At 46.3% G+C, this 71,782-nt stretch overlaps 1 protein-coding gene across 2 annotated transcripts; it reads right to left on the minus strand.

The window, feature by feature from the left end:
- Positions 1 to 4,232: 4,232 nt before the first annotated feature.
- Positions 4,233 to 32,067, minus strand: TSC22D2 (TSC22 domain family member 2). Of its 2 annotated transcripts, XM_086468166.1 has the most exons (4): positions 30,038 to 32,067; positions 15,130 to 15,201; positions 6,578 to 6,629; positions 4,233 to 5,784 (listed from the first exon to the last, which is right to left on the minus strand). In XM_086468166.1, the coding sequence occupies exons 1-4, from the start codon at positions 32,029 to 32,031 to the stop codon at positions 5,524 to 5,526; spliced, it is 2,379 nt and encodes a 792-aa protein (XP_086324292.1). In that variant the 5' UTR covers positions 32,032 to 32,067; the 3' UTR covers positions 4,233 to 5,523. The 2 variants fall into 2 exon arrangements, with proteins under 2 accessions (XP_086324292.1, XP_086324293.1); XM_086468167.1 differs by lacking the exon at positions 15,130 to 15,201.
- Between the last annotated feature and the right edge of the window lie 39,715 nt (positions 32,068 to 71,782).

Below are 71,782 nucleotides of genomic sequence, written 5' to 3' on the forward strand. Positions count from 1 at the left end.
GCAGCTGGGCAGCGCCGCAAGGTTCCCTTCACCCCAACACGGCACAGACTAAAGAAAGATCGACCCATTGAAAAGCGTGCGGTGATAAAACTGATCTTGCGAGCCAACACTGACACTCTGTGCCTGGCTGGAGCGCCCAGAGCTCACCCGATGGCGCCGGGCGTCACCCGTCGCCTCACGACAGCCGTGCGGGCACCAGGTAACGACAGCCAGGGAAGCCAAAGGCTGCTCCTCGGGCAGTCCGAAACAACCGGGGAACAGGAGCGCAGGGGGCAGTTAGGAGCCGCGACGGCAGCCCCCACAGAGGAGGAGGGCCAGTGGAGGGGCTGCCCTGCCCTGCCCGCCGAGCCAGGCCCGATCCGAGCACCAGGGAACCGACCTCGGGGCAGGCGAGGCGGCTCGGCGACCTCGGAGACCTCCGGGGGCCGGGGCGGGCGCAGGCCCCGGCACCGAGGGGCCGCAGGACCAGCAGCTCCAGAGAGAAGCCCCCGGGGAACCGGCCCGCCCCCCCCAGGGCCTCGCCTCCGCAGGCCGCAGCCCGAGCGCCCGCCCCGCCCGCCGCGCCGCCCCGTGGCCGCCGGCCGCCACGGCCGGGCGGCTCCGCGCCACAGCGGGGCCCGGGGCCGAGCTCGGCGCCGCCCGACCGCCACGGGCCTGCCCGGTCCGGCGTCCGCGCCACCCCGCAGGGCCGCGGGCAGGGGGGCGGCCCGGGCGAGCCGCGGCGGGGGCCGGCCCGGCGGCGGGCAGACAGACGGACACGGCGGGCCGAGGGCAGCCCGCGGCCGGGCCGGGAGGCCGCTTCCGTCTCGCCGCCGCCGCCGAGGGGTCAGCGCCCCCGGCCCAGCCGCGGAGCAGCCGCCGGCTCCGCCGGTCCCGGCCCTCGCGGGCGTGCTGCCTCCTGGGTGAGCCCCCAGCGCCGCGGCAGCCGCACGCCGACTGCCCGGCCTCGCCGCCGCTGCTCACAGCGCCGCCTGGCGGGTTCGCCCCGCGCAGCAGAGGCCGGGGCCCGGCGCCAGCGGCTCCCGAGCGGCCCCCGCGGCCCCGCGCAGCCCGGTGAAGCGGAGCCGTTCAGCCCCGCCCCACCCCCGGTCCCCGGGTAGGGAAGAGCCGGCCTCGGTGCCGCCAAGGGCTCGGGCCTGCGGCAGTGTCACTTCTCCAGCGCTCTTCAGAAAGGACAGGGGAGCCCGCGGGCCTTTGACACAGGCCCAGGCTGCCCGCCGGGAGAAAAGCCCCTGCTAATCACCAGAGCAGCCCGCCACAAGCCCGTGCGTGCTCATGAAGGAAAGGAAAAAAAAAACCAACATGGAAAGACGGCTGTACGGGCTGCTGGAATGCAGAGCTGCCACGTCCCTTGCCTCGGTGATCGGTGATCAGGGACTCGCCCTGCTGGGGCACGGCCACAGAAACACAAGAAACCTGCTCAAACCAAAATTCAAGTGGGCTGATTTGCTAGGCTGTTGTTGCTCGACTGAAGTCTTACCATAGACCACAAAACGTGGTGAATTTGTTACTGAAGGGCTCTTTTTCAGAACAGACAGGCCCCAACTAGCCCAGCGCTTTGTCTTGGGCAGTGGCAGCAGCTGCTATGAAGGAGGACAGGGAAGTTTAGCCACCCTTTACAGGCTGCTCCTCTCCTCCCACCCAGAATTGCTGTGTCGAGGTGCTAAGAGAGCACCTCCCTTTTCGTCAACCTGCTGCCCAAGAATTTGCCTCACCCCTTTTAGAACATCCTACCTGCCTCCACAACATCCCGTGACAACCAGCTCCAAAGTTCACGCTCTGCTGCACGCAAAGATACGTAGGTGAGATCTGCTGAGCGACCGCGCTGTGCTCGCCTCGCCCGTCACCTTCTCTGGAGGCTCTCCGAGCTGCTTGGGTCAGCCCTCCGGCAGCCTACTCCCCTTCCAGCCACAGTCACAGCCTTCTCAGGCTCTCCTCAAGCATTTCCTCATTAAGCATTTCCTCCATTGCTTTTGTAGCCTTTCTCTGCATGTTCTGCCACATCCTCCTTGCGAGGCAGGGGCTAACGCACAGCCACCACAAAGCCAAGCATCATTGCTTCAAGACCTTTCTGCTCTAGCGTGCTTTCTGCCGCAGAGCCACCGCGAGGGCAGCCTCCCTCCCACCCGTGCCAAGCATGCATGCAGTCGTAGGGTCAACCCCATTTCGAAGCACAGCAAGTCCTGTAGCTGAATTACTTCTCTATTCATCATGCTGAAGCTACGGGATAATTTCAAAGACGCATATTACAGGAATACGCAACAGCGCTGCTTCCCGCAGAGGACAGCGTCACAACTGAAGAGGCCACTTTCACACCCAGCTCCCTGAACACCCTCATTTCCCTCCACGAGCACCCAAAAGCCGTCAGCCGAGCAGCCCCACTCGCGGCGCCAGCGGGACCCCTGAGTGCGGGGAGCGCAGATCTGTCACCCAGCCTCACGCGATGCGAACGCTGACAGGCGGTGGACTGACGTCACTGTTGCCGTCACACGTCAGGACAACAAAGAAAGGCTTCGCAGCAGCGGGAAGCCAGCGGACACGGTGCGCACAAAGCAGCGCAGCAGCCACTGCAGCCCGACAGTAACACGATCGCTTGTCAACAGGTCTTTCTTCCCCCTCTCCGAAATCAAACGTTCAGTAACATCAGGATGATCTTCTCACGTGGAGGAACTGACACTCCGCTGCACATGCAGCAGCCTCAGACCGCCTCTTGGGAAGGGACAGCAGCAGTTCCGAGACTCTTCTGCCATTTTAGTGTTCTTGCACAGCAAGCCGAGCTGCCGTTTAGAGCTGAACACAACTTACCACCAGGAGGAAACTAAAACCAACTGCCCAAAACAAACCTGACAGGAGCGCAGCGAAGCAAACAAAGGATTTCTAACAGGCTGTTTAATCTTTGTTCCATCCCCTATTTTCAGCAGATTTGCTGAATGCTTTTTTGTTTCAGAGAAAAATCCTCTCCAGAACGTCTGTGTGCAAGTGGCTCTGTTGCTGTGCGGCAGAGCTCGCACAAAGACAGCTCCACGCAACAGGGTCACACGCATTACACGAGAGGGAGAGGAGATGCACAGCACCAGCTCCTCGGGAAAGCAGAGGTGCTCAGGACTGTCTCCTCATCGGCTGGATTCTCTGCTTTGACCATCAGCAGGGCATTAACCACCACAGTCGTGTTCCAACCGTCTCCTTAAGAACGCATTGACGGTCACAATGTTCCCTCTACGAAGGTTTTAACCACCTACTCGTGGGAACAGAGGTCCTGCAGACAAGTCCCCCCATTTGTCCCTTTTTACTTACCAGCTACAGCCTCACTGTTCAGCTGGAATGAGCTCCTGACCCCGCCAGAAGGAAAACACACTTTGCGACGGAAATGTTTTGTTTTCTGATTTGCACGCGAAGCTCTTGTTTCACGGAGGGACTCACAGCAGCGCACGCGCGTGCTTACAGCGGGCAAGAGCACCGGCCTGCAACCGAAGAGAAGATCATTTTAGTGTATTCATCAGCACTTGTAAATATACACACACACACACGTGGCTTTTTTGAACTGTGCTGTGAACGGATGCTTACCAGGAAGGTGCGATGCTCCAGGTTTCTGGAACGCACCTTGAGATCGGAAGACACCAAAACTCGTGGTTTCCAGTGGGACACCACCACTTCATTGCTTGCTCTACATCAGCACAGATGCTTCTCCTGTTTTGTTTTTACCCAGCCCATGAAGCTAAGCCCAGAACTGGGCATGTACAAGGGTGGGGTGCTGAGGCAAACACTTGAGGCGCCCCGAGAGAACGGGTCCGCTCAGGAGGGAGCCGGGCTGCAGCGGGGGAAGGCGCGCTGCGCAGCCTGCTCTCATGGCCCCCTCTCAAAAGTGAGTTCTGGGTTTTGACACCCCAAGATACCAAAGCGTTCATTTCTATGGATCAGTGTAAAACCAAAATCAAGAGGGCCGCTGACAGCAGCGGAACGATGCTTTTCCTAGAACGAAAGAAAAGAAGTCTGTTCCAAGAGAAACAACTATAATTTTGGCATTATCCTGTTACTGGCTCACTGAAGTCACCTTCCTCCATTTTGTTAAGAAAAAAGTGCTACTGAATTTAGTTACACTGCCACAACATCTATAGCCAAAAAAAAAAAAAAAAATCAACAAAACCGCAGTTTAATTTCAGAAACTGTGTTAAAATATATATTTGTACATCAATTTGACACACTGCGTTAGTTTACACAAATGATGGTCTCTCTTGAAACTGTATTTATGAAATGTACATTTTTAATTTAAATACTCAGTATACACTGCACTTAATCTGCATGTTGCATTTATTAAATACATTAAAATCTGCAATGTAACAAAACGTTTTCTGCATACGAAATTCAAAACACCATTTTAAATGAACAAAAGATGGCTCACTTCATTTATTTTTTTTTTTAAACAACTAGTGCATAGCACACTAGCTCAGCTCCACCGACACCAGCTGTTCTTTCTTTTTTATTTGACATTGTTCACAGACTATTACATATTACAATAAGAGTGCTGGATAAAAACATGAGGTACGAAAGTGGTTCAAAGATTATAGGTCATGCAGATCATGCTAGACAGCAAAGAAAGTTGTGAATGAGAAAACACTAAATAAAAATACATAAAGAATGTGCATTATAAAATAAAAAAAACCCAACTCAATTACACAGCTTTGCTTCTTTGGTTACAAAGTAGGTTGAACAATTTCACAGCTTTTTATTCCCACCCAAAAAAAAGAAATTATACGAAATGTCAAAAAGCAGAGGAATCATGGCAATTTCTCTCCATTAGAAAGTAGAAACAGAAATGAGCAAAGTTTTCTTCATCAAAATAGCCCATCAATTATTTATTATATCACAATAACTGGTGACTACCTGTACAGATGCACTATGGTCTTCATACTTACACTCTATACAAAATTTACATTCAAGCTGGATCTTTACTACCGTAAATAAATACCAAAGGTAAATTGCCATTAGTGTTAGAAATATGCCAGGATTCTTTTGTTCAATTATTGCCTAAACATTTTATCTATTAAACGCAATCCCATCTATCATTTTACTGATACATACATTTATTAAAAAAAAAAATTAAAAAAGTTCTGTGACATTGTTCATGTACATTATGAAAATAGCAGCCCTGTAATAAATAAAACAAATAAATGAAACTAATGTAGGCAAATGTTACTTATATTGAAAGAACAGTGGCTCTTCAGATGAACTGTCGCTTCTCGCCAGACAGCAAGGCTCAAAGCGATCCACGGAAGTGGAAACCCGGGCGAGCCACCAAAGCTCCGACAGCCCTCACTCCTGCACACCGAGGGCGGCACGGAGACCGGCCGCGCTTCCTGCCGGACCGCGAGGGACAGCTCCCGCAGAATGATTGTCTAATACTGAAAAGGCCGAACACACAACAGAAGCATGGCTACTCGCTCTCAGATAAAGTGGAAAGAACATCAGTGGCACACAAGGACAGGCTGCTCTCGGGTTTTTGTTTCCGGAGGAGGCAAGAAAGCTTTACGCTGAGGAGACATTCGGCTGCTGTGGAGGTTGCGTTGGCTGCGGAGCCTGTGCTATCACTGTTTGCGCTTGTGAAGTGCTACTAGGATTGGCCTGTTGGGTTGAAAGTTGGGATAACTGATCATTGTTTGAAAGAGATTTTAACAGTGCGTTTTCTCGTTCAAGTAAAGAGTTTCTTTCAACTAATTCTTTTATTTGTTCCTTCAGGACTTCCACTTCTTCTCTCACTGCGTACATCAAATGGCTTTTCACTAGATCCTGTGAAGAACAAGTTAACAGTTACACCAAGTGAAAGGACAGTTTCGTTCCGCTCCAACCCCAGGATTTACTACGTTACTGCTCTCACTGAAGTAAGTGTAGGCCTGGAAAACTAAAGCGCTCGCCACTAAAAATACACGAGTAAGTTAGCCTTCAAGAGCAAATAACGCAGCGCTCCCGTCCTCCGCCAAGGGCCCTGACACCAAAAGCCTGTTTCCAGCATTCGCACTAAGCTCTAGTCTCCTCGGTTTCGCTGAAGACGAGGACTAGAATCACGTTCCAGCCACTCCAAATGAAATCATCAGCTCTGAAGCTTTGGCCTGGAGGCAGGAGTCTGCGTCACACTCCCAAGCACCAAGGCGTGCACGAACCAAGCAATAAGAAAGCCTCTAAATCAGCATAAGCGAAAATCAAACGGATGTAACTGAAGCTTAACAAAATGTCGTGGGTGGCATAACATAAGCGACAATTAAGAAAAACTAGTAATGAACTTTGCTCAAGTAAAAGACTTGAACATACTATTTGTTTTCAGCACCCCTTTAAAGTTCAATCAGCTTGTTCACAGAAATTTGTAGGAAAGTTAATTTAAGAACATGCCAGGCCAACAGTATAGGCAACCCTGGTTTGTCGTCACCCCATAGTTGATACAGACAATCCCCGTTTCAAACAGCGGTCTCGGGCTGACCCGACTGAAGGGATGCTGCAGGCTCACAGGAACGCAACACAGCTGGAAACTTACGCTCAGCGATGAACCGCTAATCCTAGTAGAAGTAACAACTTATTTTTTACTTACCATTGCCTGTTCTATTTTGTTGTCAATGGCAACAACACTTGCACCAGACGCACTGCAAATACAAGGAGAACACTCTGTGAGCATTACGGTACCGTTCAGTTAAAACCACGCACCCACCGCCACCCCCAGGACTCCCAGAACACCCATTCACCGAGAGGAGAAAGCTTCAGATTCAAGAATTCAGCACACAACCGTGGGGGTTGCTTCCCCCCACACACACTGTACTGCCCAGTACAGTTACAGCTCTTAAGAGATCCTGCTCCTTCAGTCCACGGCTCCTCAGACTACGCTTAAGACACCCATAACCAGAAACATGCATTACAGTAAATAGTAAGTTAACAGTAATTGCTCACTCCGGAGGGGGAATTTCGGGGGGCCGGGGGTGCCCCTGCTCTCTCGCAGACTGCGGTCGCTCCGTCTGGAGAGGAGCCGCAGCTCTGCCCCGGGGCTCAGGCAGGGCAGCCCGCGCTGTGACTCCGGCGGGGGAGCCCCCAGCAGCCACCGAACGCTCCATCCCCACGCACCCTGCCCGTCCCGTCCGCCCTCCCGCAGCAGCTCTCGCTGCTCCGATCTTACTCCACAGCTCCGTGTCTGACGTGCGACGGCAGTTCCTGGAGAAGCTACCAGCCCCGCCAGTGATGACGGCCGATAACGCCCCCCCAGCGATGGAAGGGGCTATCAGCAGCGTGCAGCTACTTTTAAAAAAAGTTACCGCCGGGGAGAAGCGGGAGGTTTGCAGCCATGCCTGGAAACTCGCCTCTCCGAAAACAGCTAACACTCGCTGAAACCCAAGCGCTAAGAAACAACCGCTTAGGGCGTTTCAAAGGGACTACTGGCAATATGCTCAGCAGTACCAGTCACACACGTGAAACAAAGCTCGGCTAGTCAAAGAACATGACACTAGCTAGAGAAACCCATTTTGACACGTCTCACAAGAGTTGTCAGTACCTAGCACCAAGCATTTACAAGCAGAGGGAATTAGCTTTTCGGATTGAGGGAAGAACAGCCTCTTATTTCTAAATTGAGCACATAAACCAAAAGTGCTAAACACCCATTTCACAAGAAAATTCTTCCAGTGTCTTACTGTCTTCTAAGGCTCTTTCAAGCCATAGTCATGGCAAACATCCTCAGAATAGTAAGTATCTATAATGCATGACAAGGTTAAGTATTCCTTCCCATTTTGGATTAACGTTTTTCAGACCTATCTGAAACTGCCAAAAACGTGTGTGTTCAAGAGACATTGAAATCCCCAAGACTGCTCCATGTCCCTGATACAGCCTTTCATGAACACACCTGAAGTCAGGTGAGGCAGCTCTGAAGAGATAAAGGCAAGAGGAGCAAAATTAAAGCAAACAGCACACTTTGTCATGGGATCTGCTCCTGCATCTTTACAGCGTAATTGTACACCTTCTGTCATGACTCTCCTAGCTAAATTTGAGGCTGGGACTTTGTTCTTCTAGCCCTGTTCCAGCTATTTTGCAGTGTGACTATTTAAAAAAAATGAAGTCCATTACATCACTCAAGGTTAAGGCGTTCCATCAGTCCCACGAAAAAGCCCCTCAGGTGGAAGCCAGGCAGTCTCCCCCGGCACCACCCACCAGACCCGTCCCTGCACGGCATACTGCAGAAGCACCTTTCCCAGGCCACGCCTCATGCTCCAAATTCTGGCCTGCCTTTTAAACGAGTGCAGGGTTCACACCGTGGGTGTAAGAACCGTTCCTCCCCCTAAGTGTGATCTGAATGCAGCCAGAGAAACTCTCTCTCCCACCCGCATTTTACACTTAAAGCTACACTAATACTGCGCTGAAACCCATAGTAGCTTACACACTACTTTTATTAGTTTCAATATGCTTGCTGCCCTTATGCCCAGAGCAGCTTGTGCTGTTATCAAAGCACAGAGTCAGGATTCCAGACCTGCTCCCAACAAAAAACCCCGGTGCCCACCCTGCTCGTCTCCAGCAGGCAGAGCCCAGGACCACGCAGCCCCCTGCCCGCCGCAGGAGAAACTCCACGCTGAGAGCAGCCTCCAGTCAGTCAGTCAGATGTGGTTTTATCCCAATGACAATATTTCACTTCACTTCTAAAAGCATATGAGCATTAGACTTTATGCTAGCACAATTCCAGTACGATCCTGTCCTTTATTCATTCTACCGTGCTGCCCTCAACAAACAGCTCCTGCGAGACATCCCGCAGCAGAGTGCTCCTGTGCCAGCTATTCTTATGGTGCAGTCCAAATGCGCTGCTAAGTCTTTAAGATTCTGTATTTTTCCCAAATCCTTGGCTGTTGAGATCAAATCTCAGTTTGCATAAACATATTGTATCCTGTGGCTGCATAAAAGTTTACAGATACAATCCAGTCCCTGTGAAAAGGCCAGGAAAAAGAGAATAAATTTATTAAGTCTTTTTGGAGCATCCATCAAACTGGATAGTTTGATACATTCTGCGAGTGCACCATGCACTGTACATCCAATGTATCAACTAGCAAATTCTGGAGTCAGAAGTGGAAAGACACTGTCTAGCTCTTACAAAACAAGACCAGCTACTATTCTGTGCTTTTAGACAAAGATAAAGTTGATTGGAACTCCAGGAACTCCAGAAGCCTGACAATTACTGTCAAAGCTGTCGCACAAACACAAATCCTCATCAAGTAACGTAGGACAGTTAAAGGGATGTATTAGGCACATCATTATTTTTTTGTAACTGCAAACTTCCTGCCCTCCCCTCGAACCGAGCTTTTGCAGCCAACAGGCTGCCACTCATGCATACCGTAATTTAAAAGAACGGTTGGGTCTGACTTGGACCTCCAAGCCAAGGCTGTGTAAAGAAGGCTCTGACCAGAAAAGGCGACACCGGTATACCAAGATCACTCCCATCAGGTACAAGGCAAGATGCACAGTCAGCAAAAATGATTACCAAGAACAGTTTGCCATTTCCAGAGATGGATGGTAAACCCAACATTTTTCTACCTTACACAACAGACAGGCCAAACCTTATTTAGTCTGAGAAATTCCCATTTTGATTGTTTAAAAAAGTCACAGTGGCTTAAATGTAATTTTTCTTCACATTTTACTTTGAAAGACCAAGGGGAAAACTAGACTGCTAATAACGCTGATTAGCTATAGCTGAGGTACGCAGCGTTTGGAACAAAGCGTTTTATCAAAGACTTTACAGCTGGCACCTTGGAATTCCTTATGCGGTATTTTAGGTATATTTCTCCTGTACACCTACAACTCAGGAATGGCATTGTGATTTTTTTGTTTCGAATGTCTTGCAAACAAAGTGACAGAAGTGTCTCGGACAACCGTGTGCATACAGACTAAGAAAATAGGCAAAGAACTGGTAAGTCTAAGTGCAAGTCTGATTTCTAATGCATGTCACACGCTATACAGCAATCACACTTTCCACAACGCAGAGCATTCTTAAAAGCCTCGGTATAATTATGACTCAGTATAATTATCGCTGCGAAAACTCCTCCTATGGAGACGTGGTATCCCAAGAGTAGGGTAAAATATTATTGGAAAGGTGTTTCAGTATCATCAACAAGCTAACACTGTTAACAAAGCGTTTGGGAGCCCTGTTAGCACAACATGCACCAGTGTACAGCGTCACTGAAAATACAGATATTATATAGTGACCAAACAAATGCTCTTTGTAAAGCACAATTTTGCAGCCCAAGAAAGGTGACTTACTAGAGACTATTCCAAAACTGGAACAACACTGTACACAGAAAGGGAAAGTGATTAAAGTGTGATGGAAAAAACAAGGATGAGTGGAACAGAAGACAGCAAAAAAAGACATTAACATTTAATGTCTTAAATGTTAACTTGTTAACGGTCGGAGGAAAACTTAACCGTCAACATCACCTCACATTCACAGGCACCAAGATCTATTTCAATGCTGAATTCAACTGCTGCCCCTGTACTCAGCTTGGGGTTTTCACCATCGGTCTTCACATATAACTATTGTCCTTCCAAGAGATGTGTTCTCAACTTCAAAATTCACTTCAAAATCCTGGTAGAAAGACTAGGAATCAAACTTCAAAATAAAGGCATTTGCAGCTTAATTCACTCTGTATGCTTAAAACCAGAACGCAGTGGTTCCTTTTTAGAGATTCCACAGACCTCAGTAATGGGTGTATTTTATGCCAAAGTTGGAGGCATTAGGAATGAGAGTTATAAACAGCCCTACTTTGGCACTGTCAAGTACCAGCCCAGGTAATAGTGTTTCTCATTTAAATTAGACTGCAAATCCTACTGACTGGATGATGTAAACCAATTTCAAAGCTTCAGGGTTTTTTTAGTCAGTAACAAAAAACATATTCTGGATTCAGCTGTTTTACCAACTACCTGCATAGTCCTTTCCCAAGGAATTTCTTAGCAGCAAGTCGCCCCCCAAAAGACTGCCAGAATGCATGAGTTTTCTTGCTTTTTCTTGCTCTTGGTATTTCTTTCAAATTTTAGCATGAAGTTAGTGCACTGTTCATGCTTTTAGCTACACAAAACCATTGCTAATCCTGCCAGAGTGGGAAAGACTGCCTGCAGAACAGGCTACAAAAGGGTGCACCAATGCTGGCAAGAGTCTTGTCCAACAGCCTCTGTAAGAGGACTCCTCCCTTGAAGCACTAGATCTGCTTTGCTTTAGGTGGAAGTGGGAAAGACACTACACACCACAGTCTCAGAGAGACATCCCTGAACCAGGAGATCTCCCCTTGCTCTTTCAGCTCTTTTGTTGTTACTGCTTTAAACCAAACTATCAAGCAACCTTTCTGGAAGGAACACTAAGGTACCTTGAAGTGTTCCCACATTTGTTTTGCTCGCAAGCCAGCTACAAACTGAAACAGTAAGTCTGTTTGTTTATCCTTTCCCCTCACTGGTCTACTCATTTGGGAGCTACTGCAGCTGCTCTTCATGTCTTACCACTAGGTGAGCTATATAGTCCCTCCAGAGAAACCTTACCTATTCTTGAGTTAAGGCACGTTTAACTAGCCTCCACCCAACTACAAGATTTTATAATGATAGCTTCCCAGTACGATCAATTATCCAGCCTTGAAAGAGCATCCATGCAAGTATTTCAGATTTTCATCATCGTTCTTTGTCAAAGCCACATAAGAATGTGAGAAAGTTTGAGGCAGTGAATTCACAGCCTTGTGATTACTGGTGGGTGTCTGGCTTTCCCTGAGAGTCTACTTAAGCTCCTTGTCCATCAGCTCCTCTGCCTAACAGAGAAGCACTTGCTTCCATACAACAGTTTTCTTTAGCTTTGCATGAAACCCTGAAGATCAATTATTCAACACAATACCATAATTGATCTCAGAAGCAACACATGAGCTCTACAAAAGAGAGAATACTTCTGGGGAAAACCAAGGCGTGGTTTGGGTTGAATTGTTTTAGGTTTGGGTTTGTTATTTTTTTTTTTCCGACATTGAAGAAAAACGTGGCTCCTTCAGAGTTTGGCAAGACTGAGTTACACTAATGAACCAAACACTCTTCCCTATGCATGAAGGCAGTCACGTTGCACACCACTTCCACGAGAAGCAAGCATCAAGAAGAACGACGTTAACACAACACTGACTGGATCAGTGTGTTACATGAAATGTCAGCCTTGTCCTAAGACTCTTTTTAAATTTCACATGGAGTTTTAGACTTTTAATTTCAAATCAGAAAAGGTTTACCCCTAAGAGACCCTCCAGACAGATGTGTAACTCTTGACTTTCTCCTGTCTGCAGGAAGAGCATCTCATTTAATAGAAAGCCACTGACAGGGAAATGGAAGTCTGGCACAATCCATCATCATGTGAAGAGGTGCTGTCTAATTCATCACATTTACACACCAGCAACACTTAGAATACATTTATCTGGGTGCTAACGGGGGGACAAGATCCACATTTTATGAGTTAATTTATACTGTGAAGGTTTAATGCTTCACACAAAAATACAATGGAAACATAAATCCTACTGCTTTAAATTCAAGTTGACCAATAATAGCTATGTTTTAGGCAAATCCATCTAAAGCTCCTACGGCACTATTAACATACAAAGCCAAAGCAGTCACTAGACTGATCTGAACATGCCAAGAAGCTGTTGTTGCCCTTGTCAGCCCTCAGTGACCCTGCCAGTTGAAACAAAAGACCCACGAGACTTGTGCCCTTAGCAACACCTGCGCGAACACTGTGCTGGGAAAACATCTGCAGGCTTCCTGCAAGTGTCTCCGTAACAACTAGCGTTTCAGTCACACTTCACGGTTTGAATGCTACCGGCACTCTTCCCTGCCACGGTGTGCCAGTGAAAAATAAACAAGTCTCTTATTTTACCAGAGCAATTTTAGCAATATATTACTGTCCATCGCAACAGAACGTGGTTAGCTTTGCTGACTTCAAATGGTCCCAGGAGAAGGCTGCTCATAGGAGAATAATCCATATTTGTTAGGGAAAAATACTGCAATTACACAGGAAGATTTTGTATTATGTGTACACTAAAGTCGCCTACCTCAAGCCCCCGAGGTTCACAAAGTACTTCCGAGGGAGCTGCAAAATGTGTTTAAAGAGCCTACTGCAGCAGCGTAACCCCCATATTTCCGGATAGGGATACAACAGGGTTCTGAGGAAATCAGAAGAGCTTACAGTTTTCACGTGAGAGATCTCCCTTTCACAAACCAGAGGTCACAAACCACGTTACTGTCATCAAACAACCCAAGCCTGACAACAGCGGCCATCCTGCCCAGGCAAAGCGGAGCGACCAGGGCACCACCTGCTGCCCGTCCTGCTGCTGCCGGGACGGTTCTCGCCAGCAGAGCCGCACCACTGAGCTCCACCGTACTCTGCCTGCGAGGGCTCCCCAAACGGGCTTTGCCGGATATGCCCCGAAGCTCTCTCCATCGGGTTTTCATTGGAAGTTTATTGTTGAAAGCTTTTCTGTTTCAGTCATCTAGCAAACCAAAACTACATAATGTGATCTCAAGAAAAATCTAGAAACTGGGGTAAAAATGAAAAACCTGCTAAACCCCATCAAAGTCTTCGGAATCTGTAATGGATCAGAAGCTTAAAACTTGCACGAATCCTGATGAAAATGATTCTACGTTTTTACACATACTTGGTTTTACCACAAGGTGTTCAACAGCAAAGATGCAAGGCTATTTTAAAGGAAGCCATTTACATTATTCTACCAGAATTTAATATTTTTCTAGTTTTCCCACACTTCTAGCACTTGCTTCAAACATTGCACAGAAACCTCAGATTTGGAAAGCCTCAAGCTTGATCATTAATTATTTGATTTTACGTTTTTTTTTAATCAGCTTCCTCATCTTAAGAATTATTTCAAGTTGCAACATGAAAATAGAGAAACAGATGAAGGTTAGACCTGAAAGTGAGCTTTTGGTCTACACACCAAATCTGTATTCAAAGCCCTGAAGTTTGTTTCAGTTAAATAATGAAGTCCTTGGAACCTAAATAAAAACTCTGTCCCAAACATACAGGAAAGTGGCATCATCCAGAGCTTAAAGCAAAAATGCAAATTTGTCCAAGTTTCTGCTAGAAAAGGAAGACATGCTTTTGAAACTTAGGCTAATGCTACCACTTCAGCAATAAAAAAAACAAAGCAGGATGCATTAGCATTACTGGTAACCATCAGTGTTGTACAGTATACAAATTGTGGCCAATCAAACTTTAAAGGATTCAGTTAAGCTTTACAAGTTGAAAAGCCTCTCAAGTCAAATACAGCCAGTACAATGATGAAATAGTTATCAATACTTCAATAATTACTTATTCTACAGAGCTTGTTAAGCAGAAAAATTGTGACAAACCAGAGCATCGCAAGGCATGAAGTCACATAATCACTCAAGTTAATGCTGACAAAGAAAAAACCCTTCAAAATCACTAAAATGAAGGAAAGAAGCGGTTTGCAGCTACCAATGAATTAGTAATGCATCTCTGACAAGTCATATCCGTAACAGATAAGACTTCGTTGCACTTCATCGCAGTTTCTCGCCACGAGTTCAATGCTAACTTAGTAGGTTTACTTTGTCCTTGTATCTTGTTATGGTTCACATTTGTTCCCCATCTAGCTTTACTTCAGCAAAATGAAAGCAAGCCAGAAAGCTTCCTTTCCTGGTTTTGAGACCAGAAGATTTGAACTTTGCCAAAATTGTGTTTAAATGTAACATTTTCACAACCTGTTTTCTGACATAGGACCCAATAGCCACAATGCCAAAAAGTTTCCTTTTTTTGGAAAAGGAAGCTGTAAACATTTCAGTGAAGGTCAGCTAGTAGATGACTAGCATTAAACTCTTTCAGCTTACACATTAGGTACGATACATGCATAATGGAAGGAGGAATTAAAAAAAATGTCATGTCATATTTCAGACTTATATAGTTTTAAATTTCAGTATGAACACATCACTTCCATGACTGCTTTCAGCCTTCAGGCTGCAGAAGCCCAATATGAAGCTCTGAACACAAGCAGCAGTTCTGTGCAAATGAAAATGCCAAGAAACTTGCATAGAGCGAAGCTGTTCATGCATACCTCGGCACGTATGCATTCCATACTTAAGCATCCATACCTATCCCAGAAGGTCTTTGACTCACGTAACTTGTTGAAATGGAACGCCTGGTAGAATGCAGTTGACGGATTCCTATGAGATCCAAGAATCAAACAGACATATTGAAAACGGGTACGTGACAAAAATACTAACTCTCTCATTCCATCTGCATTACAGAGTAAATTAGCTGTCCAGACAGGTTAAATGTATGCCCCAAAGTTTACAGGCTTCATTGACTGCCTAAAGACTAGCTTAATGACCAAAAGGCCTTACTGTTTCTACGGGTTTCCATTAAGGACATACTGATTAAAAAAGAATAAGTAATCCTCGAGCCCTATGGATTTTCATGCTATTTCTAGTTGCTACTGTAAAAAGATGACCGTAAAGCCATTAAATATCTCATGTCATGCTGCCTATCTCGTATAGACAAGCTGTATACCACTCTAATGCTATACTAACCCAAACTCAAAAGATACCTTTCACATCTTGCCTATTTCACAAAACGTCTCTGCAAACAGTACTCAGTATTTCTATTCTACTTGGCACCCTACTGTATATTCAAAACACACGAGTTCTCCAAGGGGACCCAGAAGTTGGAGCTAAATCTGCCACATTCAAGCTATGACAGATTAAGTTGCAACTGGAAACCTGATCAAGTTAAGAACTGAAAAGTGGAATCCTAAATATTGCTAAATTTGTAAGCAGTTGTCAGTCATCCTCATATTTCCCCTTCTTGACGTACAGCAGGGCAACTGCTGTTTGGAGGCGTTTGCCAAGCAGTAAATTGGAGGGCTCTAGCTACCACCCTGGCTCTCACAAGCCTTCAGCACAGGCTCCAGGAACCTTGCTGAAAGCTGGACACTATGGCACAAGTTCTGTCACCAGTGCCGGACCCCTGAGACAGCCTGACCCGCCTCGTTCAGTGCGCATTCGCCCCATAGATACCAAGAGTGTAACCTGAAGATCTTAATTCTCCAAAGTCTCATCTGAACACTTACTCTTTACAAGATACTGGATGAAGCACATAGTCAAAATTCTCTACTGCCAGTGGCTGTAGCAGAGCATTACACTCAAGCTTAGAAACTCCCTTCACCAACACTGCAGTTCATCATCTTTACGTTGGTATAGCTATACCAGCCCTAGAGAAGAATGCAACAGCTTAGCTGAAAAAATCTTCAGAAAAGCTAGTAATAAATTCCTTTTAAAGACAGTTTTAAAGTTAGAAGTTTATACCGACATTAGAAGCACAGGTGCCCATGCCTTTTCCAAGTTCATGGCAAGAATATATCTTAGTACAACTGTCTTCAAGTTATTTAATTATTTCCATTTAAGTACAACTACTATATAGTTGAAATCACAGAACAAAACCAAAAAAAAAAAAACCACAAAAAATCGTAGAAACAGCACCGGAACGAAACACTATCTGAAGTAATCTGATGGCCATGGCGGGTGTATACCAAAAACCTCACAAGGATAACAATATTTGTGCATCAGCAATGATCACGAATCACTTGTTTGGAGCGTTTGTCACTCCTTCTCCCACCTTCACCACTCTACCCTTCCAAAAAAAAAAAAAAAAATCCACGTTGAGTCTGGAATTTAGTTTAAACCTGCTACAGAAGTTGCTTGATCAAGCTCATAAATATCATGCTCTTACACTGACACTACTTATGTTTTTGTAAGAAGTACCACATGCTTGAGTGACAGCTAAATACAACTAATTATAGGAAGAGCAACACAATAGCTAAAGGACATTTGAGTGGTACAGGGACTTAACATATGGAAAGCAATTGGATCTGCAGATCAAGAGAGCATTCCTTTGTTGAAGGGAAGGACGAGGTCCAACTCTTCTTTCTAATTCCATTGTCTGTGAGGAGTATGTAAAAAGTCTCTTTCTCAGAAAGTGACTGTAAATAGAAAGTCATTTAACTTCCAAGATAAATTTACTTGCAGCATATAAACCCCTGTTGCTATTGTTAGGTATGAAAAGTTGTGGTATATAACCACACGGCATCCATTTCATACGGTCTATTTTTATACTGATACCTTATATGCTATATATTCTTAAGCAAGTATCTGGAAAGGTATGAAAGTTTTCCTCGTTAAACTCTCATTTGTACCCCCTGCTGTTGAAATTGCTTTTGCATTACTTCAGACAACGAAGAGAACATTTTCTATGCCGTAACTATATTTCAGCAAGACGTTATTGGGGGGTGGGGGGGGTTGCCACCTAGACAGAAAAAGCGAATCCACAAAGGTAAGATGAATGATGCCTACTGTGCAGGTCTGAACTGCTGAGGCATCTATTTTTAACCACATCAAACAGTAAAAGGTTAGAGAATTACTAAAAACTCCTTTCAGTTTGCAGAAACAACCAAGAAAATGGCTTACAGAAGCAGTATAGTCCAGCCTGCTGCTGCTGCATCACAGCTGGAACACCCCGAGTCCTTCTGACACTGCTCTGGCTGGGTGTAGGGGCAGCCTGGACCAGAAAAACAGATTCCTCAGGCCCCCTCCCCAGCAGACGGTCGCATGCGAGAGGTCAAGGCTCGGTCCCAGCTGTTGGCAGATTGACACAGCGGAGCCAAGAGCCAGACAGAAAGGTGACGTTCCTGACGCTGAAGCAGAGAACGAGAGCTCACCTCTTCCACAGGAGGTACACTGGGCACACACCTCTGCTGAGAGCGGAGAACAGGTATTCCCAAGGATAGAGAGGGCTGATCCCAGTCCCAGATACTACAACAGACAACTAACTCTGCACGTTTAAACGTTCAAACTGTGCCTCAATTGGTAAAAACCGCCTCCGTGTCTCTATAAAGAAGTCCTACAACATGTACCTTATATTTATTGCCTTTAAAAGCTCACAACACACTCCGATGTTATGGTTTCTAACAACAGTTTTCATGCAACAGAAATTTGATCTAAGTTTGAAGAATGAGAATTTATTCAGTTCTCCAAATACCTGAAACTTCAAGTTGTCCCTTTAAAAGGGGAGTCTAAATCACGTCCAGTCTCACCTCATATTTCAAAGAGCATCCTCCCACTGCCATTAATCAGGACAAGCACATGCCAAATGCAAACTTTATTATAGAGCTCTGCTTCACTAGAAACCATGCCCATGAAAGCTGGCAAATCTTCAAGTATACAGATAAATGCCTTTTAGTTTAAATAACGATACAGGCTTTGGAAGTGCCGGGTATCAGCTTGGCACACAGAAGCTGCTGAACAGATGCCTTTTTCCACCTACTGCCTTTGAAGGAAGAATAGTAACATCGTTGTTCTTGACATAGCTGAAGCTATGTTTCAATCTTCAAACTACTGACCAACATCAGCAATTAAGAGCAACAAGAGGAGAAACACATGAAGAACACCCCACTTCCCCCCCCCCCCAAGATGTCAAAACAAAAAAAATTCACACTAGACCACCTCAGACAGCTCTCTCTTTCAGTATCACTGACTATTATTTTCATTGAGAACAGGAACGATCCAGAAGAGTCAAAAGGCCTCAGCACCTGCCTTTGAAGAACATGAAAATAACAGGTCAGACAACCTGTGCTCAATACCTCAGAGGAAAACCAAAGCAAAGCAGAACCACCTATTCATTACTACCTAGACAGCAGCAAGCCGACACGGATTGCCTTTTCAGAAGCTTACGTCAGACAAAAATTCCTTCTGAGATAAATTAACAGGCCTCATATAGAAAAAACACAGAAGATGGGATCCCATTATAAAATTTCCAGAGCTTTTAAAGCCATCTTGCATGACATTTTTGTAAGTAAAGCAGGTCTACCACTGATAACCACTCTGTACATGTGGCTCTCCAACAGTTCACTGGAATGATACACCAAACAGAGCTCTCCAGGGGTCTCCTCCGAGCGTGTTATAGGATACTTTAATCCATGACTTGGACAGTGGTGACTATCTTTATACCTGCAGATGATCTGCAAGCACTCTGGACAGCAGTAATAGAATTCAGGAAGACCTTGCCCAATTGGAGCAATGGTCTGAAATAAAAAGGATGCGATTCAATAAGGACAAGCATGAAGTAGTACGCTCTGGTAGCAGTCATCAGCTGCACAAGTACAACACATGGAATGAGCAGCTGACTGCAATTCCACAGAAGAGAACAAACCAGAAGTCAAAAAATAAAAATCTTGCAAAGATGTCAAACTTGCAATGCTCCTCTTACACAGGACGTACACATACTAACTGAAGTCTTGTTTTATTCAGCCCTTCTGCGACTTTAACTTAGACTTTATGGCCAGTTTTGGATACCAACTCTCCAGAAGGATCTACGCCTACCAAAGTCCAGGTAAGACCACTAGAAGACAGGTCATATTTTATTTTTTTTTCCAACAATCAGAATCACTAAGTAGGAAAATTAAGCATTTAAAAGAGACTGAATAGACAGTTACAGGCTTCACATAAAGCATCTGCAAAGGAGAAGAAAACTTGTTCTCATACCTGTTCGGTAGAAGCACAGCATGAACTTTACAGGGTTTCATTTCAGCCACATGTCAGAATTGTTTTCCACACAAACAGCAAGGAATAGAAAAGACTTATTACAGAAGTGGTGGGATTCCCATACTTGTCATTCTAGAAGACATCAAGCCATTATTGCTCCAAAAGATCTCAGGCCCTTAAGTCTCCAGATCAGCCCCTAGGCCCATCATTCACCATCAGCAGTTCCATTTCGATTAGCTGCATCGTGAACTCCCGATGTTTGGATTTCGGGTATCAGAAGAGAAAGGACTAGATGTTGCTGCCAGAGTTGCATCCTCCTTTCCATAGCAAAGACCAGGGCCATAGCCCATACTTTCTTCACTTTGCTCTCAAAAGAGGATTTCGGAAAATAATCTTCTGCACTGACTAGAAGCAAGTGAGGGGTGACTGTCTGTGTGCACAGGGTAAGAGAGTCCAGCAGAGGCATTTCACTGATCGCTTGCTCTGTTGAGATGCTGGCATCAGCTCTCCCCTGCTCTGGGGGCTTGGCTCTCTAAAAAAAGTCTCCAGTAACATTTTTTAGTCCCTATGAATGCCAGGGAAAATAATAAAACCAGTTTTACAAAAACTGGTAATGAGAATGCAGCATGGACAGAGCAGGTTAGATCAACATTAAGAATGGTCAGACCAGAGGGATGTAGTGAATAATCTGAGTATTTAGTGAGCAACTTCGAAGCTTCTCAAATGTTCCAGCCCACCCTGAACAAAGAGCAGTCACTAGTATCACGAGTCACTGGTATTACCGCATGCCCTCACCTGAGGGCAGGCACCATTCTCCTCCGCTACACAGGAGAGACGCCAACAATGTCTTCTCTTGTTCCAGCACTCAATAGTTGTAGAAAACACTTTTATACCTGACTCACCACTGCATTTTAAAACATACTCAAAGCCTTTAACAGTCTTGTACCAAATTAGAGCGGATGTACTATACCATGTCATATCTTCACTGAACTGACAGACCCGAGGTGATAATACTGATTTGTGGACAAAAGGTGATCTAGCTGCACTTCCACACTTCACTACTATTATCATCTCATAAAACAGCAGCACCTTTTTTCCCCAAAGGATTATACTACTGACTATGAAAATCCGATCTAAAAAAAAAAAAAAGAAAAAAAAAAAGGAGCATTTTGACACAGTATTAAATTCAGACTCACTTAAGAGGTTACAGTACTTTAGTATCAACAGGTCTCTGCAAATACAAAGCTCCTAGCTGTAAAATCAGGATAGTTGCTTCTACTATATGCTCCAGAGAACAGCTAGTACAAAATAATTTTTAGCATAGGCATTTCATGAAGATTTGCTTTACTGAAGCTAACCAGCCTAGATGTTTCTGGTGGAGCTGCACCTAGTTACTCACTTGTCTACCAAGTTTTGCTACTAGTAATTCAAAGCCTTCTCCAATTAACATCACTTTGTAGTTTCTGCCTTTCAAGTCTCTGGTAGGCACCGAATCAGTAGAAGAAAGGCACGTGAAAAATGAGACAACATTTCCCTGGATTTTATTAATTCTTTAAAAGCGTAAGTCCAAGTTTCTATAAAGGAAGAGTTAAAGTTTACATCTACCAGCAAAAATTAATGAGGCCAGTAGGACATCATGCTTCCTGTTCCCAGAGCCTTGGATCAATAAAATGGTGGCACCTTGCCTTAAGGTGTAACTATGTAACAACAGTCAGTAATAATTTTATTAATTAATTAAAATAAAGTTACCTCTGTTAGCTAATATTCATTCAGTACTTCTGAAGGAGCTTTGCTGAAGAGTTCAAACAGTAAATTCTGATACGACTATTTGACACTAATCATGAAAAGAACAATGCAAGGGCTCATCTTCTATATCTCTTCTCACTTCTTTCTGATTTCAACAGCCGCAACTCAAAACTAGGGTCCAATTCTCTCGAGTCCCAGAAACTGGTCCCCAAACCTCAGAAGTCCCGCACAGTAGACAATACTGTAATTGTAATAGCTTTGAGGTCATTCAGGACTGGCTGATGATCTTTTCCATCTTCTACATCCCGTCTTCCCACTTCCCAAAGCCAGACTCCGGGCACTCTCAGCTCTCTCCTGACCAGTACTTCTGCTCCAGCCAGGTAACCAACGCTCTCGTGCTCCTCCTCCCTGCAGACAGCATTGTCACGGACGTGCCTATTAAAACACTGCGTGCTAATAAACCAAGGCTGTTTTGTGAAGGCTGTCACGGTTGTCAGTCAGGCTGAATTTTAATTACATAATCTTAGAGACTAAGGACTAATCTGAGTGGTTCTGTTCTCAAAAGACGTAACGAGTGTTAGATTTCTCGTACTAATGATTTGTTTTCTCACTGGGTAAATTAACCTTCAGTTCTTGTAGGGAGGGTACAAGACAATGTAGATCACAAGATGCACAGCTAAGCTTCAAGAAAAAAACCCAAAACACAGTAGATCACATCTTCAAAGAGAAACAACTACAGATTAGGAGCTGATAAACTTAATGGCAATGCAGAAAGTGTGTGCTTGACCCAGCCAGGGATTCTTGCCACTATTAAGAACCTTTCAAGAAAAGCCACAGAAAGGCCCATCAATGTTATCTATGTTCAGATGAATTGAGACAAGCTTAAAATAAATAAATAAATAAAAGACTTCCTGAAAATAACTTACATGGTCTCAACAAACATCTTGAACTTCACAAGGGACAGAGTCCTTCATCATCTATTGTAACCTGTCAGCTAACACTACTGTGCAGTATTATTTTGCAAACTGTCCCACTCAAGAGAGCAAGCTTGGAATGCATTTACAAAGCAGACCCTAATATGCTGGATGAAAGGAAGCAGTAAAACACAATGTAAATTCAGTATTTCTGAATTAAAATAATCCACATTTGCTAGTATTCCATTATACATAAAAAAAATCTGGTAGAGCTGTCAAAACTCTTAAAAATATTGACTTTTACACAACTTGGCTGGTGAAGAAAAAGGCATTTATTAATATGTATGAACATGTTATTGTAGAGGATTAGGCTCCTACTGCCTGCTCTGCCCACAAAGATAGATTTCTTCAAACCTATTGATGAAAGGGAAAGCTGCTTGTGATTACTGGTGAAAGTGGGTTTGCACAGTGGCACACCTGGCTTGAGTACTCATCTTCAGCCCAAAAAAGAGACAGTTTTTTCCACTAAGTTGCAGTACAGCAGTTTCAGAAGTTTCAGCTATCTATAAATACAAGTGGTTCCTGGTTTCTTGACAACAAAATATTTCAGTATCTGTGGGGAAAAAAGTGGAGAAAAACTCAAGCAGACTCAGCCAAATCCCACCTGTCCTTACATACGTGACATTGGTCAAGAAAGCCTATTAGCAAACATCGTAAATCAAATACTTAGCTTTTAAAAAAGATATAAGAACCTAGACCATGTACGGTGTTCTTTACAACCCTTCAAGTTTCATGCCAGTCTGCACTCAGCAGGTTCCAACTAACACACTGCCAGGATGAAAGCTTACTGCTTGGCTTAAAGAAACAGTAGTTTTAAAAACGCATTTGTAGGGTTGCTCAAGGTATTTAAGGTCCTTACACCCACCAAACAGTGTTCTACATAGGAGACATTCCCAGAAGTTGTCATCCACAGCTCTACAAAAACAGCTGAAACAACCTGACAGAGAAGAAAGCAGGGGGGGTTTTAACTCTTATTTTCAATCACCCCATCCCTCCAAGAAACCAGACAAGTTAAACTTGCTCTAGACCGACACAAAAATCTTCAGATACTTCACTGAAACCAGCATCTCATTTCTTATCCATTCTACACTTCCCCATCGCCACCTCACAGACCCACCACACATCCCCTCCCAGAAATGAAAGGGTCAGGACTGTGCCCTTGCTGCAAAAAAGGCAAGTGGTGTCTTGGGCTGCGTTCAGCAAAGCACGGCCAGCGGGTCACACCTGGAGGACAGCATCCAGTGCCAGCCTCCCCAGAGAGACGTGGACATACCAGAGTGAGTCCAACAAAGGGCCACAAGGATGACAAAGGGACAAGAGACCACCTCTCCTAGAGGAAAGGCCGAGAGATGCGCAGCCTGGGGCATCTCATCAACGTGTACAAACACCCGCAGGGAGGGTGCAGAGAGCACAGACTCAGGCTCTTCCCAGTGGTGCCCAGTGTCAGGACCAGAGGCCACGGCCACAGACGGACACACAGAGGTTCCCTCTGAACATCAGGAAGCACTTTGTCGCTGTGAGGGTGGCCGAGCACCGGCACAGGTTGCCCGGGGAGGTGGCGGAGTCTCCATCCTTGGAGGCATTCAGAAGCCGTCAGTGCCACGGTCCTGGGCAACCAGCTCTGGGTGGGCCTGCTTGAGCAGGGATGTATTGGACCAGATGGCCTCCAGAGAGCCCTTCCAAGCCCAACTGGTCTGTGATTCTGTGACTGGTTTCTGCTATTGACACACATCCCTACCTCAGTTTGTAACCTTTAACGAGTACTAGACAAACATGCCAGTTGTCTCTGCGACAGACAGCTGACACCTGTTCAGTACTAATCAATATTTCCACCTTCTCTCAGCACTGTTAAAAGCATTCAAGCAAGCTGCCATGATATGAATGAGTTACTCCTAGCTTCAAAGGGAGAAGAGATATACACAAAAAAGCTCCTGAAAAAAATTTATTTTGCATGACAAAAAAATTAAGCATCCAGCTGTCTTTCATGTGGCTGAGTAACTCACCTGCCCTGCACGAGCAAAAATAGATTACCCCATAATGCAAAGAATTTACTGGCACTCAATTCACATTTGTACTTAGAAAGTGTGAAGTTTAAAGATAGAGGAATTTTCGGGAATGATGATAGAACCTTACACAGCACTTCAACTGACCTTTTATGTCTGGAGAACCTTCTGAGAAGACAGTAGCTTCAGCAGTTACTATAAATACTCTTATCTTTACACTTTATAGGAATAAAAGCAGACACCTGTGGTTGACAATCTAGATTTATCTACCAGAACTAAAGCAATTGTACTTTAGCAGAAGGAGTCTCACAGAAGTTTCTTACGGAATCTTTGCTGACACACAGAAAGCGCAAACAAGGTTTGCATTTTCCATGAGCAACAGAAGCTGCTAATTACCAGCTTTAAAACTGAACAATTAATACACAGCCTCAACATGCAACAGGCCAACATTCAAATATCCAGTACAGTAACAGAAAACAACTCCTCCTTTTTGCTACAGTGTCACCTGAAGTCATAAAAGATTATCAGCATCTCCTGTAAAAATGCACAGCCTGAAAGAAATTTCAGCTCTTCGGTAGTTTGATAGCAGTTTGGTAGTCCTGCCCGCTCAAAAATCCCAAATACTTGAATATTCAGCTTTTAGCAAGAAGTTTAAAAAAGCTTCCGTGTAACATACGCTGTTATTTCTACCACACAAGACAGCATTCAGAAATAAGCTGCCTATGGAACACTTGCACTCCTCTATAGGGGAGCAGAAAAAAATGAGCCCACAGCAGCTGAGCAGAATACTTCGGAGTACGAGGCACAGAGAACCGTTTGTGTCAGGGCTGGTACGTGGCAGTCTACAAAACAAATTGAGCTGTTTCACTTTGTGAATTTCTTTCCAGTATTTTCCCCATTTCCTCCTTTTAATAACCATCTCATCTGAAACACTTCTAGCTCACTAATTTTAAGAACGTATTGAGTCCTCCTTAACGAAGGCATTTTTATGTTTAAACCGGGAAACAGCGCTGTCAAATGAACAGCCACATTCTTCTGTTTAGGGATCCTGTAACACTCAAAAACCAAACGCACGGCAGGACAGGTTTTCCATAATCCAGAAACGGGTGTGCTGCTGGCACTACCTTACATAATTTTTGTTACAGGAAGCGCAGCAAGAAGTGAACACAACTAACCAGAGTTTTGTTTGCATTAACCACCATTTGATACTGCCAACAGCAACGTCACCTCGGAAGTCCTATCTCAACAGTTTCTCCAATGCTGTAGTCCTGGCTACCAAATTGAAGGCACTCACAACTCTGGAGCATGTCTGTTCATGTTTCATTCTCACCTGCTTCTACGAACACAACCCTTCAGGAGGACAGCTGAAAACATTCAAGTCTGCAGCTGCAGCAGAGCTCAAATCTCTAGTAAGTTTATGAGCAAAGTGAAGAAAAGGACAGTATTCAGTAGTAATGCAATTCAAGCACTGCTTGCTGGTACATATTTGCAGAACACTTCTCTTTTGGAGCACAATAAAATATGGATCTAGGGCAATGCATAAGGAAACCCTTACCAAAGTTACATTAATGCCCATGCCCAGTTTTGTCCTTGCATTGCGAACATGGTCACAGGAGCTCAGTTTTATCAAGTTAGTACACTATACAAATACGTGATTTAGCTGAGCTGAGAGATGTATGCTGTGAAGAGGGCTGCACAATCAGGTTTTCAACAGTTTAGCTGCTGCAGTTGACAGTTCACAATGGCAGCCATTCATTAGCGTTCCTGGAATACAGCCTGCACGGTTCAAGCTGGTCAGCTATCTCTGGAAAATGATCTATACTCTGCTCCTTTTCCAACATGCCTAGCAATATTTTGCCCCAAAAGTCTGCCAAACATGTAGGAGGTTTGAACAAGCTTTCTCAGTAACATTCTTTTAACAGAGGCAACATATTTCTTTCCCCCCCAAGAGCCAAAATAAAGTTATTAAGCCAGCTGGAATATTATGCTTGTCAACTGCGAATTTGTGTACACATGGGCATCAAGGCAAGCAGAGAACATGACACACACTGAGCCCAAAATCCTGTCGGGGCTCTAACTGCCCTCCAGCCACAACGATTAGTACTCCTGCTAGTGTCCAGCAAATGAAGAGGCAGGGATGATCTGAGATCCAGTTCTACTTGGTCAGACTCCAAACGCAAAGGGGACTGCAATACTCACATCTGCCTCAATAAGAGCACTATTTCCTCCAACCTTGAATATCGTTGCAGTTTATTCTACTTGTAGCCACATTTAGAGAGGAAAATAAAACTATGTTATGTCGTAGATCTTTCATAACTTCCACAAAACATATTTCTCTTTAAGAGCCTAACAATTTAGACACAGCAACTGAAAAAAAAAAAAAAACAAAAAACAAACCAGCTTTGCTTTTTAAAGGAAGGTGTGACAGGCCAAAGGGGTGGGTTTGTTTTGTTTTGTTTTGTTTTTAATTATTTTGGACCACAAACCCACCCTCTATTCCCCCTCTCACATAAGATTTCTTGATTAATTGATTCATCAGGTCAATGCAAGAAACCACAGTTTTGTCTAGACTACTGTGAAAGTGTACTGGGCTATCAGAACAGGAAGTTAAAGTTTTCAGGCAAGGTCTTAAAGAAAAAAAAAGAGAGTTCTACATCTATAGATCCATAGTTCTACATATCTAACTATATATCAGGCTATATAACCTTACACCTCCACCTCTGACTATCTTAGATGCAGTTCCATTTACAACAGCAGGCCATAGATAGGAATAATACAAAGAACTTTTTTCAGAAAGATGGGAACTGAACAGCTTTTTATCAGACCTCTGTCTCATACTTACCGTATTTCTCAAATTCCGTTTTCAAACAATTCCCACCCTGAACTATTTTACCTTTAATACAGCTCCTCTTCATATTCAGAATGGTGAATGACTTACTAGATAAATCCAGGATAGCTAGAGCTATACAGCATTCCTTGATGAAACACTATTTTAGAAGATGACTATAGGAGAACGATCTACACAAGTTTGTCAAGCTTCAAGTATGTACAAATATTTAAATATAACAGGTGTCAGAAGAAATGTAGGTACCTGCCTACACATTGACACACCCCCCCCACCCCACCCCGGGTATGTTACACATTAATACAGAGATAAAGTGAAAAATGCTTTCCACAAATTTCTAGCTCTTATGACCACAAAGTAAACCAAGCGTCAACTTCCTGAACCTGCAGGCAGCCTGCAACAGTGACTCATGACGTGTGAACTCCCTTTGTGCCCTACTAGCTTTATCAGTGTCAACCCTCAGCCTATTAATGACACTTGAAGGTCTTCATTAACTATTTCACCACTGATTTTAGTAGATAGAGCAGCTGGGCATAAGCCCATGGGACTAGTGGAGCAATTTAAATAGCTGGAAAGAGGAAAAAAGCAGGAACAAGAAGAGAAGAGCAGACAAGCAGGGGGCAGTTTTATAATAAAGCCGCCTCAGTGAGTAAAGCAAATAAAAGCAAAGTGGTAAGAGGGCCTTAACAAGCTGCTAGGTTATTTTCTACAGGCTACTGTCTGGGGGAGCAAAGCACGAACCTGGATCTGCTCGCTCCGTATGTATCTCCTGTCCTGGATGAAGTCTAGGCCTGTTCAAAGTAAGCTTTTCTGGCTTATCAGTACCACTACTAAAGAAAGCGACTCCAAGCCGTGAGAGACTCTCACGTACCACACAGCTCCTTGCTCAGTACCACTTCAGCGAACGACACTGTTTTATCACCCAGTGCAGAAGCGGGCAGCCGAGAAGCACGCGTTTCTTTCCAGATAATCACAAGGTAGCTTCTCTACTGAACATGGTAGTGCGGCATGTCGAGAAGAGCGCTCTGCACTCAGCACCCAGTCCTATGTCTTATTTGCAGTTCTCGCAGCCCAGCGTCTGAGAACGTTACTTTAGAAATGAACGACGTCGGAAGCAATGCTGTACAGTGGCTCCAGTTCGAAGACAAAATAACTTTAAAAATCACTGTTTAGGGTAAGAGAACCAAGAACTGTCTCGTTAGTGTGCAACAAAGTTAGCAGCCTGCAGGTTTGAGTAAGTAGGACAAGTTTTTCCTTATTGTTATATAAAGTGATTCCTTTGACACAGATAATCACGTCTGTTACTATGATTTATATAAATATTAAGTATTAGAAGCCATGCCAAGTGAATGTAAAATGCATTCCTTTCCTTCTCATTCCTTAATCAGCAGAATGATTAAACACAAGCAAACTATCTTCTGATAATACACTGAGCTATGAAAAAAACCTACCAGCCTGAAATCTAACCTTATTTGCACAAAGAAGAGTTTGTCAGCTGGGTCAGCAATCCTCTTAAGGTAGGCACAACTGCTAGAAAATTTTAACTGTTTAAGTTTTTCTTTTAAGTCCTTTACTGCTTTGATCAGAACTAGCACAACTCTCCAAAACACGGCTTTTGCTTGCATAAAGGCATTAGCAGAGTTACTATCTCAAAGGCACTGTTAGTCAAAGCTCCAGCAAGCACAAGGCCTGCATTACTGCAGATTTAACTCTCCAAACACTGATTTGTCTTTGAGGTTCCTCCTCCATCCACTACACCCTAACCCCACATAGGCAGCTGCTTCACTAAAAGGCACTCTGAGCAACACTGACTCTGTCATCTGAAAGCCTGGTACTCTCCCAGGGTGAGGGAAGGCTCACAGGATAATTCAGCACATCAGATCTTCTCATAATGGTGTTACTCCTATTTTTAAAATTACAAATACATATAACCCACATGTATTTCATTCCTTCAAAGTGCAGTAATCCCAACAGTAAATGTTAGTGACATTCAGTGCTCAAACACTGCCTTCCCTGAAAGTCTTCTCTCAAAGAAGTCAATTAAGAACAGTTTTAGCCATCACTACCCTCCAGAGCAGTCTGACAACCCTAAGGGAATAAAAGTCACATACACGCTTCCTCTCCCTGACCCTCCGATGAGTCTGCTCATACTACACACCTTTGTCACAAATAACGGTTCCAAATTACTCTCCTATAAATAAAACTCATTGTCAGGCTGTACTTCCCACTGTGTTTACATCTTCGCCCAAGTAAGCAGCACCTATTTTCCTCAGTGCAAAGGACCATTATCTGTAGAGCTTTCTCTGTGTCAGGGCCTACGAATTCATACCCAGATCCAAGTACCTTCCCTACTGACTAATACTATAACGTGCAAACTCAACAGCAGGATAAAAATCAAGAATCTGTGTTATAAGCCTTGAAGTTTTACCAAGATACCTCACCTGACAGCCCCAAGATAGCCCTACACTTCTATTTTTAACAACACTGCAATATAGTGGGGTTGATAAACCCATTTTAACCTGGCTGCCCTTTAAGTGTTTTACCGCGCTTTCAGAAGAACAGGCTTCCTGCAACTGGGTACAGAAGCTCAGTTTTCAGTCTTTGATTTGGAAGGTCGTATTATTTGTGTATTAAGCAACTTTCAGGCTACCTTCTGTCCTGTTTTGTGAGAAAAGTAATCACACTCATAGCCTGAGAAGAACAAGTACAGTTCACTACTTGCCTGAACACTTTGCTATGTTTTGTACTCAAAAAAAAAAAAAAATAGCCCAGGTAAATTTCAGTCTGATTTTCTGAAAATAAGAACTTACAAAACCCACCTGACAATAACCTGAAAGTTGATTTTTTTTTTCCCCTTAAGAAAAGGTATTTTTATGGCATTATAAAATAGTTCATACCTGTCTTCATCACCATCAACGGGAATAGATATGCCAAACACAGAGCTGGCAAGACTGTTCATAGGAGTACTTGCAGGTAACTGAAGAGGATTTGCTAGAGTGTCTGGAATGGGAGGCTTCACAAGAGGTTTATTTTCAGCTATGAGAGAAAGTGGCGGCTGAGGTAGGGGTTCCGATTTTCTTCTCGTATCATCAATCTGGCCTACTAAGGGTTGAGCTTGAGTCTGAAACTGTCCGAGGTTTGACGGCGGCAGGTTCGCAGGTACGTTAGGCGTGCCTTGCATCAGCGAGTGTCCGGCATGCTGCGGCTGGACCACGCCGGTACTTCTGCTGACAGAAGTGTGGCTAGTCAGCTGGGACTGGACTAGCGTAACAGGGACATTTGGCATAGTAACAGAAGCGGTGGTAGACACACTAGGCACACTTGTACCGGGCACAACCGCAGGCACGTTCTGAACTCCAGAGACCACGGCGTGGGGAGCACCAGGCATTCCAGATACTTGACTGCTTCCACCCATTTGATGCTGAGTCACAGATTTCTGTTGCACAACCCCTGCGTGTCCCATGCCTTGCTGCACCACACCTCCTGGCTGCGGAACGGCAGCCTGACTAGCCGGTGTCTGGCCACTCTGCATTAAGCCCGATCCCTGTCCGACTGCTTCGCCAGGCTGCGCCGACACCCCCATCACTGGCGCTCCCACAGGTGAGGGATTTTGGCCGGTCACCTGCCCCACAGGAAGGCTGGAAGCCACAGTACTTGGAACAGAGCCCGCAGCAGCCTGTTGAATAGCTCCTTGGGACTGCATAATTGTCATGTGCTGCATGTATTCGGTCTGACCAGAAGGTTGCGTCTGCAGTAGATGCACTGGTGGAATCTGGGACTGAGAATAAGCAAATTGTTGAGGCTGAGTCACTGGTATGTTTCCCTGCTGCACCTGCTGCTGCGCCACTGGAACGCCTGGTTGCCCTAATGTCACATTTGGAGGCGCCATGCCTTTCCCGTTGGGTCCAGCCTGTGCTACACCCTGCGTATTTACCTGTGGCTGTGATTGCTGTGGCACCATCATTTGCTGATTTGCTACCGAAGCCCCAGAAAACATAGGCTGAGCAGTACTTTGAGGCACGGCCCCACCTATGGGTTGCTGTGGCTGCTGTTGTTGCCCAATGACAAAATTAGGTTGCTGGAGAGAGGACTGGTTCATTTTCTCCGTCTGGAGCAGCTGTGACACAGCAGTCAGGGAACTGTCAGCTATAGAATCAGGGCCATGGGCCGACGCTGGCACAGCCGAGACCACGACAGAACCTCCTGTGGCACCGAGGCCACTGTCCCGCTCTTGAGCAGCCTGCTCGAAGGTGCTGCTGTGCCTAATGCAATCTCCAGTCCTGCCCAGGACACCACCACCATCTGAGTCCCGGTCATAGTACTCCATACACGTCCATCGTCCTCGCCTGTAGGGCTCCCCTGTACCATGGTCCAGCTTGATCACCCTGAAGCGCGAGCTGCACGCAGCAGCCACTGTCTGAGACATCGTCCCAGGAGCGGCAGATGCAGAAGGCCCTGCGGAGGGCAAGGCGGGCTGAGCACTGCTGCCTCCTGCCGTGGCAGTGCCAGGGGCAGCAGCTGGCAGGGGCACGGCAGAACTCTTGGGCACAGCCCCCCCGTTGGGGGCCACCCCTGGCGGAGCCGCAGCTACCCCACCGGCAGCCACAGCCAGCTGCCCGTCCAAAAGGAGGTTGGGAGAGACGCTGCCGGGAGTTTCGGCCTCACCCACGTTGTTGAGAGTCTCCTCGGAGGAGCTCCGCTCGCAGACATCCTCGGGGCCGTAGTCGGTAGCTCGGGAAACATCAAAGATTTCAGAAGACACATCCTCGGTGCGGGACTCATCCGGGTCGTCCAGGCTCTCGGTGTCCTCGGTGATGCTGCTGGCCACCTGCGCCGTGGTCACGCTGGTGATCTGGAAGCAGCTCTTCTTCTTGGCCGGCATCTTGGACATGTTTCCTCCGCGGGGAGGGGCTCCGCCAACCGGGGCGAGGCGAGCGGGGCGGGCTGTCACGACGTGCCGGCCGGGCCCCCGGCGCTACCGCACATCCTCCGGCTGCTTCCTGCGGCGGGCGGGCAGCGGGCCGCGCGGGGGGCGGCGGAGCTCCTCCTCTTCCTCCCCGTCCGCAGCCCTCCTCCTCCTCCTCCTCCTCGCCGCAGCCCCCGCTCCGTGCGCGGCGGGACCGGCCGAGCGCCCCGCGGTTTCCTGCCGGCCTCGGCGCGGCGCGGGCCCCGGGCGGCCGCAGAAGCGCGCCCGCGGCCCGCCCCGCGCGAGGGGCCCCGCGGCGGCCGGGCGAGGCCCAGGCGGCCCCGTCTCCCACCCCCCCCCCTACCCCTCGCCCCTGTCTCCGCGCTCTACCTGGAGACCAGCGCCAGGCGCATCCTGCTCCGAACCGGCCCGCGGGCGAGCCCCACGGGCAAACCCCCACTCCCTCCCCGCGGAGCGGAGGGCCGGCGGCTGCGAGGAGGAGGAGGAGGAGGACGACGAGGAAGTGGAGGCGAGGCGACCCTTCCGCGGGCGGCCCCGCTGCGCTGCGCCGGCCCCGGGAGCGCGGGCTCCAACCGCGGCTCCCTTCGCTCAAGATGGGGCTCAACTTCTCCTGCACTGCACCCTGGGAAGGGCGACGGCGGCCACGCCCCCCCGCCGACGCTACGGCGTGATGACGTCACGCCCGCCGGGCGCTTGAAGCGGGCGTGGAGGGGGGCAGGGGGAAGCGGGACGTGCGGTGGCCCTTTGGAATGTGCCACCGCCCGCCAACTGCACACACGCACACACCACGCACACACCCCCCCTTCCCCGCCCGGCTTGGTCCCTCCCGGGACGGCGTTGGCGGTTGGGCGCATGCGCAGCCCCGGCCTGAGGGGAGCGGGCGGCCCCTCAGGAGCGCGGGCGAACGCCCGCGCTCCTGAGGGGCCGCCCGCTCCCCTCAGGCCGGGGCTGCCCTTGGAGGCCGTTAAGTGCAGCGATCGCTCATCCTGGCGTTTTTTGTAAGGGCACAGAGGCTAAAACACGGGAGATCGGCACGATTAGCTTCCCTTCAGTTCAGCCCGTCCCTGTAAATGCGACGGCGCGGCCGAGTTCTGATTTGTGGTGCCGTTTTGCGCACTCATCCATCTCTTCTGTGCCAGTAGTAGTTTTCAGTGTGGTATCATACCAAATACTGTAGCTTCAACAGAGGCTAAACCTACTGCGTTAACAGTGTCAGAACTCATTTATGTTAGAGTTTTGAGTTAATCTGGCATGGGCCACCGTGGTAGATTTAGCCATTAGAACCAGGCATGCCGAGTCTTTGGCAAACACCTTTCCGCTCTTTCAACTTTAATTTGAAGTTCTTATCAACTGTGCTAGCCCCAGTTCCAGAAAACTTCCACAAGGGGTGTTTGTGGAAGTGTCTGTTCATGTTGTTAGCATCTGAGATGCTTCAAAGGGTCAGAGCCTCCATCCTTGAACTTTCTGTCTTTGTTACCCTCTCGCACCTTCTCATTTCTTCTCAGGGAGGAAAGAATCCTGATTCTTTCACCCAAGTCTCCATTTTTTTGAGCGCTGGCATTGTTTTCACCAGCCTGGTGAAGATGCTCTGGTGTAATTCAGTGGGAATCTGGTAGTGGTGTTTGGCCAAATGCAGAAGATAACCAGTGGGGTTTTCTCCATTAGCCTCAGGTCAATGTCCCACAGTTTATGTCCTGCCAGGTAATGAACCCCGGATTTTCTGGGTATACCCTGAGTAGAGGACTGTCCCTTCATCTGCCACCATACACTCTGGGTGGTCTCTTTCAGGGCCTGAATCTCGGGTTCTACCCTGTTTGTTCTGCTTTTGATAAAGCATTCTGTTCTGTGGTGCCTTGTGAGTTCTCCTTACGTGTGTAACATCCTTGGTTTCCGTGTCTGTGTGCATACAGTGTGCCCAGACTTGCTTTTCTTCTCATCTTCCTTCACACTTTGTCTTCTGTCTACTTGTTTTTACACTAGCGTGAGCCTTATTTTCAATTCTGTTTCTCTTTGTACTGACTTATGCTTTATTATTTCCTGTCCTCAGATTCTTCAAAGTCTGCCTTCTAGAGTTTCTTTATTCTGCATCTGTTAGGAGATGATCAACTGTCTGTGCGGCATCCTTTTTCCTCTTAATGATTTTGAATTCCCATCTGAAGTCCATTTGTAATTCTTGGGTTTCCTCCTGGTATACAGGAGTTTTTGCTCCCGACATGACATGAGTTCTGCCAGGCAGCACTTTCTGGAGTAGCTTCTGCCAGGTACCTGCTGGAGGATAAAGCATATTCTTTATCTTCTCTTTATGGCCATCTCTTAGCCCTCTGGTCAAATCTACATTCTTAGACTTAGATTACTTCTTAGATTAATTCTAAGATTAATTCTATGTTTTCTGTCCAGCCCTGACCTTGAAGAGGGAACAAAGACAATCCCCCAAACTTCCTCCCAAACAAGTTCCCTCCAACACACAACCTTTTGTTTCCTGCACCACCTTCGCTGTGTGATTTCAAATACAGAAACCTTAGAGAGGAAATGGGAGGTACACAGTACAAGATCTCTAAAAATTAGTAATATCATCTTAATACCAAATTACAATGTTAAAACTTTGTATTTTAATCTAAGAAATGTCTTGTGTCCATAAGAAAGTCTATTTTTGGCATAGGACGTGCGGCGTTAGACCTTAAACCTGCCACAAGCCCAGGAACTGTTACTCCCTTGTCCTGCAAGTCAACCAAGTATGATATGATAAAAAAGTGGAACTCCGTATTTAAGCAGAGAGACAATGCTACTTTGGCAAGTTCAGTTTCATTTTAACAGGGAGCACATGGATGTGTCTGGGAGTTTTTAAATTAGTCACAACAATGGTGGATTAAGTAGCCAAGGTTAAGTCATATGGCCAAAGAGGTATAATAATGCAATATATTATACAGCACTACTGTTTGTACAGTTTATACAGACACCGACGAGGTCAGCAGGAGTTCTGGGGGTTTTTCAGGCTAGTGTGAAAGCTGTAGGGAGGTGAAGCAGCTGGGACTGTACATGGCGTAGGTCCTTAAATGATGATGATAATCTTTGGAGAAAATTTCCCCAGGGCAAGGAATAGCTAGCTGCAGAAACAGTAACGCTGACAGATAATGTTGTATATGGATGGTTTTAATTTCTTCACTTTCAAGCAGAAAGCATTTGGGCATATTAACCTGATACATTCAGGACAACATATGATAAAACCATTCTGGGTAGGAATACATTTTAGAAACACTGTCCACACACACACAAATACGAGGCATATCAGTGGAAAGATGCAGGGTGCCAGCACATAAGTGTGAGTCAACCCAACAAATACTTTCCTATCAGTATGGCAGTCTGTGGAGGATTGTTTGTCATGAGCAAAGGTGGCACAATCTCCCCCAAACGTAATATTTAACGTTTTCTTTCCTTTAAGATAGTACATTTCAGATATACAATTACATGAGGTAGTTGTGGAGATTCTTACTCACCAGCTATTGGATTTGTGTGTGGTATTTCATCTCAGTAAGACATGAAATCAAAAAAGTCTCCCTCAGGAGGTGATTTTTTAAAAACATGGAAGGGAGCCTTAAAAACAGAGGCAGAAGTTGTTGTACTGGACCTGCCCCTATAAGTGATCTTTCAAAATTATTATAGGAAGGAGACTGATACATAATGAGTGGGATGAAGTTCTTCCCCACCCTATAGGTACATGGACCTGTAACAGGTAGGGTAACACCTTTGTCAGCGTTGAACAACGGCCAGCAGGCTGCTAAGCTGCAAGAACAGATGTTTTTGCTGACAGTGCAATAAACCAAAATGAAAAGTTATTTTCTTCTCATTTTTATGCAACTACTGTATCACTTTAGGGTAAAAATATGCATTAGTAGAGCAGTCTTCTAATTTAGACAGGTCTGGAATTTAAAAGAGCAAAGATGTTATTTTAGAATCCATTAATTTGTCACTGTTGTTTTTCAGAATAAATTAACATTTGAAATTATAAAATTCTAAATCCCAGAGTGAAAGAGTCATTTGCTAAACCCCCCATTCATGAACGGTGTAGATATGAATATTTTAATGTACCCTAAAATGGGCTATTTGGCTGACATTTAGTGTGGCCTAGCAAAGGAGAAAGGGAAATCAGTGACAGGTGAAATAGGAAAAGCATGAGGAACAAGGAGGAACAAGATAAAACTGATTCCCTGACAAACCAGAAAGGTTTCTGAAAGGTCAAGTATAAAAACTGCTACAGCCCATGGCCAGGTTAGCCAAGATATACACAGATAATCCGCACCATGGCCTTGGCAGCATTACACTGATAACGTTTTTGCAAGGTTGAGCTGGTGCTGAACAATATTCTAGTACGTCGGGCACAAACGTACTGATATTTTTATGAAGTGTTGAGCATGTATATGTTCCTTTTTGGCCTTCAAGGGACACATCTGCCACAGTTAGTTAAAAGAAATTCCCGAGTGGCTCCTGTTCGAGTGTCCGTGCGTGGCCGCTCTACGGGACTTGTGGTTCCTGTGTGTGCGCGCCTGTTGTGTGTTTTCGGGATCTGGCAAGGCCAGACTGAGCAGGCAGTGGTGAGGGCAGCAGGCTCCTTTCCAGTGCTCCTCTGCCGTGTGACTGGGCGTTCTGTGTCGTTCTTCCCCACTCTCTCCCTCACCTTCTACCATTACCCATTGCACTGGGAGGATCCCTTGACGAGTTTCAGTAGCAAGCAGAGCTGTTGGCGGCTTTCCCCGCTTGTGGTTCTACTGTCTGAGGACTGCAGGTGAATTGCACATTTTGGCATTCAAGGATCACGCACCAGTCATGCCAAAGACACGTAACTTTCACAGACTCTCTCAGCCTCAGAGACTGAGGGAGCAGAAGTGCTGTCACAGGTGACAGGAGACCAAAAAAGGAGCTCCTCTGGAGTGTAAGCTACAAAGCCTCAAACAGCGACTGCGGGTATGTGTCCAGTGAAAACGTTCTGTTTGTTCATTTATATGATTTTAAATGGGCAGAAGGTGATCCTCCCCACTGACCGTAGCTTAAATCTGCACATCATTCAGGCAGGGACAAAAGTTGTACGTTAAAACCCCCGAACACTGGCGGAGGCACACACATGCTCACGTCTAGAGGTGTACGCATGTGTGCGCGAAGATTTATATTAACAGGTGTACGTGTAAATTTAAAATTTTCAAAATCTATAATGATAACATTAAAAATACCGTGTTTTTTAAAAGAAAGCTATAGGAATTATCGAAGGGGGTAGAACTATTTATTGGTATCTAGAGTTCCTGGGTTCAAATTTCTTAGCCTTTAGTAACATTAGGCGATTATTGTTGAAGATGAAAAGCTAGCCTGGGGAAGCGGTGTGATCTAGCAGGCAAGGCGCTCGCCCAAGTCCCGGGAGTCCAGACTGAAACTGCCTGTGTGGAAGCCAGCAGGAGAAGTTCAGGGGATCAGTTTCTTGACTTCGGTCTTACACCTGAGGTGGTGTTTGCCTGCAGTGTGGCCTTGTACAAGGCTTTCTTCCTTCTTTGTGACTTTTTTTTTTTTTCCTTCCCGTCTGTCAGCCTGCCTTGTCTGCAGATACAGAGAAGTCTTCAGGGCTCTGCCTGCCTTTGTTTTGTGTGTTGACTACTGAGACCCAAATTTTGGTCAGGCTATGTGATGCTGTCTTAGAAATAATAACATACTGGCACAATAATGGACAAGTGATAAGCAATTAATTTATCACTAGGTTCTTTTCAAATTTGAACAGAAATGTAGGAGTTACTAAAAATTAAACTTTCATGTATGTGGATTGAGGTTTACCGGTTTGGTATTTTAAAAGTGCACTCCCTTTCAGATGACTCTTGTATCGAGATCCTGTGTTAACATCTTTAATTTTAAAATAAGCAGTAATATCAGAAAGTCCTTTCCTTCACTGTAAACTGTACGTTTTCCATTTTATTAATCTAGTGGTGCTAGACAGTAAGACATTTATCCAAATTCTTGTTTTTAAAACTCAAGTAAATTACCACAAATGATCTCGAACTGGACTGATACGAAAGGGTAATTTGAATTTCAAGGACTTTTGAATTTCAAGCTGCAAGACATGGACTGCAAGACCTGGCAGACAATTCCAGGTTACAGACTGCTGGAGGGAAGAAGGGCACAGAAAAGGGCAATGAGTTACTTGCATGTCTAAGTAGGATTTTTGCATTTATAAAGGCCACTAACTATCAAGAGAACCGGTGACTAGTAGCTGCAGTATTTAGCTTTAGGCTCTTCTTAAAGTCTCATGTGACAAAAAGCATGGAAATTTCCTCTTTCCTGACCCTAGCAAAATTGCTCTTTTTCGTCTTTGCAGTGTTCATTGTCTTCTATATGGAAAATAATAGTCACTAAATCAAACAACTAATGAAAAAAACCTAATATGACCAACAACTGAGAACTGTTACAACCAATGGAAACTATTACACCCACGGAAACACACTTAGAGTGCAAACAGAAATGAATAAATGTCACGGAGTCCCATCAGCTGTTGTCAGCCTGATCCTGACCCCTTTCAAGGGGTGGCAAACCCACCGAAGGTCGGTGGGAGCCGTGTTTTGCTCACCTGAGATGTGTTAGAATCTAAGATGGACGTTGGCACAGATCAGCGGACAGGTCTTCAGCATCATGTGCCCTTCTGCATGGTGGGTGCCTTTACTTTGTCCCTGCTGCCCCGTGCTGCGCCTGATGGTGCTGTTTGCCCGGGAGCAGGCCGGGCAGGACTTCTCCTCTGTTAGCGGAACGAGTCCAAGACCGTTCTGCACCCCTCAAGAACTGTGTGAATAACCTAGGGAAATGACAGCATTCTCTGGAACAGTTGCCTAAGAGTGCCCTTTCAGCAGGCGAGTCCGAGGCTGTCTGGTAATGGAGCAGTTACTGTCAGTTACTTCTGGGCTGTGTAAGCCCCTCGCTGGTTTTTGTCTGATCGATTTGGCTGATCTCATTTACACCGTTGTTCTCAGCCTTGCTCTCTGCTGCATTTGGAACCATTTGTGGTTTACAGGCAGAGAGAAGAAAAGTGTAAGTCAAATCTGAGCTGCAAGCCAGTTTGGGATTGCAGTACGTTCTTGATGCTGAAAAAAAAGTATGTTTTTTGAAGTCATTCTAAGGCAACTGCCGTGTGTCGGCACTAGCAACGAATTATTGCTGCAGGAACAGCACTCGTAGGGAAGGCATAGAGCAGACCTGGGTTTGGTCCATAGTTTAAAACCCAGTAAATAAATCCTGGCTTTAGGATAAGTAAGTCGGGTTGGTCTGTCTTTTCTTTCTCAGTTTGAACACAAAACAGTTTGTAAACTGCCGATATTTAGTTAAGACACTGGAATGCGATGAAATGTAAAGACACATAAAGTTTCTTCAATTTGATATATAAATAGATTACAGCATTTTCAGCATTCCCGTCTTATGATCAAGCGGAATCCAGCTCAGGTTTCATTTAACCTAGTTAAGAGCGATGTGCGTGGTTTCAGATATCTTACGTGGAGTTCAGCAGCAGATTCTCTCATGCATTTCAAACCCATGTTGAGTGAAGACTAGTGACGATAGTGGAAAACATCCACATCTCTCCGATAGACTTTGTATGTCTTAAATCTTTCTGTTTGGCATGAGTGTATTTTAATGGGACATTTCAATAATTCATTGCTGTATTTCTTGGAATCTAGGTTGCTCATCTCCTTGAAGAATTCTTCTTTGAATGCTTAAGTAATCACTTTACCTTGTGTATAAACAATTATTCAGATTTTTTACCAGTGGCATCAATTATCACTCAGTGTTAAAAACATGAATAACGGTAGGGCATTTATTTTTTTTAATTAACATTGGATGTTGTCTAAGCAAAAAGGGAACGTGCACAGATGTCAGATACTTTAATAACCTGTGGCATGGCTTGGTCTGTAGTTACAGATCGGTCTGCAGTACTGAGTTCCTGAAGCGTAGGTCCTTACGGAGTGTTTGTAGCCTAAGAGTAAGAGGAAGCGTGGGGTAGAAAGACCGTCTGTTTTTAAGATGAGAGAGCAGTTGCAGAGCAGATGTTAAAGCGACTGCAATTCAATAATATTTAGATGGCCTGTTTGAACAGACTTTCCAGGGAGTGCTGGTGGTTTGGAAGGTGATGTCTGAGCTCTGTAACTAGCTGCGACAACATTCGTTTGGTTCACGTACGCGAGATACCCAGGTTCAAAGGTGAACCTGTCTGTGCCCCTCACATGTCACTTCAACAAGCGCAAGGCCTTTTCTTCCCCTTTTTACTGGTTAAACACGCATTCAAGAGCAAAGATTAGAGCTAGATAAATAAAGGTGTGTGGGAACTGCTACATATTTAGGTTCTGAGTAATTTTTGACAGATCTATTGCTGCCATATCATGTGGGATACCGATTAGCCAAAACTGGTTCCTTGGCCTTTTTTTGCCGTTCCATTCCACAATACCTGCAACTTTTCTATAAAAGCACGAATATTAGTTTTGTAGCGGATAGTGGATTGATGCATTCTCTGGCTCCAAATGGAAGCTGTATACAAAATAAGTTTTAAAAAGTGATTCTTCTGTGTCTGATTCCTGCTTTTCTCGTCAGACTGAACAGGTGCTATAAAAGGCTGTGACTTCGCACCTACCGAAACACTCACGCTGTCGGACACCACAGTGATGTGGTGAATATAGACCTAAATTCTGTCCACATAAGTCTCAGTTTTTCTGCTGTTAATTTTATTTTAAAACTTACATAAGTAGTTCCACTGAAATCCACTGAAACAGAATTATCAGTGAAATGGAGAGATTACTCGGCAAAAATAAAGGTGTTAGAAGTAGACAAGCAACAGTTGTTTATGATGATCTGTATTTTGTATTGTAGTTATTATTAGTTTATAATGGAACACTTCCATCATAAGGTTGATTAAAAGAACAGACACAATTTGTTGTCCTTCCTCATTAGTGCTGAAGAAGTGATCTCAGTGTATAAATCAGTCGCCCTGACACCCGTGTCCCGTCTCCCCGTGCTGCAGCTGACCAGATGTCCTTGTCACACCAGGACAGAAGCCAGAAAGTAAAGAGCAGCAGCGGGACCAGAGATACGAGGCGCTACGAGTGCGCTCCTTAGGTGACAGGCAAGGCTTCTTGGTCACCTGGGGGCTGCGGGGAGCCTGCCCCTTCCCGACACACCCGCCCTGCTGTTACTGCCACTGCTGTTGTTCCCAACGCTCTTCCCTTGGTGTGTAATGCAGTAAATGTCCTGTTTCTGTTAGCTGTTGCCATTCCCACAATAGTAGTTGTGGGTCTCGGGAGCTCAGTGGGAAGGTCACGGAAAGAGCTTGCAACAGGCTTTTATCAGGAACCCAGTCAAAGGGCGGGCAGACAAGCACTGTCTGGTACAGCGCTGTCAAGAAGATCCCCGTAAGAAAACAGTGTTTCACCTTTACACTGACAGAACTAGTCCCCTAATTCAGCCCCCTCTCTCCTTCCCCACCCATTAGCATTTACAGTAGTTCCAGACCAGGTTCATACACAAAGCACTACTTGGAGAAGTGGTAACTGGCTTTCTTTTGTAGCTCGTGTCAGCAAGTCAGGAGCACGAGTCCATTTTACACTGGCTGTTGTGGTCATCAGCAAGTATGTTATACAACAGAATGGAGACAGTATTTGTCAGAAAGAAATACTTGCTCCCCACTCATGAGAGTAATCCTAGTGAGCAAACCCTGGGTTCACCTTCAGAGCACATTAACGTCAGTCTGTGCTATTCTATTGCAAAAAGGCAGACCTTTTCTTTTAGTTTACTCTAACAAGCACCCAGTTTTTCCCTGTCTGCTTAGCAAGGTTTTATTTAAACATGCGGTGAGTCTCAGGTACAGCTGTTAATTCTATATTCTCTTGATGTCAATGGAATTTACCTTACATTAATGGTTGCAAAAAGTAAATAGTAATGTGCTGAGAACATGGAAGACAAAGCGCAGTTTCTGGCTTGCCAAGTCTTCGTCACTGAGCATATTTTTTCCTTAGTGGTTGCCTTGCTGTAGTAAACAAAGTTAAGGGCTGGGGCATTTTATTGGTAACAGTTCTGTATTGATGCATAAGAAATCACTGTCCTTCCTTTTCAAAAGAGGAAGTTGCTGTTATGCTGTAGCATGACATACAAAGCCACAAAAAAGAAGCAATCACATTTTGGTTAAGAAAAAGAAACACATTTATTGATACTACAAAAAAAAGTAGTTCTGTGACATCAAAAAGTGCCGTTCTTATATGGTTGTTTAGTTAGTGATAGCATTAGAAGCAACACTATGGCTTTCTGATTTGTGGATAAATGTACTTAACAGTGCAAATACCATGTGGAGTTAAGTCTTGAAGTTGTATTGCTCTCTACTAAAAATATACAGAGTTGGGTGACTGAAATCAATACTTGCAGGCTTACATGAAACGCAGGAATCAAGCTTGAAATCCTTGCTCAAGCACAATTCCCATCAATATCCAGTTTGGAAGTAGGTGTCAGCAAGCACTTAGCAAGTTTTAGCAATGTCCGTTACCCTGAAGAAGCTGTTTCTAAACGCTTTGCACTCTGTCAGGCGTAGATTCGTGGTTTGTTCTTTCAGTAGAATGCCAGTCAAGTGCAGGCACTGCTGATGATTTAACTTAAACCTGAATTGGTGACAAAGCCTGTGGAATTCTCAAGAAGTTTTTAATTGGACCTGAAATTGAGATAAATATGCCAGCAGAGTGTTCAAAGATGACGTACGTAGTCACAGCTGCAGGAACTGCAGTGAGGATAATGGATTCTTATTGCCTGTCCCATACTATGGCGTTGTGTTGCAGTTTGGTTTTGGCAGGAGGTGCCGCAGAGATTAAATATCGCTCTGAACGCTGCCTGAAGTCGCAGGCATCAAATTGTTATGACTGGTTCTTTTAATACTCTTCCAAATACTAGAAAAAGCATCAGATGCATTTATATTAAAACCAAACGTGGTTTGGAAAAACAGTAGAAACTATAGAAGTGAATCCCCCCGTAACTGAACTGCAAGATTTCCTTTCACTTCAGCATCGTCCTCGCAAACCTGTAAAGATAACAGGCATTCATCTCAGAATGGCTCACCCTAACAAAATGAGATATTTGGCAATTATTATGCGCCATATTATCCAGTATCTCCAATTTCTCTTTGAATTAGTAAATCTTCCACTTGTCTATTCACCTCTTTTTTCTCACCTTTTCTCCCTTCCTCTCCAGAGACAGTAACAATTTCAGCTCACATAAGCATGGTTCCAAAATCCAGCTCTATTCTAGATCAGCACAGATTTGGCCTCTATTTTTCATTTGTTTTCTTTTTCCAGTTTTTATATAATGTTTGAAAATGGAAAAAAAATCATCTGCTCTGCTTAAGCAGTAGACAGGCAGGGTCTGATTGTTGAAAAACGTGGGTGATGTAGAATTCCCCCCTTGGACAATAGCGTTTGTACTGGCTGATACACTCTGCAGATAACGCACTGCAACAGCGCAGAGTAATGTGCATTATGACTAATTCAGCTTGCAAGCAGTGATCGCTCCGGTATAGGAGGGTTTGGCTTTTTTTCAGCATTAAGTCATACACAATTTTTAGGTGATATCGTCATGCAAAGAGAAGATCAGAAGAAGAAAAAGGGAGAAGTTTTTTTCTGGGTTTCCTAGTCTTTCAGCATTAGCACCTTCAGCTTGCACTAGCTGGCCGTATAAAAGCCACTCAGTTTCTCACGCTTTCCCCTCAGTGAGGCACTCAGAAGATAACGTACCTTGCTATGAATCGGGCACTGTCTAGATCAAAGATCCCCTGGTTTTTTTTCAGTTTTAGGACATTTCTCCATCTAATTATCTCGGAGCTGATTTTTTTTTCTTCTCATCTGGTGCCAATAACAAAGGGCAGAGGCGATAAGTGAGATCAATATAGTTCTCTGTTACAGAACTGCAGGTTGCACAATGCTCAACAGTGGATCCAACAAAATTCTGAAAGGTCTGCAGCGACCCTCCCGATCTCAAACACCTGGGTGGGAAAGTTGCCTGCAAGTTGCATGGCCCTTACCCGGTAGTCCTTACTGTTTAGAGATGCTAATTGGATGCTGGTATGGGTAAACCAGTGCAAAACAAGCTGAGCAGAAGATGTGAACTATGAAGAGAAGTTTTCTGAAGGAAAGGGTGTAGGCTATGAGAAAATGTTACTGTCAGAGCGTGGGTGGCCCTTGTGCTGTTTCAGCATGGGGGCTCGCCTTGCCAGCAATGACAGGGAGATGCTGGGCATGTCCTGCTCTCCTCTGCCCTGGCTGAGGGCGACTGTGGCAAGCAGTTCCCTTCAGTAAAAGACAACAGGGTGTAATTCTTGGTCTGAACTGGCTGTATCGTTCTTTGGTGAATCAGAGTTTCTTCCCAGGGTGATACTAGGGGTGACTGTGTCCAGTCATAGCCTGCTCCGGTTGGAAGATTATCTTATCATCCAGGTCTTTACGAGTATACGTAGGTCAGACAAAGGGGAGGAGACAAAGGTGACGGTGGAAGTACGATGCTGAAATACAGAACAACAGTGCAGAGGGACTGTATTTTTATTCTGTGTAGACCAATATCACGGTTAAGCTGTGTAAATATTTCAGTATTTGCTCCCATGGTAAATTACTTACAATGGTGAGCAAATACATAGCGTGATAGATTTAGCATGTGGGAAGGTTCATGGTAAGCTCTGTAAGAATACGAAGGTTAAGCGATATCAACGTACACGCAAGTAGCAGAAAGGGGGTTCAGATTTTGTTAAGGTTAAGATGGGCGTGCAAGCATGCTGTTCAAATCAGCATGACAGTATACACATGATGATTTGTTTGAAATTACTCTTTTCAAGAATGCTAACATATTCAAATTTCTTAGTCTATAGCTCGACGCCTAAGAAAACACGCGCTTCTCTTCCAATGTATTTCACAGAACCAAGCCCTCGACATCATCATGCACCCAACTGTTAAAAGAAATACACCGTATCTCCTGTATCTCATGTACTGTCTGTTTCTATAGTGCTCCTTCTGTGAATGGTATGCAGAGACATTTCAGCTTCTGCTTCTGCTGAAATGTAATTAACCGGTGGATTTTAGGGAAATTTCTTGGAAGTTCTACAAGGCTTATAAATAATATCTCCCATTTTTTCAGGTAATAAAACTGAAACCTAAATTGCAAATGATTCAGTCAAAGCTGCAGACCAAGTCAGTGCCCAAAGTAAAATTAAAATCTAGCATTTCTTCATCTCCTGCCTATACTGTGAGCACTAAACAGTGCATTATGTTAACTGTCTTGAGCATGTATGTGCATCGTATGGTACATGTTGCACTAGTCTGTTGTTTCTGCAGCTGCATTTTTGCAGATGCATTGACGCCACATAGGAAATGGGGGGGAAAAGTGATTTTGAGTGTTAAATTACTAGAGGATCTTTGAGCCTGTGCTTCTTTGTGTGTTCTCAGACAAGAAGGGAAACATGGTTCTGCTTATAACAGAGGTGATGCAGAGCAGAAACTTGGAAAGCTGGAGATAAAGTTGTGCAAGGAGAAGGGAGATGCTTTCAGTTCCCTCCCACCTTCTCTGTTTATATTTTCCCCTATTGCACTTGCTTTCTCATTCCTGCTTTCCCCTTTGTGTGTGTGGCAGTAGGAGGAGATTTGCCAGGCTCATGGTGTAAGATTCTCCACGGGCAGGCAGTGCTGCTGCCTTCCATGGGGCTGCAGTGGCTTCCCAGAGCTGGTGGTCTCGTGCCTGGTCATCAAAGTTCTGGAGCACAGCACTCTGAGAACTGCAAGTCAAAGTCTTCCCTCTTCCTAGAAGATTGCTGGAGATTTTACGTAAGAATGCACATTTATGTCACATCAGCATAACTGAAAGCAGTGGTTAGAGCTGGGATTTGGCCTTGGCCAGTATTCAGAAAGACAAGCTGTGGGACGTGAAATAAAGTCAGTAGCAGGAACCGGACAGGGACTCGTGTTGTGTACAAAGAAACCCCAAGTGACAAGTTCATATGACTTTACCCTGTAGCATGTGTAACATGGATTACTTCCTTCCGTGACTCATAGACGGTTGCACGTAGATAGGAACCCTGTAACCCTGTTTTCGCTTTGTAAATTATTAGACCTTTCAGCCTTGTCTTGCTGCAATACTCAAATGAAAAACCCCACCCTCACAGTGCCCGCTGGCCCCCATTCCAGCCTGGACGAATTCCTCTCTGCAGCAGTTACTGGTGCTGGCCCACGCAACTGCACAAGAAAAGGCTTTACGACAGAGCGCTGATGGTAGGATCATGACTGCAGGACAGTCGTCCTTCCTTTAATCTGAATTTACGTTTATAGGGAATAACACATGATAAACTACGCGGTTCGGGGACCTACAGAGCAGAGAAAGCTGGGCAGCATATAGCATAGTAACATTCTGGTCTGTAACGAACTATCTAGACGGCATGCTAATTCAAATAATAACAAAAAGTTTTAATGATTAAAGCGATCAGAATCTGATACCACGCCTGGGTGGGTGCAGGGGGCAGAGATGAGCATTCTACAGTTCTTCCCAGGTGACACAGAACCTGAATTACAAGCTCACATCACAGCTCTGATAATGAGTAAACTTGAAAGCACTTGTCCACAGCCTCCTCCATACCATGCTGCAAAGAAAAAGTACCAGAATATCTTGGATGGCATGGAAGTTAAAGGCGTGTTAGAGTTTTATGAGCTTCTTTTCACAGGTTATAAAACAAGAAAAAAGAGTAATTTAGCAATGTTTTTCTTCATAAATTTTATGAGTAGTAGCAGAGTTTTTAAAAAAGTTTACCATAGTGCATTTTATAAGTGCTTAGAAGAAAACAACAGAGGCAAAGAAATTTGATGTCAAGTTTGCTTCAAAATTCACTAAATATAATGCAAGACAAACCTTGTTCTTAACTGTGCTGGTATCTATCTGGAGCAACTGTGCTATCAAGTGGAAGTAATACAGAAATTGTGTACAGTCTGACTCTGTAAGAATTGACTTCTGGTAACACAAAGGACCTGAGAAATGCCCGGTGGATACCCCAGAAAATTATTGGATTTGCATAGTGCTTGCTTCAATTTCCTATGTTTACATTTTCCACCAGTTTTTTTAACCATATGCCAACTACCCACCAAAGATTTGATTACCCACCCCAAAGAAGGCCCAAGAAAGGAATTGTCATGAAAATATCATAGCTATATATTCTTATTTTACTCTGCTCAGTGGCTTCCTGAACTAGGACTACCAGTCCCCACACTTTGATATATAAAATCACCTCTGCGTAAATATGATCCTTCTTTTGAATTCATGTGAGCCTTTGAAGAAACCGAATTTCATTCCCTAAAAAGCCATGATAGTCTAAACTAAATAACAGCAGCCCTTACTAAAGCGAAGCCACCCTTGAAACAAGGAGTTGCCTTTGTGCTTGAAGGATTCCCATTGCAATAGCCCCAGTCTGAATCATTACCCCTGGAAAGAATGCGCAGAGCTGCCACTCAGAAGTTCTGAGGCTGGAGCAGTGACCCTTATCAAACTCAGCAAGGACAAATGCAAAACCCTGTACCTGGAAGGGAGGTCGGCACTGCAGGCGGGGACCGACTGCCTGGGGAGAAGCTCTGCTGGAAAGGCCCCGGAGTATGGCGGGCAGCAAGCTGGACGCGAGCCCCCCACGTGCCCTGGCAGCATCCTGGGCTGTCGGCACCAGCACAGCAGTCGACTGAGGGAAGCGATTATCCCTGTCTGCTCAGCTCTCCTTTTGGCCTCCCCCAGCACAGAAAAGACACCCACAACTGGAGTGACTTCAGCAGAAGGGCACTAAGATGGTCATGGGGCTGGAGCACTTGCGCGGTGGGGAGAGACTGAGGGACCAGGACTTGCCGAGCCTGGAGAAGAGAAGGTTTCAAGGGGATCCAACAGCAGCCCTCCGGTACAGACAAGGAGGTTATTGAGGAGATGGCAGCAGGTTCTTCAGTGCTGCGTGGTGGGAAGGTGGGAGACAAGGCACAGACTGAAACAACAGAGGTTTGGACTGGATGTAAGGAGAAACTTTCAGCTTGAGGACAGTCAAGCAGCAGAGCAGGTGTCCGTTTGCTGTCACCACCCTTCCAGGTTTGCAAGACCAGACTGGATGAAGCCCTGAGTGCCCGCTTCTGACCCCATAGCTGGCCCTACTTTGAGTGGAGGTTGGACTAGAGATCTCCCGAAGTTCCTTCCAACCTGTGATCCTAAAACAGAGATCTCTCTCGGGACAGGTTCATGCTATGTTCTCCTCACTTTTGTCAGCAGACAGTGATAGCCTTTTCTCAGCACATCTTGACCAAGGGCCTTAATTTGTGCCACTGCAGTCAGCCAGATATTTTCTAATGTCCCTAGGTACAAATCAGAAAAATAATGGCAGGCATTGCTCCGTCTCTGGTGGCTGTGGTTGCGGCAAGAGCAACAGTGGTGGTGGTAAAGTCACGCAAAACAAACTGGAGTCTCTGGTTCCTCCTAGGGTGTGAGCCAGACATCATGGCTGTGTTGGCTACATGCTGTGTTCCTGCAAGGGTCAATAGCTGCAAAAATCTGTCATAGCAATGTCACTGCAGGCCTTAGCACTTGGTTGGCCTCACAGTTCTTCAGGAGGATGGAGCGAGGGAACAGAGAGGTAGACCTGTGAGAGCAACTATATGGTGAAAGCGCACACCGTGGGCTTTTTTCTGCAGCTGATGAAGTCCTCTTTTAGCTGTAACAGAGTTTCTTAAAAAAAAAAAACAACAAAGCATGAAAAGTGAAGAAGATTTAATGCCTCGTCCTTTGATGCCCTAGTCTGTTGAAACATGGTGAACGGCAGTAAGAAGTGGTTTCGGCGTTCTTGTGTGGTGGGTTACAAATGGCACCAGGAATAAGGAAATGTGTTCTAATCCTTGTATGGACGCTAATTCATTCAATGATATCAAGCAGATTTCTTCATCTCCTTACATCACAGTTACTCCATTTTTCAAAATAAGGTTGATGAATATCCAGCGTTGTTAATCATCTTGAGATCTGCAGTTATAAAATAACAACAGCATAGGCAGATTCAGGATGACAGATGATGCAGTTTTGTGATCCTGGCCTGTGGCAAAAGCTGTGTGTTGCCATGATAGTTTATTCAATAGCCTGTAGCAGTTGCTAAGTAAGCACTGTAGGTTATGAAATAACTCATACTCAGAATTAAAAACTGTGGAAAGATTTATCAAGTTCACCACAAGACCTCTCTAAAGAATTCCTTAGTTTCTTGTTTGGAGAGTATTTTAAATTCATCACCTCATCATTATTTTTATGTTGCTAATTCCAAGACCCCTATTCAAGTTTTATGCACTGAAAAGAATAATTGCATTATCCAAGTAGGTCTTCAGAAATTTATTTCATCATTTGTTTGTTACTCAATAGGTATGGTCATTTTATGGGTGTTAGGGTCTGGCCACAAATACAAACACCTGATTATCATGGATTCATCACTGTCTTATCTAGGCACTATCTAGCTTAGCTTTTCACTAGTACTTACAAAAGATGATTCCATGTTCGCATGACATGAGAAGGTTCATGAATAAGGCTTACTCATGGGAGCAAGATTTACAGGGCTGGGCCCAAAGCTAGCAAGTGTATTGAAGTTCTGTAGCTTTTGAAAAAAAGAAGTCAGAAACTTAATCTCCGAGCATGGGAAGTGGGTCCTGAACACACGGTCGGTGGCAGTCTCTGGGAGGACAACCCTTCTGCAATGGAACGTGATCCAAATGGGTGTCAGAGCCATGTTCCCCATTCACCATCATTAACTTTGGCTCTCACACGTGGCGTGCTTAAGGAGATTGGATTGGAGGAGAACGGATGCATTCCTGTTTCCAGGACCAAGATGACCCAGGCCTTTAAGACACTGTCCGGCGCCCTGCCATTCCAGTGACCGTGACAGCTCAGTCCCACCAGCGTCACAGCCCCTCCTGGCCGTTGCCTGCTCTCGCCCCTGACAGACCCGTGCGTGTGGTGGCCTTGCAGAGCGCTTGCAGCAGCGAAGGTTCCCCATGATCTGTTACAGCCTGGCTGTCCGTGCAGGTCCGCGCAGCAGAGCCCGCTGCTGGGGACACGCGCCGTGCCAACCTCAGCCTGCCAGCCTGCTGCCCTCAGAGCTGGATACACCCTGGCCGGGCTCAGAGCTGGGTGCAGGGCTCTTTCCACTCCAGACAGATTATGTTGCAGCAAGCTTGCAAAGGTGTGCAAGGTGGAGTCTGATCCTTTGGGTATTGCCAAAGTGAATAAAATTTAAAGGCGTGCTTTAGCCATACCAGTTCTGAGCAATTCCCATCCTTAATGTAAACCTCTGTATGATACGACGTTTGTTTCCTTAACCCAGGACATGCCTTTATAACCATAACTTTGATTTGCCACATGTGTGCTTCTAAAATTGCCGAGTTCTGTCTAAGAAACATATGAAACCCATCAGAATGATATTCATTTTGGGGACGTGTACTTATACCTTGGACCAGACCAAATTTATAAGCCTTAGGGGTATACAGTGTAGCTTTCATCCAAAGCTTAATTCTATTTTCAATTCCGTGGGTGAATTTACAGTACTGATTTCAAAGTCATAGGGCATGTTAGCTGGATGGCTAAAATTTCTTCAGAAAGGGGATTGTGTATTTATAAGGATAACAGTGATATTCAGAATGACATCAGTAAGGGTTATAAAAATAATCAAAACAGTTTGGTTAAGGAATTAATACATTACTACACAGAATAATAAATGAGAAGTGGGAAAATACAATTCCTCTGTGGAGGTTTTGCATAGCTGCCTCCCACTATTCTGCTCTGCCCTCCCTCGCTGACCGCCAGGGCTGGACACTGGATCGCACACATCACTTTAAAGCGGTGGGCCTCTTTTGCCCACCAGGCAGGCAAACACCAGGCACGTGTGGTCACTAAGATCTTGCAGTCCCTCATAAACATGGTATGGTCTTACTAAGGAGCATGAACAACTGTGGTAAAAATACGGTAAAGACCAGGCATTTAAGATTTTTTTGGAGGTGTATGCTGTGAGCTCAGCTGTTTTGTCCTGTGGGAAAACCAGTGTGCTTGTTCCGTGCTGCATTCTTACCTTGAGACTGCTTGTGCATGTTCGTTCCTTCCAGTTTGTTCTTCCCAATGGTGCAGACAAGCCCTCAGTCCCATCCTCTCGGGGCAGGAACAATGTGTTGTCACGTCTTGCAGCGACTTTGTAATGTGGAGAAACTGGCAGGGGGATGAGATCACTCTTGTTCTGTTTTCTGACCTGAAGGAATGTAAACCCACTGACCTCACATATATGCAGACGTTGGCAGATGCTCTTATTCACACCACTTTGTAATTCAACGTTATACTTTGCCTTTACACTGCGTCGTGCAGTGCAGAAATTAACAGCAAGTGGTCTTATGGGATGCCACCAGGGCATCAAGAATGATCAGGCAGGCTGACCCTGACAGGAGAGGCAGCCCAAAGTGGCCCAGACTCCCTCATTCCCTGGGCAGACGCATGAGAAGGGACCAAGGACAGAAAACCTGGCTACCGCGTTGGGTACTGCAGAGGACACCTCAGAGGAAAAAGGGTGATGGGCAACCGAGTCTCTAGACCCCGCCACCTGAACCCGGGTGAGCTGTGGGAAAACGCTCTTGGCCGCCCGAGGCGCCAGTGACCTGACGCCATAGCTGCCTCCGTGCAGCCGCGGGAGCCCCCGCGGAAGGTGCCGTATGAATTCCCTTTGGAACCCCGTCATTCCCAGCGTGACTTCCACATGGAAGTCTGCAGTCAGCAGCCACGGGTGTGCAAACTGCGTGCGCTGTCTTACCTGAAACCAGCCGTCTCCATGCTCTAGTGCAGCCCCGTTTGGCCCCCGAGGCATCCCAGTTGAACAGGGGTTACTCCCAAAGAGGATGACATAGCCCTTTGTTCCGCTGGGTGGGGAGCAGGCTTCTGAAGAGGATCCCTCTCTGAGGAACGCGTGGAAGGAACAAGCTGTCCATACAAAATAATTGCTATCGCGGTCTAGGACTGTGGGAAGCTGGTATTAACCTCTAATCACAGATCCTCGTTTTCTCCTGTAAAATCAGGTGCTTCGGTAGCATAAACTGGACTTCAAAGGTAGAATTTATTTGGCTCCAGCTTGTCTAACTCGAGTTGTCTGCGGCGTAGGTGGTTGAGAGAGGGGTGCTGGGGCGCCTGGTGTGCTCAAAGGATACCTTCAACGGCGTTTAGGGAAAGGATGTTTAGGTGTGTATTCCTTGGTGGCAATCGCTTATACTATATAAAAAGATTATAATCCCTGAGTAATCCTGTTAATTAATTAAATTAATTATATTAATTCTAATGTGCATAGAGAGCTTCCACCAAGAAGGTGCCAGAGCGAGCTCCCTGCTACTGATGCACAGAGCTGTCCCAGGACAGCACAAGGCAGGGGAGGCGCGTGAGAAAGTCGGTTTTGCTGCACCAGCCTCTGCGTGAGCGAACAGCGGGGAAAGGCCGCTCCTCTGAGCCGACCTTGCAGAAGGGGCTATGTGCTCCCCGCTGGCACTGAGCTGGGGTGGAACAGCCTGGCTCACTATGGGTGGTTATAGCTTCGTGACGGTGTGCCACCCAAATATTCTTTTCCAGGCAAAACAGTATCTTGTTCTGGATTTTCTTTGAATCAGTTTCCTTCCTCTGGTAAGGCTGGGTCAAAAGCTCTACAAACAAATAAATAAACAGTATTATAATATGTACACATTGTGCTTAAATATAAATTATTTATTAGCATTTCTTCAGCTACAATAAATAAAGTATTCTCTTACAGAAAAATAAAATTTATTAAATTGATATGGTATAGCTACAGGGAAGGAAAAGTTGTTTCTGCTCCAGCAAGACAGTTTTTGTATTTCCATAAGAATCCACTTACTAACCCAGTTCATCCCCGCTGAATAGAGAAGTCTAGGAGTGGAGAGGAGCAGAGATAATTAATGTTTACGGAAAAGCTCTGAAGAGGATAATTTAGAAAGTAGGCAGCACGAAAAAAGACCCGTCCTTTACAACTGCAGGTTGTTATCTCATCCCAAACCAATCTCTCAACCCAAGCAATTTTCTTTTCAAATGCCTTTGAAACAATGAGAAAACATTGTAAGGTCCATCATTCATGGATTCATGAAAGACACTGCTGTATCTTTACAGGGTGTGTTTATGCTGTGCTATAAATTATCTAGCTTTACTTTGATTTTGGAAGCTGCAACAAGACGGCTCACGGTTCACATCTGTATTAGGCTGTAGTAGCGAGAAAAAACAAACAACTGTTCTTGTGTTTGACATTTTAAGTGCTTTTTTAGCAATGCGGAATATCCAGAAATACCAAGATTACTTTGAAAGCAACTGTGGAAAATCATCAATAATCACACAGACAATTATAAACATGTGAAATAAACAAACCTGACATTTTCTAAACATGCCTCTAAGGCCCGATCAGTTGCTCTGCATCACGTGCATTTCAAAGGATTCGTAGATGTGCTACGAAGAGTAAACTTGTATATATAGCAAAATTAAAAACTAGGTCATGGCTACATGCAAAAATAACACTTCTCCTTTAAGAATGAGTAGCCAAGACTCATTATACCACTTCGTACGTCCACACCAGCAGTCACTGGCTCCAGTGAGGACAGCTGTGGGAGCAGAGGGATGTGAAGTCAGGTCCAATTTTTGTTTGCTTATTCTAGCATAGATCCTCCTTAGAAAACCAAGAAAAAGGCTCTTTATTCCTGCAAAACTTGTGGCATTATCCTCTGTAACCTTCATGAGGATGGGGAGTTAATACCAGAACCTTTGCACAGCTGCTCCCAGGCTGGCTGCAGCCAGGAGTCAGTGCAAACCCAGGCACTCCTTAGCACAGCAGCACTGAGTTATGCTGACCCCTCCCCAAAATGCAGGGGGTTATTACTGCAGGAATGAATCCTCTTTCTTTGAAAGAGAAGCCTAGAATTGAGGTGGGGGGCCATGCTCAAAAGGTTTGGTCATGTTCCCGCTGAAGCTGCTTGAAATGCGTGAGACTCAATAATCTAGGGAGTATGAGAACAGTCTGAGAAAACCTGGCAGTTTTAATTAACAGCCTCTGTTCAGCTGTCGGAATCCAGTGGGTCTACCAAGACAGAGAGATGACAGATCACCCTCTACTAACATCCTTACAAATGCCTTTAAGGTAGTAATAGATATGCTTAAAAACATAAACTTAATCATCTGCACAAATCTTGAAGTCTTTCACAGGTGCCCAGATGCCCAGATCTGTATCTCAACTACACATTTCCTTGAAAAAGACACTCAATTTACCTCCCTAAAATATGCCAAACCTGACACAAAGATCAGTAATTATCGAACAAAAAGCTATCATCGTGACATCTGTGAATAAAAAGAAGTGGGAAGTTTCACCATAGGAAATACAAAATTCACAGTTGTAAGGTCTAATGTGTGGTGGGTTTTTTTTAATTAGCGAGATGAATAATAGATTTTGGAATTGCCAAAATGGCCAATTAACATAGTTTGGGTGCTGCTGTTTCGTCTTAGACAGAGATCTCTGCAGGAGAAAAATGTGGAATCCCAGCCTAAAATCTCACATTGCAGAGGTAATGTCTTCAGCCTCATACTGTGCCAGAACTGGCTGCCTGCTAGGGAACGTCACTGAAGTGCTTCAGCCATCAGTGAAAGCACATCAGCCCCTTTCACGAACCGCAGGTGTGACAACAGGGATTTCTACCTGGTCTTTTCTGACGGTGACTTCTCAGCTGCTCAGCAGAGCTCCCTTTTGTAAGAAACCACAACATTTCTTGTGAGACACCTGCAGTGTCGCGTACCGGGTGACGATACCTCTGACCAGACTAAACCTCGTGGCACTGGCATTATCTCAGCTAGCAGCTGAATTACTGTGGGTACGTTCCTGCTTCATAATGGAGCGGGCACAGCGGAGCTGCACCCGAGAGCAGCGTTGGGTCACAGGGCGAGCTCCGGGCTGTTGGTACCCCTCAGGGCATCCTTACTGCAGCTGCCTCCTTGCCTGGGAGAAGGTCCTTGCTTGGAGAAGGTCCCCTCAATGCTGGAGCCCCTGAAAGAGCTTTTCTTTGTGAGAGAACGTGGATCTGTGAAAATCCTCAGGCCAGCCTGGGGATCCCTCACTTCAGGAAGAAGCCGTAGAGCCTTTGGGAAACAGCCTACGCCTGTCTTCTGCAGGCTGCGAGGGAAGTTCATCTGTGTCTCCTGACTGTACCGAGCAATGTGTACTGGCCCTGTTTGTGGGTAAACACAGAAGAGTGCACTCCCAGCCGAGGGAGGTCAGGTCAGCATGGCAGGCTGAGGGAGCAGAGCCGAGCTCTAGCTCGCAGCTGACAAAGTCTGGTCTCCACTGCTTGCCCGCAAGGACCGTGACCATGCGTGACTTGCACCACAGCTGAGTATTTAGCCAGTGGTAAGCACAGTCTTGGCAGCAAAGAGAAGGCAAAAAAGTGAAGTGTCAGAAATAGCCCTTCAGGTTAGTACTTCGGTCTCCGTTTCATCCCTGCAAGTGAATTCATGTACCCTCAGCCAATCAGTTTTCTTTCACCTGCATAGCTGTGTTGAGATCCACGGGGTAATACAGGGTCTCCCTGCGCACACCTCCCCTGCATGGATGCCTCTTGTGGGAGATTCTGGAGGCGCTGAGCCTATGGCAGAAAATAGGTGGGTCTAGTTTCCCTAGTCATCATGTTTAGTATTACACATGCCATGATGATGAAGCACTGTAAATCCTGAGTCTGCTCACATTCACTGATAAACCAGTCATGCAAAAGGCTCTTTGGAGTAGGAATTCAGCAGAAAGCATTTTACATCTGTCAGAAATAATTCAAGGGTGTGGAGTGAGTCATTTGGAACTGCATGAATAATCAAGACTTCATTTTCAGTAAGACAAAGCCATGAACTTTTGTCTGGCACATCAGTGGGGAACGTGTTCCCTGTGTTAGAGATTGTGTTCTGGGGACTGATGCTAGCAAAAATAACAGAAGGAAGGATTTTTTCTGATGAAAACAGACTGGCCACTTTTAAAGTGCAGTTTTGTGCATGCCAGTGTATCATGGATGTAAGACTGCGAAGCTCAGAGTAGGAAATAAAACTGAGAAAGCAGGCAAGCCTCGCACTGGCGTGTGGTCAGAAGAGTTTCTGCTGTAATCAGGCAAGTGATATCACATCCCAAGGTGTGTCAGTTCCCTAAATCACAACAGTATTGCAGGGAACCAACAAAAGAAAGCCCCAGCCTCAAAGCAGGCGTGGGTTGGGATCGGTCCCAGAGAAAAACCCTTTCCCACCACCATGTCGTTCTTCTCATGGGAAGGCTTGCGGAGCACCAGCCCTGCAGCAGGACCGCAAACCTTCAGGCAGACGACAGCAGGGGCTTCTCTGCCCGAGCAGCCTCTGGCTCCTGTGTGCGTCTCCATCCCTGAAGTGATCTGTCAGCAACACATTATTTATTTACCATAAACAAGCTTTCAAAATAGATACCTTAACCTGTCACAACCCTCATATCTCATGGTCAGCAGGACCTGCGTGTGCAGAAAGGTGACTGGAAGAAACCAAGGAGAATCAGTGAGACATCTTTCCCACCCAGAGCCTGGGGACACCTTCTCTACCACACAAATCTAACAAACTCTGCTTGAGATACCACTTCTTAAGATTTTTTTTTTTCCAGAACCGAATACCATTTTAATTCTAGTGAGGTAACATATTAGGCAAACAGCTAAGAAGTCTAATTTATGGGCAGAATTAATAGTTTTGAGAAGCAGTTGATGCCAGGTAAACCTTAAAAATAACGGAATAAACTGAAAATCAAGGCATAAAATAGGAGACTAGAACAGAAAAATGGGGGGAAAAAAATGAGCCTAAGCCAAGTGTTTTTAATATTAGTCAAGGACTCAGATCTTTCCCTTGCCCAGGTAAGAAGCAGAGAGATTTGTGTTTCAGAGGAGTGGTAGATTAACTATTTCCTTTGCCCTTGGCCAAGGCTAGAAACTTGCCAACCACTGCTGGTTCCCACTTGCTATACAGAAATGAGGAGCTGGATTATTTTTTTTTCTAGACTGCAACTCAAGCATCAATAGGAGTTGTGCTGATCTGAGGTTTTGATTTGCTGCGCTGCGTAAGAACGACAAGAAGAGGGGAAGGTGGGATCGCTTTTTGGCTGGCCTGTGTACCCTTGAGGGCCAGGTGCTGTGACCCCTAGCTTGTTCTGTCAGAGCTACCAGGCATGGCATCCCTTGGAAGACAGAGCTGTCTCTGTCACAGAAGCTCTGAGAGCTGGAAATATCAGCAGCACTTGAGAACTGGAGACTTGGTAAATGTGAGAGATGGTAGGAAAAGCTTTATAAGCTGAGAAAAGTCTGGGAAAAGCTTGCAAGTTCCTGTCACAGACTGGAGAACAGACAAAAATGCATGAAGTGATGGATATTACCTGGTGTTATGTGTGTAGTAAGGTCTACAGGTTGTCACTACAGGTCAGGTACTTCCAGTGCTTATTTTCTTTATGTAAATTGTAAAATACTTCCAAAAAGTACCGGTTAGGTGACAGGGTAATCTGCCCTTGATCTGTACTTGCAAGGACAGGGCTAAATTCATCACGACCGCCACTCACCAGCACTTCATAGGACTGCTTGATCCCACATGAATGAGACAGGGAGTGAATGCGAGCTCCGAGAGCAGAGTCCATGAAGCAGGCATGTCTTGGAGCAGGGCGAGGAATGCAGAGGCGTGTGCTGGAAGGTGTGGCAGGTATGTGTGAGCTGTTAATGACTGTGCTGAAGAAATCCTGGTGATACAGAGGTGAAGGAGTCCGAGAACTCCAGCACAACCCATGCTTTGGCATCAGCCAAAGGACCAATCCGCAGCCATGGCAGTTGGTGCAGGTTCCTGGCATGGAAATGCTGTTCAGCAGCAGCGATTCTGAACCTCACACGCTAGCAAAGGATATGGGCCTGCCTTGTTATTATCTTAATTTTCAAAGACTTTGTAATGCTTTGCACAGCCATCCTGTCTTTCATTTGAGGCTTCACTGGCCAGGGCGCTTCACAGCTATCACCACCCTCCTCTTCACAAGGCCTCTCTGAAGCTGACCTGCACATCACCCACTGACAAGTGAGGAAAGGCAGCAAAATTAGGGGTTTAATTTACCCTGATGGAAAGTGGATAAAACTGAGAAATCTGATAGATGAAATGTGGCAAAAAAACCTGTCTGGCGTTCCTAAAGATGAAATACAAAAAGCTTAGGTTCTGCAACTTGAAATGTACGGAGTCTGTCAGGTTGTGAGTCAAATCTGTGGCAGGATCTGAACCCGCCTTTTCAGCCCTGCTACTGAGTTGTGAGTCTCTCTCTCCTCGTGCTACGCGCCTCAGCGGCGGCATACCGAAAGGGACCTACACGATCCATACGCGAACACTGCTCTGCCTGCCCGTGTCGCCTCGCTGCAGAGAAGGGCTCTGCACTATGGGTGGTCAGCATCGCAGCACAGTTGCTTCTCCCCAGAAAGTCTGGTGCCGTTCACCTTATTTGCTTCACTGGCTTTCAGGGTCCGCCTCGGCGGTCCCCTGCCGCTGTGAAGGGCTGTAGCACGCTCCTCAGACAGCTGCAGCGCAGTGGTGGGCACGCCGGCCGTAGTCCGTGCTTTGCACCTGGGAACCAGGCATGCCTCGCCTGGAAGTGAACCACGGGCCTAAGTGGTCTTTCCTGGTGCCTGGCAGTTGTCCCGCCCAGGCGTCACCTGCCTGCCCCGCAGCCAGAAGGAGGGATGGCTTCACGCCGCTGGCAGGTGAGCTGCTGTGGGCTTGGCCCCGTGTCCGACCAGCAGCGCACGATCAGGCATGCTACCAACAAACACCCCGAGGTGTTCCAGGCAGGAGACACGCCGTGTCCATCTCATTGAGATTTTTGAGATTTTCCACCCTGAAGACTTGGCTAGGTGATTGCTGTTTCGGGTTTTTTCTTTTTCTGTGTGGTAACGTCAGATGTGTACTGCCAGACAGGATTTTTCATTCCTTAGGCAAGGCAGCCAGACTCAGCTACTGAAAGCAGATGTCTTCAGGTGTCTGCTGACTTTGGGCCTTATTCTTTTATCTGTCTTGTCACTAACCCAGGTCTGCTGGTGTGGAAGGATTCAATACATGGTGCCAACAGCCTCTTGGGGATGTGCTCCCCCCCCCGGCACTACCAGAGCTACCGTAAGCGCCTGCCCTGCCCTGCACAGTGTGCTGGGAAATGGGCACATCAGGAGGAAGGGGAAGCACATGCTGTACTCTGCTCTGGGGAATGCAACAAGGGCTTCTTGTCGGAAACGTGAGGTATGTGCCAAACGTTATCACTGCCGTTCAAAAAAAAAAAAGGGCTCCTCTGGTAGAGTCATCTATGTTTTAATGTCTGGTTATTGTGAAAGCTAAGAAATGCCATCCTGTCCCCAGTAAGAGGCCACCTCTGAATCATATCCTCTAGTAGATGTGCCAGGAGGAATGCAAAGGAGGTTCTCTTCACTATGCATGGCAGTCATAACGTTTCCTGTGAATAAGTGAGGGGTCTAGAGGCTCACGGTATTTGTCTCATGAGTTCTCTTGTTCGTATGGGTTGATCCTTGGAAAGCTGCTGTAACACACCAGGAGGAGAGTGTGTTAGACCTTCCTTTACAGGAGCTTTGCATATCCCTACCCAAGAGGAAAATGTATGTTGTCACAGCATTGTCTGCCACGTCCCTGGCTTTTCTGAGCTGAACAAAGTCACGTCAGGTGAGAAGAGTGAAGTTGACCTTGTATGTGGACAGTGCTGCAACGCTGCAACTGAAATTTATTTCTTTGAATGTATGCACTTGTGGGTATTCTGTCGGTGAAAGCTAGTACATCCTGTGCTACTGATTTCTTCCAGGTTGACTCATATTTAAATCTATTTGTTGCAAAAGAAGAACAAACCTCGTCAGCCAAAATTATTATAGAAGGAAGACAGAAATCAATTTAGGAACTATGAATCACTTGAACTTCACAAAATTCCTGAATGGGGAAACTAGGGCTCAAAGATAATATAAAAAAATCTGTTCAGTGCTGGAAACAAGCCAAGTCCTGTGGTTTCTAAGTGGGTGTGTAACCACAAGACTTCCCGTCTTCATCTAAGGATGCTTGCTCATCATTTTTGAAAAAGATGCTACTCTAACCTTTTTTGTTCACCTAACAGTGCAAAGAAACTTAGCTTTGTACGTTACCTGCCAGGGCAGTTTGTGATGTGAGAATGAAGCAAACTAACAACTCCATCGTGTATCCTAGCGAAGTCCCAAGTAAAGTTAGCGTTGCAGCTAACGTTACAGAACAATGATTTCCTGGTGGGATCTAGTATATACAGTGACTACAAAAATCACGTGCTTTGGTGAAAAAGGGGATTATAGTGACTGGTTTAAAATCGGCTACTTGGCCTGACCAAGCAGCTTTGTCCACTGCGGAGATCACAAAGATTTTTATCACAGTGGGATTAAGGCATGGATTTTCATCTGGCAGTAAATTAAACTGAGATGAGTGATGCTGTAACCATCTCCAGTTTCCTGCCTTGACTCTCCTGGGTGTTGCTAACCCTGGAGGGAAAATGCTGAACAGGACTTCTAGCAGCTCCTGACTCAGCACAGCATGCAGCCCGGTGCATTAAAGAGTGCTAGCGCTTATTTCAATATATTGCAATACATATTGAAGAGCTGACTGCAAAGAAATGTCTAAGACCCTAGCAAAAGTGAGTACAGGGCAATACAACAGCAAATTGTGTTTAATGTATACAACTGTAAAGTGCTGTAACTAGAAAAAATTGTATCTTCACCTATAAAATATGAGCTGGCCATTACCAGGCAGGAGTAAGACCTCGCACTTGTGCCGGATGATAGTGTGAAAATGTCAACTCAGTGCTTACAACAGGTTTAACACTGGCAATTACAAGGGGACCAAAACAGAGGACGTGATTGTGGTAAGGTACAAATCCAGGGTTCAGAGACACATTGAGCTCCATTGGCAGTGCTGGTGACCGCATCTCCCACAGATAGGTTAGAACTGGAAAAGGTTCAGGGAAAGGCAACGTGCTAGAAGCCATCGAGCAGGGGGGATAAGGGTGCCTCCAAAGAGGCATGAGAGCTAGGTTCAAAGCAAATCAAGGGAGGTTATTCCCCACACAGGAGCACTAGCCCTGCAGAACGCTTTGCAAAGGGCATTTGCAAAAACGTGCAAAAATTTCTCAGGGACTCAAGGGGAAAATGGACAAGTATATGGAGTAGAGCCAGTGGGAGTTACCAAAGAGACTGCAGCCAGCTCATAAAATCCCCTGAACTGAAAATACTAAAGGTTGGGAGATTAGCAGGGGAAAAATAGCAGATATGTTCACCATTTTCTTACTGTTTTGTAAGTATCTGCTTGCAGCTGGGTTGGGAGAGAGCACGCTCGACTGAGAGGGGCCTTGGTCTGAGGCAGTATGGTCTGTGTTGCATCATACACCAGATTATAAAGTGTGGCTTTTCAGAGGCTGCTGTGTGTCCTGCTCGTCTGTTCTTGCTTTAGGGCCAGCAACCTCCACGACAGTGATGTGGCAGGCAGCCTGTGGTCATAAGAGCTTTGGGTGCGCAGTTCAGCCCACCACTGCACATGACTCATCATCCGACTGCACCACGGTAGATTTGCTAAGGAACTGAATGCCGTCCTGCACAAGAGTCAGTATGAACAGCCCTGCCTCTGCCTGCACGTCTGCAGCGCAGGGACTTGGCCAGCAGCAATCCTCTATCCCATTTACTGGCTTCACACTCTGTAATTACAGAGAAGCCAGGAAAGAAAAACAAGACTGCTCTCTAGCAGGGACGCAGTGAGGATCAGGCAGCAAAAAATGTCTCTGGGTTGGGGTCAAAGTATGCATGAAGAGGGACAAAGCATGTTAGAGCGATCCAGCTCTTCACCACGTGGCCTTGCCATTGCTGAGATAGCTACAGCTGCTACCCCAAGTCTAAACCTGTAAGTACAGAGCCACTGAAACATACCTTGGCCTTCTGCCTGCAGAAATGTAGCTGAGACTCTGCCAAGAGGATAATAAATCTCTGACATGTGGCTGAAGACTCAGGTAGTCTACCCCTTCCACCATGGCTTGCTTTTTTCCAGTTTTGTGTCGCTATTCCCCTTCTGAATATTGCTGCTCCTTGCTGAGAAGTCTGGACGAGTGTTTCAAAACACTTCTCTGAAAGAGGGATGTGGTGTTGCTGGTGGATATTTAGAGCTGCTACTCCGAGTGATCACTGACGCTCACGGATGTGAGTCTGTGTACACAAGCAGGGAGACAGATCTGCTTTCATACGCTGACTCCAACGTCGTGGGTCTCTGGTCTCAGGAATAGCACCAGAAAAGACTACGTCTGCTGAACAGTCGCCTTAGTTTAGCAGTGGCTGCCTTAGCACGTTGGGTTCGCGCCTGCACCTTCACTGGGTGTTGCTGTGCCCTGGTGTTCTGTGTGTTTTTCATGAGTTTCACAAGGCTCTAACTGCAGGCTCTCACAGCACAGGTTTCAGAGGTGACAGGGTCACACGGTGGCAGTTCTCCCGCCTGCTGCAATGTGCACAAAGCTCTGCTGAAAGACTCTGTGGCCTGCAAAGGAAACACCGGGCATTTTGGTTCATAATTGCCTCTGTTTACATATTTTCTTGGAAATCCACTGATTGGTGCTCAGGTGTGAACTGAAATGATTGTTTGGAAGGTGTCAGGAAAACCCTCACATTCCAGGTGTGAGTCACCTTTCTGGGTTTTGTCTAGCGAAGAGGCAACGTGGTTCAGTGGACTTTTTCTCCCCACAGCCTGAGGCGTGGCTGGCGTTTGAAGCAGCAAGATAGAGGGCTGTGAACGCCCCCGATCCGAGAGTGTAACCCGTGTAACACAGACCAGCGCAGCTCCGCACCTGTCTGGAACTGGCCTCGGTCTGCAGCCACAGCCTATAGCTTTTCCAGGTGCAAGGGCTGCCCTGACTGAAGACACCAACAAACCCTGATCATCCAGAGGACTTGGGTGACAATCATTTATCTCTCTCGTACATATTATTCATCTCTCTAAAACTTAGCTTTATTCTCATTCCCACCTTATTATTATTTGGATGGATATAGTGTTTTTTCCCTTCCATCTTACGTGTCCGATGGCAAGGTGGCTGGTGCCAAAATGGGTAGGTGCTGTGCACAACATGAACTGTCTTGTACAGGGCAACGCCAGGAGCTTCTCGCAAGGCAGTTGGCATCACCGTCACCTGCCCGGAGGAGCTGCGGTGGCATCTCCTCAGTGTCCCCTGCGCTGCCAGCAGGACTGAGTGCCCGGGAAGGGGCCGGGGCTCTGAGCAGCCTCCTCCCGCAGCCGTGCATGAGGAGTGCTGAAAGCAGTTCTTGATCAAAACAGAACAAAGAGGAAGAAAATGTGACAGTTGACCACGAATATTAAGAATTTTTTCCTAGCTGTTCAGAGAGCTGCCAGGTTAATTTAAAAAGGCACAGAGTTTATTTCTAGACCTACTGTACTCCCATGTCATACTATATAATAATTATGTGCCGATTTTGCATGTAGCTGTTAATTTTAAGTCACGCTGAAGCCACACGAGGCTGATGGTGGGGGGAGGCAGCCAGGCGCTCGCTCCCGGAGGAGGAGAAGGCCGGGGGTGCAGGGAGGGCTGGGGGCCCAGACCCAGGCCCAGCGTTATCTCAGCTGTTGCCGTGAACTCTTCAACCCTCACAGGCATTAAACAGCTTCACGTTCATCCCCTCTGTCATGGACTTTCTCTTTTAAAAATTCTGGCAGCGTGGGGCCGCAGCCAAGGTGGAAGCTGGGACCTGCGCGCTGAGCCCTGCTCACCTGCGCCCTGCCCGCCTGCACCCGGCTCACCAGCTCACGGCCCAACTGCTCCAAACGAACGCCGGGAGGTCGCTGGCTCTCCCTGTCCCCTGGGGCTCGCTGGCCTCTCTGCCCAGGCGGCGGCCTCGGCAAGCCCAGTGGGCCCCAGCGCTCTCCGAGGGCCGGAGCCCAGGCTGGCAGTGCACGCGAGGGTGGTCTGGGGCAGGAGAACGTCCCGCAGCCCCTGGGCGTTACTTGGAGCGGGCAGCAGCCCACCCAGCCCCACCAGCTGCGGGCGGGCGACGGGTGCTTGCTGTCCCCAGGATGCTCCGGGCCGGCTGCGGGGGCCGCAGCAGACATGGAGGGTGTTTGCAAAAGGATTAAGCGAAATAAGCCACTGGGTTTCTCCATCCCCCCGCTCCTGGGGCCTAGACGCTTCTTCATCTTTCTTTGTCCCTGTGGTATTTACAGGCCTGCATTTTAAGCCCACTTGTCCCCACAGGAGTGCATTACGGGCTGGCTAAACGCTATGTGGTCGTCTGCAATGCCACGAGGACCTGAGCTGCACTCGCCTGCGCTACAAAGCCCCTGTATAATGCTGCTTTTGGTAGCCTCTGCGGAGCAGGGACAGCTATCGGCGCCTGGCGTCTGCTCAGCTTTATTTTGAGGTCTTTAAACTTAGCAAACTGGCTTTTTTTAGTCCCATATGCACAGACCAGGTGGTCACCTGTGGCAATATGTTTATTCACAGATTCTAGCTGCTTTCAGGGAACAGCCCTCTCTAAACATAATTAGGGCTATTTAGGTAGCTGCTCACAATCACCTCTCGGTTCCCACAGAACACCACATACTCCCTCATTGAGCAATGACTCCTGGAGATACAGGGGTGAAAAGCCCCAGGCAACTTGCTGTTGAGTGCCTCAAAGATTTTTACGATCCTGCTGTAAATGGATGTTTACTTTTGAAGAGCTGCACACCTAGTATACTCTGCCATTATATTAGTTTTCAAACTAGCAGATTTACCTGGCAGTTCGACAGTTGTTAATATCCTTTAGCCTCCCTTGCCCTTGCCCATAGTCATTAGACTGCAGATAGATGTAGAAAAGCCTGATTTGGGGATGGATGTGCATTTAACGGGTGCAGAGCATGTCCTTTCACCTCTGGTAAGTAAGCTCTGGAGGAGAACTAGGGACGGCTTCTAGGAGAGGAGGAATGGGGAAGCCTCAGCACAAAGAGGAGTGGTGAAGCCTGAAAGGTTGGATGACACCAACAGAAGACAGTTTTCATGTCATGACAACCATGTTCCTTTCCTTGGTGACTCTCTTCGCCCTAAGACTACAGTACTCCTTCTTCCTCCTCTCCTCTTTGCCCTCTCCTTCCCTTCCTTCTCCTCCACTGTGCCTTCTTTCGTTGCCCTTTGACGCTCACACTGCCCTCCCAGGCTCCATCCATGCTGGCAGCTGCTCCTCTCCCACAGCCGCCTGTCCCTGCTCAGTCCCACTGTGCCCCTCGAGCATGCCACTGGCCTTCCCTCCACCTGTCTGGCTCGTCCCTGCCTCGCAGTGGGCCTGAGGCCTGGTGGGATAAAGGGTCAGGGTCCTTCAAAAATCAACTTCTCAGCACCGAGAGCAGAGCAGACACAAGAATTCGCCTCTCCAGGGACATGACTGCTTGCTTTGAATAAAAAATAAAGACATCTTCAGCTCTAGGGCATCTGCTTAGTGCCTTCTTCTCACCAGACCATTTGGTTTTGATGAGAAGAACATGCCACCATTTGGGAATGATGCATTTGCATCTCTCACAGACAGAATTTCAGCCAGAGAAGTTTTTCTAAGTCCAGAAGGAATGTGCGATTCATCAACACGTGTGATAACACATGTAAGAACTTTCCCAAGAAACTCTGTAATACTATTTTAGAATTCTATTGTTTTATTATACTAGGATTTCAGGAGTGATGCAAGAACCAGGAGCTTAGGCATCTTTGGTAGAAACTTTGCATTCCCTGCAGACACGTCATCGCCGCCTGACCCACCCAGAGATTTGGGTGTCCAGGGCGCACAGAGCCAGGGCCGGCATGTTAGAGCACACCAGGGAGACCTGCAGCAACCTCATAAAATAAGACATGTGAAAGACACAAAAGTCGCTTATGAACAGCTCCCCTCCCTTCCTAAAAATGTTATTGACTACTTCATAATGTAACATCAAGCAGGAAACTCAGTGCCAGTTTCCAGCGCTGCAGATGCCACTGAAAAACAAAGGAAGCTTTCCAAGCAGAAAAAGCGGCCATAAAAAAAGTGTGAGCTGTCCAGAAACCCTCCTTGTATTTCACGTCCCCTCCTGCTCCAGCAGTAACGGTATAAATATACAGTCCAGTCTGCTAAGGCAAAATGCAGCCCTTTTTCCTCTTTGTCCTGCCTTCGAAAGCGACCAGACTGTCTTTGTACCAGCTCCACACTGAGATTTAAACACTTCTGAGACCTACTAATAACATTTTTCTGAAATATCACAGACTAAGTCCTGGGGGAGGATGAAGCTGAGCTGACTGCAAGCAGAGTTACAGACAGTGCTATTTACTGGGGTCTTTTCTAACAGGCTGTATCAAACAAACAAAAATCGTGTTGTCATTTTTGACCTTTTTTTGCCGTGTTACCTGCATGTCTTGCAGAATTATGTTTCATTGTTTTCCTTCCTGATAATCAGCCTCATCTGCTACCCAGCCATTGCAAACCAGCGCACAATAGAGGGGTCCAAGGAACGGTCCTGCGCAGAATTTCTCTGTGTGTTGTTGACTTGGCCGCGTCAGTCGCGTGGCGAGGAGGGAGCCTGCCTTAGAGCTCAGAGTTCACACCTGCAACGCTCATTTTTCAGGTGGTCCCCGGCCCAGCGCAGCAGGAGGGAGCAGCCCAGCATGCTGCCGGCTGCAGCATGCAGCTCCAACCGCTCCTGCAGGGATTTGTGCTTTGGGACCGGGGCGGTGCAGATCCTGTCGCCATTGCTGCAGCGCTAAAGGGTGCGCTGACATGTGCGTCGCACAAACGAGACTCGACACAAAAAGAGACAGAGGAAGGTTAACTCTGACAGTTCCCTCGGTGTTTCGCTGCTGTCTGGACTCCCCGTATTTTTTTCTGCAAGTTGCCTGTGTGTGGTTTCAGGGGAGACGCTCTTCAGCTTTTGTCCTTCCTCCCGCCCTAAATAATTTCATTTCTGGGATTCCAACCAGGCCATCGTACTAAATGGATTATAAAACTTACTCTTTAGGCTCAGCAGGAACAACGTTGCCCCTGTAAGGGCTCACGTAGTTTGAGCGACATTATCCGGGGTCTATGCAAGTGTCAGTGAGCAGAACTTGGCCCCAGTAGGTGCTGAGCTACCAAGTCATCTGGAGCAAGAGTCTCATTTTCAGAGCAGGGCAATTTTCTCCACAACGACGTTATCTTTGTTCCTCGGTTCCTGGCAGCAGAGCTGCGCGCACATGCTGTTAGCAGACGGCAGAACACATACACGGGACTTGCTCTCAGAACATTTCTTCCATTCTTCCTCCCAGACTGAAGTGCTGCAGATTCAAGTGAAAAGCATATACTACCTACAGCCCTTTTCCAAACGGGGCTGCAGATAGTTAAAAGCAGGCTCCAGTGGAAATCTCCCAAATATTTCAGTCTCTCCGCCATCGTTTCACTACTCAGCACACACCCTTTAGTCAGAAATGCAGGGAGTGCATTTCTGTAAAGCCATCCTCCTCGGTGCCCTTGTGTCAGCTCCTTTTCGGGATCAGCTGCTGACAAGCCGCCGGCATTGCAGGAAGGCAGAAAATTTCCATGCAGTCTCTCCCATAAGTTGAGCCACCCATCCGTGGCCCATGGCTACTGCCATAGGCTTGGCAGAGCTCGGTGCAGACCATGGTGAACATATAACTTTAAGGATCAGGCAAACAAATTGCCAGAACGGGCATGACTTCAGGAGCATGGATGTGTGCGCAGTGTTCAGCCTCCAAAAGGAGGAGGTACAAGCGTGATGAACTCCACATCATCCCATATTTATGCTGCTATGAGCTAGAAATAAACTGGCCTTCCAGTGTCAGAGGGAGCCTGGGAGCTGTTGTTGTAACCGTGTGCTTGGGTGCTCTCCTGAATCACTGTTCACTTTTGATCTGAGTGTCTTGTCCAGGAAAAGAAATGGGTTTTTTGAAAAAATCTTCTTATTCAGGTTTCTTCTTTTATTTATAAGATATGATTTTTTTCCTGCCTCCCTAAACTGAGGCAAATCCTGCTCAGAGTTGCTCCTGAACTTGATGGAAAACAGATGAAGACAACTGAGACCACCTCAGCCTTCAGACCTTACATGAGCACTTATTTTTAATCTGTTTTGGTTGGTTTGTCCCCAAAGGCCAACTTTATTCCAAGTTCACGAGCTTAGGCTGCAAAACAACAGGACACTTCCAAAGTCCCAAAATTCCGTGGAAACGTGAGTCTAATGCTTTGGGTCCAAAGTTAAACTCGGCACGTTGACCCCACGTAGCGCCAAGTGGAACAATTTTGTGTCAACAAGAAAGGTGCAAAAGCTCCAGCCCTTCGGGAGGGTTGTGCTTGGATACCCGCCCCACAGTTCGCCATGTCCCTGCCCACCTGCCGCCACCGACTCCTGGTCCCCGTGGAGGCACCTTTCCCAGCCAAGAACTGCCTCCCGGAGGAGGGTGCCTTGGCCTGCAGGCAACCTCCTTTCGCCCCGGGACCCGCTGGTTAGGTAGAGCTTGTCACCGGCAAGCGAGGATCCAATTAAGCTTCTGCCTGAAGGGCCTCGAGCCCCATGTCTTGCTCACTCCAGCCATGCCTCAGCGCTGCGGCGAGCGGCTGTGCAGCACGGAGCCTCCGGCTGGAGGTGCTCCACCTCACCCCAAGTGCCGCAGCATTGCCGGGAGCGGCACTGCCTCCGGGCATCGGTGCCGCAGGCAAAGCCACCTGCAGCCCCACGGCAGCGCCGGGGGTCTTGCTGCTGCCTCTGGCCCTAGGACAGCGTTGTTACCGGCGCGGGACAGCGTCTGTCCTGGCGGCGGCGATTCCTCTGCTGGGGCGGGCAGACCAGCCCTGCCCAGAAGTCCTTGGCCCTCCCAGCCAGGAGCAATGGGATCCCCGGTTTTCCTGTGCCCAGGGTGAGCGCCGCGAGTCCCGGGCTAACAGGCCCAGCACACCCCCCGCGGCAGGTCTGCAGCACCAGCCTGTCTCGCCCCGGGAACGCCGAGGGTCTTGGCCCGGCAGAGAGGAGGCAGGAGCACCAGTGCCAGCGGGAGCAGGGCCGGGCGGGCAGGGCGCCCCGGCACAGAGACCACTGTGCGGGACAGTCAACACCCGTCTTCAAAGGGCTTCTCAGGCAGAGCTGGCTACGAAGCCCCGTGGACACTGGAGGTTACTGCTGGTTTATAATGCAAGATTGAAAGACTGGAGTACTCAAAAATTCTGGTTGCTCCCTGTCTGGGTTTAGAGTTTCAATTTTCAAGCCACTATTTCAAATGTGAAATCTGGTTTTTTTTATTATTTCTTTTTTCACAAAGATAATTGATCAAATTAAAGACTTCTTCAGTGGTACAATGATCATGTTGATGCTCTTCTCCTTCTACGCTGTCTCAGAGGCTTTGTTCCTTCTGTTAGAGAACGCAGTCGGAAGGGGTACTGACTACTTGCTTCTGTTCACGAAAGTCTTTAAGGTCCAAGATTATTTAAAATAATTTTCTTCCATATGAATGTACTTCCTATTGTGCACTGTGCTCTCTCGCCAGGGATGGAAATCCAAACTCCTGGTTTCAAGAAGTCCTCGAGTTTTCCGGTGTTGCTGTTTTCACACCGTACGAAGGCCCAAGTCTCCCTGCGCACCCCCGCAGTCCTGCGGGCAGCTCGGGGCAGAGGGGCAGCACGTGAAACGCTGCTTTGTGTCTCTGCCCATGCTGAACTATTGAAGCCACACTTCTGCGTGCACCTGGTTACACCTTCCACTGAAGGGAGTGTATGGTAGAGGCACTTCCGTGGAATTTATTTCCTTAAAGAAGTATTTTCCCTAAAGCCTAACAGAGATCGCAGCCCTAGATAACTCACTGGCTCTGCTCCAGTGCCAGGAGCATGCAGTGGAAAGAGCTGAAACTCTGCAGAGGGGTCACGGCCGACCCTGGCCTGAGCACCAGTGGCCAGACAGCCAGGTGGTCTCCTGTGCGCAGGGCAGAAAGGCCTGCCCTCAGCCAAGGGCAGAAGGAAAGAAAAGGTGCTGGGGGAAAACAGGATTTTTGTTATATTCTTGTTGTACTTGGGGAAAAAAAAGAATCTGTCACCTGGCTCAGATGTATTCTGCAGTTCCCACCTAACTCCACGAAGCGGCTATTGAGTGGTTTGACACCTTGGATCTCTCCTGCGTTACTTTCTTTTGATGTTCAAAGCCAAGAAGCTACTTTGAGTTGGCTACATCTATTTGCCCTTTCCTTGAAGCAAACGTAACCAGTAAAATCCCCTGGCATATTTCTCTCCAGCCTGAAGTTTCTTTTCTCATTTGCCCCCCTCCATATAATCAGACCCCTTTTCACACACGGGTGAACCTAGAAAACCATTTAGAGTGGGAACCATGTGAGCCAGTTCAGTGAACACCAGGTAATTGTGCCTTAGAGGCCTTTCTGAAGGTCACATATTTCTGGGTAACTTTTCCAGCTACTTTCTTTGTTAAACGAAAGCCCACTGAAACCGGGAAAAGAACAAAGGGGCTTTGTAGAAGTCTGACTCGCCGGCCCTGTGAGTCCTGCCCCATATCCCTGCACAGTTTCCTTCTACATTTTCTTTCCAAGATGCCCATCTTCGCAAGTCACCTGCTTGTGCACTTTGTATTGCTCGCCATTGCCCTGAGAATGGCTGAGATTTTCACATACACCTCTCAGTAGATTCCTACACTTCCAAGTCACTTCTGAGCTTTTGCAAAAAAAGGTTGACTTCACGTTTACATCATGACATGAAAAACAATCTAAAAATCACCTGACACACACGGACCAGCAGGAGCGCTTGTGAAGCTGCCCACCTGTGGCTGCTTTCTGTGCGGTTCTCCTACATCCAGTGTTATAGGTGAGTTCATGCAGCAGCTTTTCCTTCCAGGCATTGTAAATTTGGGTATTACCCCTAACAAAGCAATGCACTTTGTGATAATAAATAAGAACCTAAAACATTGACTTAAATGAACTAACAAGTGTTACAGCCACAAGATGGTCACATAATCCCAACTTTCATACAAAACTAGACAAAGAACATAAAACAAAACTAAAGAAACTTTATGTTCCTCTTCAATATGTGCAATTTCAACTAGAGGAGTAAATAAATTTGTTTCATACTAAGAATGGAAGCACAGAGGGACTTTGCTAGACAAAATTTATATTTTAGGAGAGATTTTAATTTAATAAACTGGACTTGTTTTCTGAAAAACAACTTGTAATCGAGAACAGAACAATGCCACTGAGACTGTAAATTCATTAAGCAAAGGCTTTTTCAAATTGCAAAACCTGGCACAACAAGGCCCTGATTTGTCCTCTTAGGAATGCAATACCAATAAACAACAACGCAGTGAGCTCCCAGTCCCAAACTCTTTACTGTTCCCCCAGACACTGCAAAGGTTTCGCAGCGTTTGCGCCCCTCTGGATTCCTGCCCTGCACGTCGCTGCGGACGCGCACGCCTGCTTCCAGACTCTGGACAAGTCGTTACACAGACCCAGGTAAGACGGCAGTCACGGCCAGACACACGTGAGGAGACGCAGGTGAATGGGCAGGTACATGCTGAAATGGGCTCCTTTTAATTAAGGAAAACATGA

This window comes from Leptosomus discolor, chromosome 7, assembly GCF_034619465.1.
Source record: "Leptosomus discolor isolate bLepDis1 chromosome 7, bLepDis1.hap2, whole genome shotgun sequence".
Lineage (NCBI taxonomy): Eukaryota > Metazoa > Chordata > Aves > Leptosomiformes > Leptosomidae > Leptosomus > Leptosomus discolor.

What these genes read in the sequence shown, in the direction of transcription:
- TSC22D2 (XM_086468166.1), bottom strand. Translation starts at nt 32,031, where the DNA reads ATGTCCAAGATGCCGGCCAAGAAGAAGAGCTGCTTCCAGATCACCAGC. An exon ending in TCAAAGACCTTCTGGGATAG is followed by an intron (nt 6,630 to 15,129) that starts GTATGGATGCTT and finishes TTGTATTTGCAG; the next exon opens with TGCGTCTGGTGCAAGTGTTG. An exon ending in ACAAAATAGAACAGGCAATG is followed by an intron (nt 5,785 to 6,577) that starts GTAAGTAAAAAA and finishes TGTTCTTCACAG; the next exon opens with GATCTAGTGAAAAGCCATTT.